The 72089-nt window shown below is 43.0% G+C and overlaps 1 protein-coding gene across 1 annotated transcript; it reads right to left on the bottom strand.

Moving 5' to 3' along the window:
* Window positions 1–14964: 14964 nt before the first annotated feature.
* Window positions 14965–45407, bottom strand: LOC141107227 (immunoglobulin lambda-1 light chain-like). Its single transcript, XM_073597949.1, has 5 exons — window positions 45295–45407; window positions 37325–37705; window positions 24059–24400; window positions 20520–20615; window positions 14965–15325 (listed from the first exon to the last, which is right to left on the bottom strand). The coding sequence occupies exons 1-5, from the start codon at window positions 45332–45334 to the stop codon at window positions 15150–15152; spliced, it is 1035 nt and encodes a 344-aa protein (XP_073454050.1). The 5' UTR covers window positions 45335–45407; the 3' UTR covers window positions 14965–15149.
* Between the last annotated feature and the right edge of the window lie 26682 nt (window positions 45408–72089).

Genomic DNA, 72089 nt, shown 5'->3' with positions numbered 1-72089 from the left:
TGCTGGTCAATTCATCGCCGCTGATCCACCAGTTGACTCTTGCCAGAGATTGGAGACCTATTACGCTCTCCGAATTTAAGACCTTCCTGGGCCTATCCTTCCTCATGAGCATAACTAAAAAAAAGTGAGTTGCAGTCATATTGGTCCACTGACCCAAATCACCATATGCCAGTGTTCTCTGCCTCCATGACCAGGACACGATACGAGCAGATCTTGCTATTCATGCATTTTAATGACAATGAACTCTGTCGTCCTTGGGGTGACCCTGAATATGATCAGCTCTACAAAATTTGGCCCCTCATAAACCACTTCAACCAACAGTTTGCAGCCTTGTTTACTCCCCATCAAGTTGTCTGTGTTAATGAGTCCCTGATTAAGTTTTCTGGCCACTTGTCATTCAAACAGTATCTTCCCAGCAAGCGTGCCAGATATGGGGTCAATATGTATAAGCTCTGTGACAGGGCAACAGGCTATACATATAGTTTTGTGGTTTACGAGGGAAGAAATTGTTACATAGATTGTGTGGGACTTGGTGTCACCCTTATTCGGAAAGGGGTACAATTATTACACAAGCATGCCACTTTTTATTCACTTGTTTGATCGTGGAATTGGCGCATGTGGCATCGTGCGATCTAATCGCCCCCCAGCGGCTTATAGATTCCCGTCTTAGGCTGGGGGAGAGAGCTTGCTTGAGATGTAATAATTTGCTCGCAGTGAAGTGGAGGGATAATAAGAATCTTTTCGTTCTGTTCTCCCTTCACGCAGATACGGCAGTCCAAATTCCAACAGTGACTGGTGTTGTGGAGAAACCCCTCTTTGTCCACGAATACAACCTTAATATGGGAGGGGTGGACCTCAACGACCAGTTGATAGCGCCGTACTTAATTGCCCATAAGGCCAGACGCTGGTACAAAAAAGTGTCTGTATACTTATTCCAATTGGCTATGCTGAATGCTTATGTGCTATACAAGGAGTCAGGAAGAACTTCCTTAAATACCAATATAAATGGTGAACCACAAAGAGAAATAATATTCTCAAAAGAGTGTTGCCAACATCCCAGTATTCATTATACTAGGACCCTAAATGGGGACACGAGTCCCCCCCCGGTACAGCGGGACTTTTTCCAGGCGGTGCTGTGGTCCAGTGGGCTTGGCTTGGCTCTCATGATGGGGGTCATATTTTTTATATATTTTCCAGTGGGCTTGGCTCTCATGATGGGGGTCATATTTTTTATATATTTGTGGAGAGCAGCAGTGGAGGGACACCTCAGGTGATGTCTTTGGAGATGAAACGCGTCGGCATGGTCTCCACTGCTGCTAAATAGATCTTACACCAGCGCTGTTTTATCCTCTATCATGTGAGTGTTTTTTACCTTCATAAATTTTATTTATGGAATTACGCTATGTGGTCCCCTTTGGCTTCTACCTTTTAATTTCAAGGTCTTCACGTTTTCATTCGGCTCAGAATCGGGAATCCCTACCTTAGGACACAGATCCAGAGTCCATCAACCTTAAACCAAGCCTGTTTGATACGCAGAGCGTATGCTCTGACGTGTTCAAACAATCCGGTAAGCCTCCTCTTCACATAGTGGTGGTTCTCTTCATAATCACATAACCCATCATTTGCCAGGTCTCCTCACTTAGAGGTCTTCATTGATGAATTTTACATTCTCAAGCATAGAGATTGGGACTATATACATACTTACTTCTTTGCACCATTATCCACATTGACTTTATTTAAGTTTTTTACATATATGTATTTTGGTTTCATTCACCTATTGTACATATTTTTTCTAATTCAGTGTCATCAAGACCCACTGTCTACACTGTCTTTGGTATATCACTTTTTAGAGCTACACTTTGCTGTTTTTACTAGTGAAGTATTAGCATAGGGTACAGCACTGCACAGACTAAAACACACTTTCACAGGGTCTCCAAAGATGCCATCGTATTTTGAGAGACCCGTACCAGGAACTGAACCGGTACAGTTACAGTTACAAGTTTAAGTGTAAAAAAAAAAAGTAAAACAAATACAAAAAAAATATAAAATCAAAAAGCCAAAAATAGTTGTTGATTTATTGTTCTTCTTTCTCTATTCTCTCTCTATTGTTCTGCTCTGTTTTACTGTATTTTATAACTGCAATGTTTTATTGTTACTATGTTTTATCATGTTTGCATTTCTGGTATGTAATTCTTTTATACTTTACTGTTTACTGTGTTTTATCATTAACCATTATTTTCTTTTTAGGTACGCCATTCAGCTGCAGCACTGATTTATTTATCTTGACAGCAACAGCGTTTGTTCTCACGATACGTAAATCAGCGACTCCAGCACTGTAGGAGGTGATTTCACCACCACAGTTAAAAAAAAACGGTGCATGTATGCCCATCATTAGAAGTGGGTGGATGCAGGGCGGTATTCTAATGGTGGGCATACCCACCGATCAATCTCTTGTTTTGCTTAGCCCACAGGCTGCATGAAAAAAAGAACATTACTGTACAATATATGTAGGAGGTGATTTCACTACCTCAGTTAAAAAAAAGAGCATATATGCCAAAGCATGGGGGCAGGGGTGGAGGGGCAATTTGCCCCTAACATTAGGGGCGGATTGCCCCATTGTCAAGGACTATACTCACCGAGGCCGAGATGCCGAGAGCGGTTCGCCCTTACGACCACGCGCACCCGACCCCTGGAGGTGATACAGGGAGCTGGGAGCACGCGGAGGCACGGGCTTCCAGTGGAGACTGAATTCCCGAAGGAAGTCCGTGTAGCCGTTGGGCACTAGAGGAGCTGCAAAACAAGTGGTTAACTGGAACTGGGGTATCAGGTCGGGTAAGTCCGTTATTCAGGCAGAGATCAGGACCGGGGTATCCGGCAAGAACAAGTCCGTGTAACAGGCTGAGATCAGGGGTATCAGGCAGGCAGAGGGTAATCCGTTAAACAAGCAGAGGTCAGAGGTATCAGGCAGGCAGAGGGTAATCCGTTAAACAAGCAGAGGTCAGAGGTATCAGGCAGGCAGAGAGTAATCCGTTTCACTAGCAGAGGTCAGGGGTATCAGGCAGGCAGAGAGATTAGTCCGTTACACAAGCAGAGGTCAGGGGTATCAGGCAGACAAGAGTAATCCGTTTCACAGGCAGAGTTAGCACAGGGAACACACTAGGAAGCAGGGAATATCAGGCACAGGGGACAGGGTACAGCTGACGACAAACCAGCAACCCGACTGGGTGCTGGAGCCGTCAGAAGTAGCCCACCGGCGAGCGCGTCAGCGTGACGCACCGCCGGGCACCCGCACGGCCACCCGCACGGCCACGGCGCGCACACGGGGACCGCCGTGCACCCGCGCGCGCCGCACCATTGGGCCGCGAACGGGTGTACGGCGCAGCGTGAGTCCTCCGCGCATGCGCCGTGGAGCCCGGCGGACGGAGGCGGCTTGTGCCTCCTGACAGTGCCCCCCTCCTAAGGGCGGACACTGGACGCCCAGACTGGACATCACCTCCGGGTGGTCTCGGTGGAAAGCTTGAATTAAGCGTGGTGCATGTAGGTTCTTTGCGGGTTCCCAAGAGTTGTCCTCAGGTGGATAACCCTTCCACTGGATCAGATACTGCAGTTGTCTGCCCTTCTTCCTACAGTTAAGGATGGACTCCACCTCAAACTCATTCTCTCCATCCACCCTAACTGGTGGCGGAGGAAGCTCCCCTCTTTCCGGAAAAGTGCTGTCCATCACGGGCTTCAGTAAGGACACGTGGAAGACAGGGTGGATTCTGTAAGTCTTTGGTAATGCTAGCTCCATAGCCACAGGGTTGATAATCCTTTTGATGGGGAAAGGACCAATGAACTTGGGTCCCAATTTCCGCGAAGGCACGGATAGTTTAAGGTTGGTAGTGGATAACCAGACCTCTTCTCCTAGTTTAAAAGTTGGATTCTCCCTCCTGCCCCGATCATACTGCTCCTTGTAATCCGTTTGAGCCCTCTGCAACATGTCTTGAATCCTCTGGAAATTTGCTTGTAAAGAGGCTATTCTGTCATGAACCGCAGGGACTGCTATCTCAGGGACATCGTTGGACAGAAAGGTGGGATGGAATCCACAATTTGCCCAGAAAGGCGTTTGGTTGGTAGCAGCGTGAACAGAATTGTTATACGCGAACTCTGCGTATGGGAGAAGGCTTGCCCAATCATCTTGAGATCCCGAGCAGAAACACCGCAGATATTGCTCTAGAGTCTGGTTCGTCCTCTCCGTTTGGCCGTTACTCTGAGGGTGGTAAGCTGATGAGAGGCAGACTTTGATATTTAAGGCTTTGCAGAGCTCCCTCCAAAATTTGGACGTAAATTGTACACCCCTGTCTGATACGATGTTCTTTGGTACTCCATGGAGCCTGATGATTTCCTTTAGAAAAATATTGGCGGTCTCTAAGGCCGAGGGGGTGCCCTTCATGGGCAAAAAATGGGCCATCTTGGAGAGACGGTCAACCACGACAAAAATAGTGGTAAAACCCCCCGAGGCTGGCAGATCCACTATAAAATCCATGGAGACGTCAGACCATGGTCGTTCGGGGATCGGTAGAGGTCTTAGTAAACCCCAGGACTTGGCGTTTCGACCCTTGTTCCGCTGACACGGAGGGCAGGATGCCACATATTCTTTGCAATCCCGTCTCCACCCAGGCCACCAAAAGGAACGAGAGACCAGCTCGGACGTCTTCCTTACTCCAAAATGCCCTGCGAGTTTATGGTCATGGCACATCTGAAGGGTTAGTGACCGTGTCTCCCGAGGTACAAAAATTTTTCCACGGATCCAAAAGAAATTACCATTTCTTTCCAAGGATTGCACCTCTGGTTCCATGCAAGAGTTGGATGATGATTTGATGGATGACATGAAATCCACTTGTGTCACCCCAAGGAAGTTTTGGGAAGAGAGGATTGTACCAGGCTCTGAAGTTTGGGACTCTGCTGAGAACATCCGTGAGAGTGCGTCTGCCTTTCCATTCTTTGAGCCAGGTCTATAGGATATGTGGAAGTTGAAGCGAGAGAAAAAGAGAGCCCAGCGGGCTTGTCTAGGTTTTAGTCGTTTTGCTGTCCGTAAGTATTCTAGGTTTTTATGATCTGTAAAGATCATTACCGGATGCAATGCGCCTTCGAGCAGATACCTCCACTCTTCTAGAGCAAATTTAATAGCCAGCAGCTCCCTGTCACCCACATCATAGTTTAACTCGGGCGGGCTGAGTTTCCGAGAAGCGAATGCAACGGGATGAAGGATGGCCTTGGGCCCTTGTCTTTGAGAGAGAATTGCTCCCGTGGCAATTTCCGAAGCGTCCACCTCCAAGACATATGGCTGAGAAGGATCAGGATGGTGAAGAATTGGAGCCGAACTAAACAGATCCTTTAACTTCAGAAAGGCCTCTTGTGCGGCCTCACTCCACCGGAAAGAATTGTGCTGACGGGTTAGCTGGGTGATAGGTGCTACAATGGTCGAGAATCCGCTAATGAACTTCCGATAAAAGTTAGCGAATCCGATGAATCGTTGAACCCCTTTCTTATCGGATGGAGCTGGCCAATCTTGGATGGCTTGTATCTTTTGAGGATCCATTGCGATCCCGTCGGCCGATATGATGAACCCCAGGAATTGTACCACTGACCTCTCGAATTCACACTTCTCCACTTTCAGATAAAGCTTGTGCTGTTTTAATATGGTGAGGACTTTTTTGACATGCCCCTTGTGTAGCTCAATCGTGGAAGAGAAAATGAGTATGTCATCTAGATAGACAACAAGGAAGTCATCCAGGTATTCTCGGAATATGTCGTTAACCAGGTGCTGGAAGGTGGCTGGAGCATTGCATAGCCCGAATGGCATCACCAGGTACTCGAAGTGTCCAAACCTGGACCTGAACGCTGTCTTCCACTCATCCCCGGCTCTGATTCTAACAAGGTTATAGGCACCCCGCAGGTCTAATTTGGAAAAGACCTTGGCAGATCGGAATCGTTGGAATAGCTCCGGGATGAGTGGTAGTGGGTACCTGTTCTTAATGGTGATATTATTAAGCTGCCGGTAGTCCACACAAGGTCTAAGGGACCCATCTTTTTTCCCGACAAAGAATATCCCTGCTCCAGCAGGTGAGGATGAAGGACGGATAAAACCCTTTTCCAGGTTCTCGTCGATGTACTGTCTGAGCGCCTCCAGTTCAGTCTCGGAGAGAGGGAATATACGACCGAACGGAATTACTGATCCTGGCAACAGGTCGATCGGACAGTCATAAGGCCGATGAGGTGGTAGGCGATCAGCCATTTGTTTATTAAAGACCTCCTGGAACTCCAGATATTCAGCGGGAATCTGCTGAAGTTTGTCTGATGAGGTAGTAACCGTAGCACACACCTTCGGGGTTAACGGGAGGCAATGCTCAGAGCAGTATGGAGAGGAGAAGGACACCAACTTGGTGCTCCATTGGATCTGCGGATCATGAGCTTGTAACCAGGGCAGACCGAGGATGACTGGGAAGATGGGAGAATGGATGAGGTCGAGCCGTAGGAGTTCCTGATGCCCGGAGTCGGTGGTTACTAGGATAGGCTGGGTCTCTTGGGTGATTGGACCTGAACTAGGAAGAGACCCATCAGCTAGATGCACTTGTAAACCTTGGGCCTTTGTTTGTAAGGGAATACGGAGGCTGCGGGCCAAGGCTGCATCCATGAAGCAGCTACAAGCCCCCGAATCAATGATGGCGGGTAGGCGAGACTCCCCTTCCGGTAGCTGCAAGGAAGCAGACAACATCACATAAGACTTTGGAGCATCATTATCCAGGTAATTCATCAATCTAGGCTGAAGGAACTTACTGGGCCTTATTGGACAACTGCGCAGGAAGTGTCCCGCTCCCCCGCAGTACAGACACAAATTGGACTGCCGTCTGCGTTGCCTCTCTTCCGAAGTTAGCGGGGCCCGGACCAGGCCTAACTGCATGGGCTCGGCTTCAGGAGGTGTGGTGGAAGATGGTGACGGCATGGATGGGGCTCTGAATGGCGTCCACGTAGGGCGTGGACCCTGAAACCGCTCTGAGCGGCGTTCTCGCAAGCGCCTGTCCAGTTTCGTGGCTGCCTGAATGAGCTCTTCCAAGGTCTCCGGAGTTTCCATCCTGGCTAGCTCATCCTTGAGAAGTTCAGATAAACCTTGACGGTACTGGTAATGAAGAGCCGGCTCGTTCCAATTCGTGTCGGCCGCCCATTTACGGAACTCTACCGTATAATCTTCAATGGGTCTCCTTCCTTGGGACAAGTGGTGGAGAATGGCTTCAGCGGTAGCCTTACGTTGCGGGTCATCATAGAGTTTGGCCATACCCTCGAAGAAGGTATCTATGGAATTTAGCACAGGGCTTCCCTGTTCCATTAAGCCGTGGGCCCAGGCCTGAGGTTCCTCTGACAGCAGCGAGATAGCGAAACCCACCTTGACGATCTCTGATGCAAATGTCCGAGGCTGGAGGGCAAAGTAAAGAGAACATGCGTTCTTAAAAGCTCTGAATCTTTTACGGTCCCCGGAGAACCGTTCGGGCGTAGGGACCCTAGGCTCGGGAAGCGCCATGACAACGGTAGGGCTGGCGGTGGCCTGGGGAAGCGGACCTTCATTGCTGGGTGCCGGAACTGCAGCGGCAGGGGGAAGTACTCCAGTAATCTGTTGGAGGCGGTTGTCAATTTGAGTATACCCCTCCTGTAACTTCTGGACTGAGTCGGCCAAAGTGGAGACCTGTTGACACAGGATCTCCAAAGGAGAGCGCGCTCTGTCGGCCTCGGACATGGCTGGTTTGTACTGTCAAGGACTATACTCACCGAGGCCGAGATGCCGAGAGCGGCTCGCCCTTACGACCACGCGCACCCGACCCCTGGAGGTGATACAGGGAGCTGGGAGCACGCGGAGGCACGGGCTTCCAGTGGAGACTGAATTCCCGAAGGAAGTCCGTGTAGCCGTTGGGCACTAGAGGAGCTGCAAAACAAGTGGTTAACTGGAACTGGGGTATCAGGTCGGGTAAGTCCGTTATTCAGGCAGAGATCAGGACCGGGGTATCCGGCAAGAACAAGTCCGTGTAACAGGCTGAGATCAGGGGTATCAGGCAGGCAGAGGGTAATCCGTTAAACAAGCAGAGGTCAGAGGTATCAGGCAGGCAGAGGGTAATCCGTTAAACAAGCAGAGGTCAGAGGTATCAGGCAGGCAGAGAGTAATCCGTTTCACTAGCAGAGGTCAGGGGTATCAGGCAGGCAGAGAGATTAGTCCGTTACACAAGCAGAGGTCAGGGGTATCAGGCAGACAAGAGTAATCCGTTTCACAGGCAGAGTTAGCACAGGGAACACACTAGGAAGCAGGGAATATCAGGCACAGGGGACAGGGTACAGCTGACGACAAACCAGCAACCCGACTGGGTGCTGGAGCCGTCAGAAGTAGCCCACCGGCGAGCGCGTCAGCGTGACGCACCGCCGGGCACCCGCACGGCCACGGCGCGCACACGGGGACCGCCGTGCACCCGCGCGCGCCGCACCATTGGGCCGCGAACGGGTGTACGGCGCAGCGTGAGTCCTCCGCGCATGCGCCGTGGAGCCCGGCGGACGGAGGCGGCTTGTGCCTCCTGACACCCATGCTTCGGCATATATTTTTTACTCTTTTTTTGGCACAGATTGTTGTTGTTTTATTGAGTTAACCCCCCCCCCCCCCTGCCATCTTCCATGATTTTCTCAGGCTCTCCTGTCCCACCGGGGAACCTGAGAATGCAGCCATTGGTTTTGCCAGCTGACCATAGAGCTGATCGAAGACCAGATCCAATCATCTCTATGGCCTAAGAAACCGGAAGCTATGAGCATTTCATGACTTCGGTTTCGCCAGATATAAACAGCACCATTGGGAGGTTGTGAAAGCATCTTATCACACTGATCTTGGTGTGGTGAGATGCTTTGAGGGCAGAGGAGAGATCTAGAGCAGGGGTCTTCAAACTGCGGCCCTCCAGGTGTTCAGGAACTACAATTCCCATCATGCCTAGTCATGTCTGTGAATTCAGAGTTTTACAATGCCTCATGGGATGTGTAGTTCTGCAACAGCTGGAAGGCCGTAGTTTGAGGATCCCTGATCTAGAGTCTAATAGACCCAAATTTAAAAAAAAAAAAGATTACCTGTCACTACCTTTTACTATCATAGGGGATGTATACAGGTGGGGACGGAAAGTATTCAGACCCCCTTAAATTTTTCACTCTTTGTTATATTGCAGCCATTTGCTAAAATCATTTAAGTTCTTTTTTTTCTCATTTATGTACACACAGCACCCCATATTGACAGAAAAACACAGAATTGTTGACATTTTTGCAGATTTATTAAAAAAGAAAAACTGAAATCACATGGTCCTAAGTATTCAGACCCTTTGCTTGATATTTAGTAGAAGCACCCTTTTGATCTAATACAGCCATGAGTCTTTTTGGGAAAGATGTAACAAGTTTTCACACCTGGATTTGGGGACCCTCTGCCATTCCTCCTTGCAGATCCTCTCCAGTTCTGCTTAGGGTCATTGTCTTGTTGGAAGGTAAACCTTTGGCGCAGTCTGAGGACCTGAGCACTCTAGAGAAGGTTTTGGTCCAGGATATCCCTGTACTTGGCCGCATTTATCTTTCCCTCGATTGCAAGCAGTCGTTCTGTCCCTGCAGCTGAAAAACACCCCCACAGCATGATGCTGCCACCACCATGCTTCACTGATGGGACTGTATTGGACAGGTGATGAGCAGTGCCTGGTTTTCTCCACACATACCGCTTAGAATTAAAGCCAAAAAGTTCTGTCTTGGTCTCATCAGAAGAGAGAATCTTATTTCTCACCATCTTGGAGTCCTTCAGGTGTTTTTTGCAAACTCCATGCGCTTATATGTGTCTTCCACAGAGGAGAGGCTTCCGTCGGGCCACTCTGCCATAAAGCCCTGACTGGTGGAGGGCTGCAGTGATGGTTGACTTTCTACAACTTTCTTCCAACTCCCGACTGCATCTCTGGAGCTCAGCCACAGTGATCTTTGGGTTCTTCTTTATCTCTCTCACCAAGGCTATTCTCCCCTGATAGCTCAGTTTGGCCGGACGGCCAGCTCTAGGAAGGGTTCTGGTCATCCCAAACGTCTTCCATTTAAGGATTATGGAGGCCACTGTGCTCTTAGGAACCTTAAGTGCAGCAGAAATTTTTTTGTAACCTTGGCCAGATCTGTGCCTTGCCACAATTCTGTCTCTGAGCTCTTCAGGCAGTTCCTTTGACCTCATGATTCTCATTTGCTCTGACATGCACTGTGAGCTATAAGGTCTTATATAGACAGGTGTGTGGCTTTCCTAATCAAGTCCAGTCAGTATAGTCAAACACAGCTGGACTCAAATGAAGGTGTAGAACCATCTCAAGGATGATCAGAAGAAATGGACAGCACCTGAGTTAAATATATGAGTGTCACAGCAAAGAGTCTGAATACTTAGGACCATGGGATATTTCAGTTTTTCTTTTTTAATAAATCTGCAAAAATGTCAACAATTCTGTGTTTTTCTGTCAATATGGGGTGCTGTGTGTACATTAATGAGGAAAAACTTAGGAAGAACTTAAATGATTTTAGCAAATGGCTGCAATATAACAAAGAGTGAAAAATTTAAGGGGGTCTGAATACTTTCCGTCCCCTCTGTACATTCTCTGTGATAACAATAAAAAATGATTTTAAAAAAATTAAAGGAACAGTGTAAAATTAAAATAAAAAGGCAAAATAAATAATAATTTAAAAAAAGCACCCCTGTCTCCCCGTGCTCGTGCCCAAAGGTGAACGCAAGCGTCGGCCTCATGTCATGTAAACAGCAATTGCACCTTGCATGTGAGGTATCACCACGAACGTCAGATCATCTTTTATATTTTACCAAACATTTAGGCAATATAGTGTGTTTTAGTGCATTAAAATTTGAAAAATCACTGCCCAAATACTATGTGAAAATAAAATTGAAACACCCACCATTTTAATCTGCCGGGCCTTTGCTTTAAAAAAATATATAATGTTTAGGGTTCAAAGTGATTTTTTAGCAAAAAATAAATGTATATTTTTTCATGTAAACAAAAGGTGTCAGGAAGGGCTTTGTCTTCAAGTGATTAGAAGATGGTGGGTGATGTGTGGCATAAGCTTCTAATGTTGTGCATAAAATACCAGGGCAGCTCTAACCCCCCCAAATTACCCCTTTTAGGAAAAAAAAATGTATTGTCATATTCCCGAAACTTGTTGTAAAATATAAAATATTCCATGGACTCAACATGCCTCTCAGCAAATAGCTTGGGGTGTCTACTTTACAAAATGGGGTCATTTGGGGGTTTTCTGCTATATGGGCATTTCATGGCCCCTGAAACTGTGATAGGTAGTGAGGAGTGAAATCAAAAATGTACTCCCTTAGAAAGCCTGTAGGCAGTGATTGGTTTTCAGGGTCCTGTACGCGGCTAGACTGCTAAAAAGTCTCACATATGTGGTATCCCCATACTCAGGAGAAGCAGCAGAATGTATTTTGGGGTGTAATTCCACATATAACCACGCCATGTGTGAGCAATATATCATTTAGTGACAACTTTGTGAAAAAAAAAGTTTTTTTAATTTTCCCAAAACTTGTGGCAAAATATAAAATATTCCATGGACTCAACATGCCTTTTAGCAAATAGCTTGGGGTGTCTACTTTCCAAAATGGGGTCATTTGGGGGTGGTTGTGCTATCTGGGCATTTCATGGCCTCCGAAACTGTGATAGGTAGTGAGGAGTGAAATAAAAAATTTACGCCCTTAGAAAGCCTGAAGGCAGTGCTTGGTTTTCGGGGTCCTGCATGCTTCTACTCTTGGGTGTTGTCTCCCACAAACCCTTAACTCCAACAACTTGCAGTCACTTCTTTTGAGTGTTGAATGACGCCCATCATCAATCAACCACTTCCTGTGAGCCCAGGCGGTCAATGGCACACCATCTGGGCTAGCTTTATCATGTAGGCTGGACTCACAGCGCACTGCTAGATAGAATGGTGGTCACATGTCACAATGTGAACATTGTTCTATTCAGCAATGAGGAGCACCCACCAGCAAGCTCAGTGATTGCTGAGAGAAGTTTAACAAACTGCAGTCATCTTCCCTATGTGCACAGATTTCTGACTGCATAGTCTCTTGGAGGTTCTGAGCTTAACACAGTATGATTCGTCCAAATAGTCAAAAAGTCACGTAAAATGTCAAAAGGGGTGGAGCATGAAGAAAACAGCATTGTGTGCCTAGGGCAGTGCCATTTCCAAACATACCTTTGTTTACAGGTACCTATAGGCATATCCACACAAACACAAAAAAACCTCCTGCACTTGGGAGTGGACCCATACAATGTGCGTATTCTATATCTCAGTCCTGGCTTGTATAGATGCACTTCGTTTTGCTGCCCTCTTAAGCCTGGAACAACTGAAACCAAAAAAAAAAAGACAGAGAGGGCGCACAGACCTAGTGCATTATCCTAAAACCAGAGCTCTGAGGAAGAGGCTAGTCCTCGAAACACAGTAGCCTATTGGATCTTCACCTACCACATGATATAATGCAATGTGGATTCAATGATGTGATGCGCTTGTTATATTTGGCATCTTGTGAGTATAATACTTTCCATTTTTTACATTATTAAAGCAATGGTTTTAGGATAATGCACTAGGTCTGTGTACCCTCTCTGTTTTTTTGTGATTTCACCTATAGGCATATAGCATATCTTAACCAATGCAATTGATTATCACAGGTCTGCTGCCAATTTCCAGTCTTTGCCAAATGTTCTTGAAGAAAGCAGCAATGTAGCTAATTGATTGTTGTCCCAAAATAAGGCTTCTACTGATGGCATAAACTTACATTTGTTTGGAAAAGTGTGGATTTCTGTGTACCAGTTCAGTGATTAGAGACACATGCTGTATCTGATTGTAACCTAAGCTATATAGCTGGTCTACTTTTATTCAACTGATCTCAAAATAGAGGTTCAGTGAGTTGCACTCCCAGTAATTTCAAATTTGATTATTGCTTGAAAAATAGGACTATCGGTAGCAAATATCCTCATCTAAGGCTTTGAACAATTTAAAGAATTGCTCAGTAAAAATGTTCATTCTATAAAGGCAATATATGGTCTTTTAATATGTATTTAATGCTTATTTAAAGCAAAAGAAATTGGTGATAGTGTAGTATTAAAAAGAAAAAAAAGAGGGATATTTGTGTACCTAAATAAAATATGAAAGGTGAAACACCACTGTGTGCTCAGCCATTAAAACGGTGTAATGCCCAAATCAAATGGCCTTGCACAGACCTGAGTAACATACAGGCATAATGAATAAGCACTAAAACGCAGCCGTCCACGCTTAAAGGACAAAAGGACAATTCCCTAATAAGGGAATATTCATTGAATGTTCAGTTGATTAAGACCTAGTTTCTAGTTAGCCTTTAACTCTGCTTTAAATACTACACTATACTGTACCTTCATTTTGGCTATGTCTTTGGTGAGCATTTTGTCTCATACAGTCCCATTATCCATATGCTGCTGGCTGCTGCATATAGTATACCTGGTCGGTGCCACTGTGTGAGGATTTTTTCCTTAAAGAGAGAGAGGGTGACCAACTTGTTTAGGAGGAAAGCCGTGCCACGTCCAAAAATGCATAAACACAAAACAATGGGTTCCCCTAAGTGGACTTTCCCGGCACTTGCATAGATAAAGAAAAAGTATAAAGGTAGAAGACGTTATAACGTCTTCTACCTTTATACTTTTTCTTTATCTATGCAAGTGCCGGGAAAGTCCACTTAGGGGAACCCATTGTTTTGTGTTTATTTTTTCCTTAAAGGGGACCATCCCTAAAAAGTGTGGATCATTGGTGCCTACTTGCTATTCACATTTTTGTTCAGCCACCTGATCTAGTGAGCGCATTATACTAGTAGTGGTGCACATAATGGGGACCTGGTAATTTGTATGGCGCTTACTTGATGTTCACATCTTGGTACAGCCATTTGATCTGGTGAGTGCATTATATTAGTGGTGGGACTCACCTGTGGTGATTTTTTCACTGAATATTCCCTTAATAGGGAATTGTCCTTTAAGTGTGGACTGCTGTGTTTTAGTACTTATTCACTATGCCTATATGCTGCCCAGGTCTTTGCATGGCCATTTTATTTGGGCATTACACAGTTTTAATGGTTGAACACACAGTGGTGTTTCACCTTTCATATTTTATTTAAGTACACAAGTATCCCCCCTTTTTTTTAAATACTACACTATCACCAATTTCTTTTGACTTTTGTGAGCATCCATTCCACAAAGTCCTGACATCCATCTGCTGTTCTCAAAGGCTATTGACCTGACAGTTGACATCTCCAGAAGGCCATCACTCCTGTGAGTCTGCCCCCAGGGTTACATCATTAAATCTGGATGATACCTTTGAGCCCAGTTTGTTGCCTATGACTTGTGCAGCAACACTTTCTGGTGAGTGTATTGGATTAGTGGTAGGATAGTGGGAGAAGGACTTTGTTGGAGTGGTCCAGAGAGACTTATAGATCACTAAGGACTATCACTAGTCAAGAGTGACACTTATATATGAACATTTTCTTTTGTTATTTATTTACATCTCTTTATGATATCATTTTTTGTGTTTTATATATATATATATATATATATATATATATATATATATATATATATATATATAAAATTATCCAAGGGCTGAACCCTTTTGTCTTTTATTGTTTATCAAGGTTTGGGCATATTTTACCTTTAGTGCTAGCAGCTGTTTTTTTTTCTGCAAAGCACCAGCTATTGTTTATCCTTTTTTGGCTGTCCTAAAGTTGCTTGCTACAACAGAGAAAGCCTTACCTTTGCTGCTGCATTTTTTGTTATCTGAAGTAAACAAATTATCCACAATAAGAGTAAGACCCTTTCTGAGAACCTGAGTTTTATTTGACAGATATCAGATCACTACAATCCCCAAGGATAAAAGAAGCCAATAGCATTAACTATATGCGAACTGTGTTGCAAACAAAATGAATGCTTGACTTTGCAATGATAATTTCATAGAAATGCAAATATTAAGCTTTCTAAAAATCAAGAGAACTCAGTTTTTTAAACATAAGCCAAAGAAGAAAAAGTGATGTTAGTTTTCCATCAAGATGAGGTTCAGTTGTGGCAGGGATCCACTTGCTGAAGGTTGAAGGTTGTTGCTTTTCCCATATCTTTGGATTTAGCCAGCTTTCTCCAAATAAGATAGCAGGACAGCACTACTCCATAGATGACACTGCAGGCAAGGAGCACGCTATATGCTACGAAAGCCGTTGAGAGGATCTCTGGATAGTCTAAAGACAAACACCATTTTTGTCAACTTTCTATTATTTTATTAAGTAAACAGCATAGAATCTAAGAAATGGATATCTGCCTAATTTATTGGCCAAATGTACAAAACTCAGGGTCAGCTCTCAAGGTCAGTGAAAGATTTCTGATTATTTGCTCTTCATGGGTTAGTGCAATTTGCTTTTTCTTTATTAAAATAGAACATATGATGGTTTTCTGGCAAATTTCAGGAAAGGCTTTATTGCTCAAGATAACTGACGTCTATAATTAGTTATGCAACATAAAAAAATGATTAAAGCCCAAATGAGCTTTCAGTTTAACCCTTTGCAGCCGTCACCTCCCGAAACTTTAAGGCTGGGTTCAGACTTTTGCGAATTGGATGCGGATCCACCGCAAGCAGCAAATTTAAAGTTATACTTTTCATTTGAAAATAACAAGCTTGTTATACTCACCTCCTCTGTTCAGTGGTTTTACACAGAGCAGCCCTGATCTTCCTCTTCTGGGGTCCCTCTTCGGCGCTTCTGGCCCCTGCCGAGTGCCCCCACAACAAGCAATTTGCTATGGGGGCACCCAATCCGAGCCGCAGATCCGTGTGTCCATTCAGACACGGAGCTGCCGCCTGGTCCCACCTAGGGTTGCCACATCATCCCTTTAATCCAGGACACATATTAATTAAACAGGTTTTGAGGCTGATTTAATGCAGATAAGGCACCAACTGAGTTTAATTACCACCTTAATCAGCCACAGAACCTGTGTAATTAATGTGTGTCCTGTATTAAAGGGATGATGTGGCAACCCTAGTCCCACCCCCTTTCTCTTCTCATTGGCTCACTGACTTTGATTGACAGCAGCAGGAGTCAATAGTGTTCCGCTGTTGTCTCAGCCAATCAGGAGGCAGAGTCCCAGCCAGCTGAGTCTTTCGTGCAACATCTCTGGATTAAGAGGGGGCTCAGGTAAGTATAAGGGTGGCTGAGGGGGGCTGCTGCTGCATTAAGATAAAAAAACCTTCTGCTTTTACAACCACTTTAATGCTCAGCAAGGGGCATGTTAGACCTTTGCAGAGAGACCACTGCTTTCTACCAGAAAGCAAGGGATTTTTCCTTGCAGCATACCAGCATGAGGCAGGCTTTTTCAGTTAGGTGTGGCTACTTTCTAAAGAAATACAAATGCAAGATTTTACACACATTTTGTTTTAATGCAAGTTGAAAGTATTCAGCTGATTTAAATTGAAAGTTCATTCAGACTTTGATGGTGGAGTCAGTTCAAGGAAAACTTGAAGCATTTTAAGCTAAATGACACTTTCAAAGATTTTCAGGCTTCTCTGCATTTTATCATGAAATTAAAATATATTTATTATTTGTAGAAAAATAATAAAACTGTTTTCTTCCTGAATTCAAGCCCATGGTGCTGTGTTTGACCGTTCACAAAGAATTTGCACATTTTACAATCTCTCTGTTTTTAAACAGCTGTTAGTTTGCAAATCATTGAGAAATTCCAACTGTGTAATTTCACCTCCCGGGGGAGTGAAAGGGACAGAGAGAAACTAAATGGAGGAAGAGAAATGAATTATACACTTCCCTCTACAGACATCTGCTGCTCTGGGACAGGGATGAGAGTTGGGAAGTTTTCTGGGGGGTTTTTTTTTAGTTAGTTTTAGATATTTAACCACTCAGGAATATTCATTGTGCTTGTCCCTGGACAACACAGATGTCTCGCTTTGTCCAAAATGACTATTGTTCACTGGAGGAGACTTAACCAGAAATAACAGTGCAGCTGCAAAAGGGCCCACAGGCTACAAGGGTCCCAATAATAACAACGTTTAAAGTCAAACTCTAGGCAAGTATAAAACACACAAATGAATGCAGCATTGTAATTATTAATACGCCATTTAATATATTTTTAATGCCAGCAGTACCTGAATGTGCCTTGGTACCGGAATCTTGCAGCGTTGTACAGCAGAGTGGTATAGAACCTGAATAGCACCACAATCATTTAGGCTGGGTTCACACTATTGCCGCATGCGGCTCACAGCAGGGGTCCGGTGTGTCCCTGTTTACTGTTTCAGGTCCAATTTCAGCCCAAATTTTTAAGCTGAATTCAGACCTGAAATGGACCGAAAGACGCACAGGATGCCTGTGCAAATTCGCCTTGGAGCCGCAGCGGAGATATATGAACATCATTCAACCCAGGTCATCATTTAACCCGGAAGACTGAAGACATTTAGTGGTGGAATAGAAATACTGCTGGCTATAGGTCTTGAAAGTGGGTATTACAGATCTGTATATGGCACCACTGTATGGGTATTGGTGGGACCAGGGGATGCTCCACTGGTTTGATAACTGTCAATGCTAGCCCCTACGTGGGCGCAACTATTGCACATTGGCTACTTGTTAAACATGAATAAAAATTTATTGAAACAGAAAGTGAGTATTGCAGCAAAAGTTATTTTTATTCTAATGAATGCAACGCGTTCTCTGATTGGATAAGGTGGAGAGCATGAAGTCACCTCTACATCTCATCCAATCAGAGAACTCTTTGCATTCATCCAAAAAACGCAAAGCATTCTCTATGGCGCCCATGCTGAGCAGCCAAACTCCTATATTCACAATACATTAGGGCCAGTGGAACCTGAAAGCAAGTGGAGACCACTGGAGTAGCAGTGTCTTCTTTAGTGATTTCCAGCTTCCAGGGGGATTGGCCAGATATGGTATGTTGTATATACCAAGATGGACCAATGTAATAATGTATAAAATACCCATGCCTAGAATTATTCTTTAACCGCTTCTTGTCCGGCGGGATGACGGTCTAGTGGGAGCTTTCTCATCCTGGGTGGGTGTCATATGACGCTGTGCTATGCTGTCCCCTCCAAATAACTCAACACACAGCCATTAATGTCTAATCCGCTGGCAACATAAGTGAGTACACCCCTAAGTGAAAATATCCAAATTGGGCCCAATTAGCCATTTTCCCTCCCGGTGTAATGTGACTCATTAGTGTTACAAGGTCTCAGGTGTGAATGGGGAGCAGGTGTGTAAATTAGGTGTTATCGCTCTCACTCTCTCATACTGGTCACTGGAAGTTCAACATGGCACCTCATGACAAAGAACTCTCTGAGGAGCTGAAAAAAAGAATTGTTGCTCTACATAAAGATGGCCTAGGCTATAAGAAGATTGGCAAGACCCTGAAACTGAGCTGCAACACGGTGGCCAAGACCATACAGTGGTTTAACAGGACAGGTTCCACTCAAAACAGACCTCGCCATGATCGACCAAAGAAGTTGAGTGCACATGCTCAGCGTCATATTTAGAGGTTGTCTTTGGGAAATAGACGTATGAGTGCTGCCAGCATTGCTGCAGAGGTTGAAGGGGTGGGGGGTCAGCCTGTCAGTGCTCAGATCATACGCCCCACGCTACATCAAATTGGTCTGCATGGCTGTCGTCCCAGAAGGAAGCCGCTTCTAAAGATGATGCACAAGAATACCCGTAAACAGTTTGCTGAAGACAAGCAGACTAAGGACATGGATTATTGGAACCATGTCCTGTGGTCTGATGAGACCAAGATAAACTTATTTGGTTCAGAAGGTGACAAACGTGTGTGGCGGCAACCAGGTGGGGGACTGTAGGCAAGTGTGTCTTGCCTACAGTCAAGCATGGTGGTGGGAGTGTCATGGTCTGGAGCTGCGTGAGTGCTGCCGGCACTGGGGAGCTATAATTCATTGAGGGAAGATATAATAAAATATTTTTAAAAATGTGAGATACTGTAAATATACACCATAGTTTGTGGACTACAAATTTCCCACTGGCTAAATACAGGCATACCTCACTTTTAAGTACACAATTATTTACTAAAGCTGGAAAGTGCAAAATCAGGCTCACTTCTGCATAGAAACCAATGACATTCCAGGTTTTATTACCAAAGCTTGATTGAACAATCTGGGGTTAGAAGCTCATTGATTTCTATGCAGAAGTGAGCCTGATTTTGCACTTTCCAGCTTTAGTAAATAAACTCCATTGTGTACTTAAAAGTGGGGTATGCCTGTAATATACACTGATTTGGGTTAGTTTCACCAAAGAAATTAAGCAGAATAAATTTTTTATTTGCAAAATTTTATAACAGAAATTAAGAAAATTGCTTTTTTTTTTCTTCAAAATTTTTGGTCTTTTCTTCGTTTATTTAGCAAAAAGTAAAAAACCCAGTTGTGATTAAATACCATCAAAAGAAAGCTCTATTTGTGTGAAAAAAATTATAACAATTTTATTTGAGTACAGTGTTGTATGACTGTGCGATTGTCATTCAAATTGTGACAGCGCTGAAAGCTATAAATTGGCCTGGACAGGAAGGGGGTGAAAGAGTCCGGTATTGAAGTTGTAAAATAAGTAAGTTCTTCATTGAATTTGAAGATGACCTGACATGACAGAAATATGGAAACTGATATTTCTGACTTTGAAGGTACTAGCTGATGGGCTTAACATCCTGATATGTACATATTTGTTTTGGATCTGTAAATCACTAACTAATAATGGAAGGATACAGATGACAGCAAATAAGCCTCCATTTTTATAAGCATGTCAGCAAGAAGTGTCCATACTTCTCACAAGTCCTTTATAAGTGATAACTAAAGAGGAAAAAATATTTTTGAAGCAAATATATTGATCTCTGTCTACCTGTGAAACAATGTATTGCTCTGCACGTTGAATTGATGATTCTGTGCTCCATGCTTTTTCAATAATCAGTCCACACATTGCAGTAATCCAAAAGAAAAGAAAAAATGTGAACTTTGCAACTTAGAATATGTTCTGGAATCTGTAACACAGGAGTTGATTAACCAGACCGTCTAGTGAATCTGGTGAAATTTCACTCACAATAGAATACCCACCCACGTGCAAAGAAAATAAAAGAGCCTTTTTTGCTTACGGGTCATTACATGATGAACATCAGCAGGGCTTTACCTCATTCACTAAGCTCTAGAGAAAATTCACTTGCAAAATGCAACTTCCCTTCCAAAGTAAACAGTCTGTTTGCCCTTACTAAGTCACCCCCTTAGTATCTGTTAGGACCTCCTTATTGGTACCAAGTTCCAAATGTCTAAGAAAAATATTTCAGAAAATGTTGTTTTGATCAGTACTCGGCATATTCACTAACAAAGCACCTGGTAAGATAAAATAAAAATGCTTGAATAGCATCTGAACAATAATATACCTGCAGCTTGCTTAGATGCCAGTTCCTGTGTCACATTTATCATCAGCTCCGGGGTATGTGTTACTACTTCCAGGATCACATTTGCTGGTTTACACTCTGAAACAAAGCAAGTGTAAATTTAAAATCCTAATTGTGCAACAGTTGTATATGTACAGAATATGGTAGTTATATTTTAGTGTCTATCTGTTTTAACCACTTCCCGCCCGGGCCATAGCAGATGACGGCCGGACGGTGGTTCAGTTATCCTGACTGGGCATCATATGACGTCCAGCAGGATAACATGCCACCGCGCGCCCGCGGGGGCGCGCATCGCGGCGATCGGTGGAGCGGTGTGTCAGTCTGACACACCGCTCCACCGATCTTGGTAAAGAGCCTCCGGCGGAGGCTCTTTACTACGTGATCAGCCGTGTCCAATCACGGCTGATCACGATGTCAATAGGAAGAGCCGTTGATCGGCTTTTCCTCACTTGCGTCTGACAGACGCGAGTAGAGGAGAGCCGATCAGCGGCTCTCCTGGCAGGGGGGGTCTGCGCTCATTGTTTATCAGCGCAGCCCCCCTCTGATGCCCACACTAGATCACCAGGGAAGCCGCCAGGACCACCAGGGAGCCGGGCAACATGTGGATGGCCAGGTATGTACCCCATGGCCATCCACATGTGCCCAATGTGCCCAATCTGTGCCACTCAGTGCCCACAAATGGGCACTGACTGGCACCATTTTAAATCAGGGATGCCCAGCAATGCCACCCATCAATGTGATCAGTGCCACCAATCAGTGTCAACAGTGCCACCCATCTGTGCCACCTATCAGTGCCCATCCATGCCTACCAGTGCCCACCTATCAGTGCCCATCCGTGCCACCTATCAGTGCCACCCATAAGTACCCATCAATGCCACCTTCGAGTGCCCATCAGTGCCGCCTATGAGTGCCCATCGGTGCCACCTATGAGTGCCCATCAGTGCTGCATACCAGTGCCACCTATCAGTGCCCATCAGTGCCGCCTATCAGTGCCCATCATCAGTGCCCGTAAGTGCCACCTCATCAGTGCCACCTCATTTGTGCCACCTCGTCGGTGCCCATCAGTGCCGTCGTATCAGTGCCTGTCAATGCAGCCATATCAGTGCCCGTCATTGAAGAAGAAAACATACTTATTTACAAAAAATGTTAACTGAAACAAAGAAAAACTTTTTTTTTTCAAATTTTTGGTTTTTTTTATTTGTTGCGCAAAAAATAAAAACCGCAGAGGTGATCAAATACCACCAAAATATAGCTCTATTTGTGGGAACAAAATGATAAAAAAATTGTTTGGGTACAGTGTTGCATGACCGCGCAATTGTCATTCAAATTGCGACAGCGCTGAAAGCTAAAAATTGGCCTGGGCGGGAAGGTGTCTAAGTGCCTGGTATTGAAGTGGTTAAAGGAAAAAAGAGTAAAAAAACAATCTCCTCCTGACAATCAATGTACATTTTGGGTACATCAACAAACATTATAGCAGATTCCTACCTTTTATTGCTGAGAAGAAATAGCTCTAGGTTTCACCAGACTGATGGCAGACTAAGGCCTCGTTCATATATTTAAGTACAAAATATAAGTGCAGCACAATCACAATTATAACATAAGACATAAACATAATCCCATAGCTGAAATAACTAATGTAGTATCAAAAGTGTAACAGTACCGAAAATCAGGATTCCACTATAGTGTGATAATCAAAGTGACAGTCCTTAAAAAACCTGCTGAAGAAGCCCGTGAGGAGGGTGTAACACGTATGGGTGGGCGGAGCTGTCACTTTTGTATCAGCGCGGTGAGCTGAATACATGCTTGTTTTACACATATTTATGTGAGTGTTTTTAATCCCTTGATCCAATTTTTTATAAATTTCTAGCAGAGAGCACTACGGTTTCTCCATTTCTATTTTTTGTATACGTATTGATTGAGACACATGAAGTAGATTCAGGGATGCCAATTGAGGAGTGTTCCAGTAACATCCTAGGTGGAGTTCACTGAGGCCTTTGTGACTCTGTGGTGGGGTCATACCTTGGAGGTGAGCAGGCATTTTATCCGGAGGTGGTGGGCACCAAACACATTGGATGTTTTTTAAGGACTGTCACTTTGATTATCACACTACGGTGAAATTCTGATATTGGGGACTGTTACACTATTGATACTACATTAGTTATTTCAGCTATGGGATTATGTTTATATCTTATGTTTTAATTGTGATTGCGCTGCACTTATATTTTGTACTTAAGTTTTGGAAGTTGAGTGGACACACTTTTAGGGTGTTAGCTGCAGTCTTTGCCTTGGTTTTTTGGCAAATGATAATATTGTTCATTATTTGCACATAGATTAGAGTGGTTGTTTGTGCTGATTATACTTCATATATATTCATTCTCGTTCGTATGATGCAATTTAATCTTGTGCCCTCTGCAGATGTCAAATTGGGCCTTATTTACTAAAGCTGGAGCATGCAAAATTGGTGTAGCTCTGCATAGAAACCAATGAGCTTCCAGGTTTTATTGCCAAAGCTTAACTGAGCAAGCTGAATTTCAAAGCTGATTGGCTACCATAAATATGAATGGGACTACCTGCATGCGGATGCACGGAACACCTTTGCATCCAGTGTGGGCAAAGACAGTCCTTCACACATGTGCACATATAGGTACATCCCGTGAATGAGGCCTTAGCTTGGCAGTGATATATACCAAGATGTGCCCAGCAACATGCAGTAGGCAAGGTCAGCTGCCCTCTCTAAAACATAAACATATTTTTTTTACAGTTACTTCATGAAAATGATTGATTAATGCTGGGTTCACACTGTTGCGAAATGGATGCACGTTTCTCCGCATTCAATTCGCATAGCAGGAGATTGTGACTGGAGGCGGTTCACACATCTCCACAGCCGCTCCGGTGCGATATGCACAGGAGCCCTGTGCGTCTTTTTGGTCCATTTCAGGTCCGAATTCAGCCAAAAATTTGGTCTAAAATCACACCTGAACCGGTGAATGGGAATGCACTGGACTCCTGCTGTGAGCCGGAGCGTGCTGCAGTGTGAACCCAGCCTAAAATAGAACTAAAGGCAAGACTTTTTTCATTTTGGATAGAGTAAGGGAGGGTGATAACCCCTGTCAGTTTTTTTGCCAATTATGCCCATTGGGAAGATTCCCCCTTTGCTTCCTGTCCTAAAGCCTGAACAGGAAGTGAGAGGAAATCCCTCCAAAGTAGGGGAATCCCTGGTTGTCCCAAGAGTCACCAAAACCAGTGGGGAAAACCCAAAGTTTGGGATCTTCTTTTCCTTTCACTTTTGGTAAAACAGTAAACAGGACAAGAAGAGGGTTAAATTTCCCTAATAGGGACACAGACAGTAATGAAAACCTGACATATGTTCTAATCTTTCTTTACCCTGCCAAAAAGAAAAAGAAAAAAAAGAAAAACACATTTGCCCTAAATTATACTTTAAATAAATTGTCTGAATACAGACAATAAAAATCAAAATGCCATATTTTCATTTTCAAGGTTTACTTTAATTTGATATGTACCTTTTAAGGAAAATGTGGTTTCCTGTTCAGAGGATGAATGACTCGTGATCTGTACTCCTGATTCATGCTCCACCACACAGGTCATCTGTGAACCCTTCCTCCATAGCTTCACTGGGATTGTGGCTGAAGAAGTCTGATCATAGGAGCGATCTATGTTTTGTACAGCTGGGAAGAGGACAGACTCCAGAGAGTGGGTTTTGTTGTTCAGGAGCCACTTTATTCTTAGAGGTTTGGGAAAATAATCTTTAGCATGGCAGAGAAAAGTTGCTGTATGCTTGTACTGGATTTCCAAAGAAGAAGGCTGAAAAAGTACAATGGAAGGTCTACGAATATCCTGTGTTTCTAGAAAAGAAGTAGACATTCTTAAATTCTTACTTATTCATCTGTGTATATACTTTGTGCTGCTATTTATAACTTAGATCAGTGATACTGAACAATTGGCTTGTAAGAGCCATAATATACAGGACAGCGTTTCAGCAGGTGTTCAGTAACTGTCTGCCAAAACACATTTCCCATAATCATAATGGCATGCAAAGGTTTCATAGCTCCCAACTGTCCCTGATTTGGAGGGACTGTCCCTGATTTGGAGCAATGTCCCTCTGTCCCTCATTTCACCTCATTTGTCCCTCATTTTGGTCTGATCTATATAGTCAGGGCTGTGTTTTGGCCTAGGCCGACTAGGCCTATTCCTAGGGCGGCACTTTGCGGGGGGCGGCAAAAAGGGCTGCCCCCCCGCATGAGAGAAAGCCCCCCCACTCGTCTTGCTGATTCCCGGCTCCCGCTGCCACCTCCCGCACACATGCAGCGCACGGCGGCCGGCTTTCTGTAGCGGCGCCGTGGTGTATGGGCGTGCTTGTCAGAGTAGGGGGGCGTGAGATACACGCCTCCGCCCTCTGACAAGCACGCCCATACACCACGGCGCCGCTACAGAAAGCCGGCCGCCGTGCGCTGCATGTATGCGGGAGGCGGCAGCGGGAGCCGGGAATCAGCAAGACGGGTGGGGGGGGCTTCCTCTCATGCGGGGGGGCGCCGTGTGTCAATCGCGCCCCCATAACCAACAGGTGACAGGTGGAGCCTTAAGCTCCGCCTACCCTCCCCTGCACTGCTTTGCTGCAGTGAATCTTCTCCTCGGCCCTGGGGCTGTGAGGTCAGGAGAAAGAGGAGCATGAGGGAAACCCCCAGGACAGCAGGTACAATGATTTTAAAAAGTATATCAGTGTTATGGGCACTGGCAGCATTTGATGGGCACAGTGGCAGAATTTGATGGGCACAGTGGCAGAATTTGATGGGCACAGTGGCAGAATTTGATGGCGCGGTGGCTGCGTTTGATGGCGCGGTGGCTGCGTTTGATGGCGCGGTGGCTGCGTTTGATGGGCACAGTGGCTGCGTTTGAGGGCACAGTGGCTGCGTTTGATGGGCACAGTGGCTGCGTTTGATGGGCACAGTGGCTGCGTTTGATGGGCACAGTGGCTGCGTTTGAGGGCACAGTGGCTGCGTTTGAGGGCACAGTGGCTGCGTTTGAGGGCACAGTGGCTGCAATTGATGGGGCACAGTGGCTGCAATTGATGGGGCACAGTGGCTGCAATTGATGGGGCACAGTGGCTGCAATTGATGGGGCACAGTGGCTGCAATTGATGGGGCACAGTGGCTGCAATTGATGGGGCACAGTGGCTGCAATTGATGGGCACAGTGGCTGCAATTGATGGGCACAGTGGCTACGTTTGATGGGCACAGTGGCTACGTTTGATGGGGCACAGTGGCTGCGTTTGATGGGCACAGTGGCTACGTTTGATGGGGCACAGTGGCTGCGTTTGATGGGCACAGTGGCTGCAATTGATGGGCACAGTGGCTGCGATTGATGGGCACAGTGGCTACGTTTGATGGGCACAGTGGCTACGTTTGATGGGGCACAGTGGCTGCGTTTGATGGGCACAGTGGCTGCAATTGATGGGCACAGTGGCTGCGATTGATGGGCACAGTGGCTGCGATTGATGGGCACAGTGGCAGCATTTGATGGCGCGGTGGCTGCATTTGATGGGCGCGGTGGCTGCATTTGATGGGCACGGTGGCTGCATTTGATGGGCACAGTGGCTACGTTTGATGGGGCACAGTGGCTGCGTTTGATGGGGCACAGTGGCTGCGTTTGATGGGGCACAGTGGCTGCGTTTGATGGGGCACAGTGGCTGCGTTTGATGGGGCACAGTGGCTGCGTTTGATGGGGCACAGTGGCTGCTTTTGATGGGGCACAGTGGCTGCGTTTGATGGGGCACAGTGGCTGCATTTGATGGGGCACAGTGGCTGCGTTTGATGGGGCACAGTGGCTGCAATTGATGGGCACAGTGGCTGCGTTTGATGGCACAGTGGCTACGTTTGATAGCACAGTGGCAGCATTTGATGGGCACAGTGGCTGCGTTTGATGGGTACAGTGGCTGCGTTTGATGGGCACAGTGAGACCCCCCCCGTGATAGCATTAAAACTCAGCAGCTAAAAATACTGTAGCTACTGACTTTTAATATTAGGACACTTACCTGTCCAGGGATTCAGCGATGTCGACACCTCAGCCGATTTTCGGATTGGCTCTCGTTTTTTGCCACTATCATTCATGGTAAGGGAAACCGACCGGTTCCCTACTGCACATGTGCGAAGCGCGTTGCACTTTCTGAATGGCCCAGTGGAGGAAGGAGGAGGGGGGGCAAACTTCAGAGGGGACAGCGCAGTTTTCCAGAAGTGGGGAAGGGTACCTGTCAGAAACAGGTACCCGTTCCCCCCTGAAAGGTGCCAAATGAGCCTAAAGAGGAAGGGGTGTTGTTTACAGATGATAAGGTGGGTCTTAAACAGGAAGGGGTGTGGCCTCGGCAGGATGGGGTGGGTCGTATTTAAATTAGGGGGGTGCATGCGTTTAGTCAGGCCTAGGGCAGCACAAAACCTAAATACACCACTGTATATAGTTGTATATAAAATGCACTTTTTATCTTTCAAAAAGTGTTTCCCAGTGCTAAACCTTTCATCCAATTTCTAAATTGCTGCATTTGTACATTTTAAAAGCCAATATAAAGGAATAATAGTGGTAAAAAAGTCCTTGTGTTTTTAATTAACCTTTTTTTTTGGGTTAATTCTTCTTTAAAGGGGTGTGGCAGGGGGCGTATCCTATGCCTATATACATTTGTTAGTAGGTGTCCCTCATTCCCATCTCAAAATGTTGGGAGGTATGGTTGAATCATTTAAAGTGGTTGTAAACCTTTACATATACCCAGTGAGGTGACTAGCCTCAGGTGATTCACAGAGCTGAAACAAATCCTTCTGCATAAGTTGTACCTCTTTATCTGCTAAGCTCCCTTCTCCATGGCTGTTCAAAGTCCAGAATTTACACAGCATTTGTGAGTTTGAGAAGGTTTTGGTAGATCTGCTGTAAAAAGGCCTGCATTCTTTCCTAAATGTACACCTGCTATGTGTTGGAGGAGGGCGGGGCCATCTCCCAGGATTTTCTGGTGTCTGCATAGATGTTAGAAATTACTTATGCATAGCAGAGGAATGAGAGAGGAGACAGAAATCGCACTTGTGTGCTTTAGATGGAGTTAAGTATATGCTTTGTTCATTTTTTATTTAAGAGGTTTAAAACCACTCTAATGCCGCGTACAGACGATCGGAATTTCCGATAACAAATGTTCGATGTGAGCTTGTTGTCGGAAATTCCGACCGTGTGTAGGTTCCATCGGACATTTTTGGTGGAATTTCCAACAAACAAAATTTGAGATCTGGTTCTCAAATTTTCCGACAACAAAATCCATTACCATAAATTTCGAGCGTGTGTAGACAATTCCGATGCACAAAATTCTACGCATGCTCTGAATCAAGTACGAGACGGAAGCGCTCGGTCTGGTAAAACTAGCGTTCGTAATGGAGATAGCACATTCGTCACGCTGTAAAGTTTTTAATCTTTTAATGCAGCGCATTCTCTTCTTCTTTATAATGCTAGAATAATGAAGTTGTTTTGCTGCTGATATTCACACAGAGTTCTGACAAACTGATTTCTTTATTATTTCTCGTGATCTCGTGAATAATCCTTTTTTTTTTTTTTGCCAGACCTCCAGAATAATGTTTTTTTATAATGATTTACTTTTTTATTTTTTTTTTTATCAAGATCTCCTGATTTTTTTTTATAGTGATCTCCATAATATTTTTGTTAGTTTTGTGTGTCAAGTTACCACAACACCATTATTATCTTATATTTTTTAACCTCAAAGAGATTGGTTGGTGTTGGTGTCCCTTGTTAATTTGACATTGTCTTTTTGAAATGTACCTGCCTACTCACAAACAAACTGTCCTTTTTGAACTAAAACACATAGCCAAGTATTTGTGAAAATAAAATAGGCATTTATTAGGGGTCATAACAAAATAAAGAGGAAGGCAACGCTGGATAAACTGGTGAAATTGGTGAAGCCTTTGTACCCCAGGACAGACTTCAATTATTTGACAGGCAAAATTGGTAGCCTGAGGAGTCCATTTAATAGGGAGCACAATATGGTCCAGGACTCTGATAGATCGGGAGCAGCAGCAGATGACATGTATGTCCTGAGGCTGTGGTCTTACAACAGCCTGTGTCTTTTGTCAGAACAGACTGAACCCAGGCCATCACTCTCTTGTCTTCCTTCAACGCTTGCTTCCATGTTTGCTTCCACGCTTGCTTCCGGGCTGTGGCTCTGGTGTTGGAGTTGTGGCAGGGGGTGGAGGAGGAGGAGGATGGTCCAACCCACACAGGTGGAGTTTGCTTGTGAGTTTGCCCCTCAACCCCTTATTTAGGGCCAAATAGATCACTTCCTCACAAAAGAGGCATTGGCCCACCTCCATTTCCTGCATTTTGCTGGCTACCATGCAGGCATAGGCCTCTTGAAGATTGGGGGTGGTTCTGAGAGCCGCAGTAGCCTCCTGAATAAAAGAAAGCGCTGACTCCTACATGTTCCTCCCCTTCCTGGTACTTTTTGTTGGAAGGCGGAGGGGAGGAACCTGGGATTCAGTCAGGCTAGGGGAACTGAAGAAGCCACCTCCTGGCTGCCACTTTCCCCCGCCACCTCCTGGCTGCCACTTTCCACAGCCTCCTCCTGGCTGAGGCTTTCCTGTGTATGAAAATGGGACATAGTTTTAGTTTATTGTTCATCAATCAAACACAATTTTGAGAAATATGTTAAACAATGCTATAACTGACTCAAGTTGGGCTCCTCCACATCTTCTTCCTGGGTGGAAGGCCCAGTTTGGACTTCTGAAGCCTCATCTGAGGTGGAAGAAAGAGGGAAGGAAGTGTGGAAGGAAGGTTTGAGAGTGATGGCCTGATTTCAGTCTGGTCTGACAGAAATCGCAGTCTATCGTAGTACCAGAGCCTGGGGACATAAACGTTATCTGCTGCTGCTCCTGATCTCATGGAATCCTGCACCTTCTTGCGCTCCCTATTATTTTTGCTCCTCAGGCCACCAATTTTGGCCTTCAAATAGTTAATGTTGCTGACTGCCTCTTTCTTTTATTAGTATAAAAGGGGTGTTTTACCTGCCACAGAAAGGGCAGCTCTCTGTACATATCAATGAATTGGGGGAGGAAGTCATGATCATTGAATCGATCCATTTTATCTGCAAGACACAACACAAGACAAACCCTAATGTCAGGCTAAACTCTCTTAATTTTGTCCCAATATAGCCCTCAATCTATAAGAAGTATAGACCACTGATGCCCCAAGTTCAAATTGTACCTTCATTATGACGATCAGCGCTTACGCTACTTCGTCCTCCGCTCACAGATCGTACCTATGAAGCACGCGTGTTACGCTTTATATACACTGTGCATGCATGAAACTCCGCCCGCCCCTGACCTTCTTTCTAGTATATTTCCCGCCCCTTCTCTTTCGGCGCAGTGGGAGAGCACATGGCGAGGAAAGAGCAGGTGCATGCAGAGGAGAGCAGCAACGAGGAGGATGACGAAAGCCCGGAGCCACAAACATCCCAATCCAGGAGATTTAAGGCCTGAAATATGTCCTTTGCAGAGATGGTGGAGATGGTGGACCTTTTGAAGAGGGCCGATTATTATGGGAAATATGGACCGTACAAAAACCCAAATGTGAGAAAGGCCAAGATCATGGCTAAAGTTGTGAAAAGTCTGCAAAAGAATTTTGGGGTACGGCGATTCAAGCATCAACTGAGGAAACAATGATCAGACCTCAAATTGAGGAAGCAGGATCAGTAAAGAAGAATCAAGAGAGTGCTGCAAAAAAGTAAGTATTTTGTCGTGTGTTCCTATTATTATGTTCGTGCTGCACCATGTGCTTTACATGTTTTGTGTTGTACAGTTTAAAATGGCAACGTTCAGGTTCGTGGGCGCAGTAATCGTTCGTAGTAAACATCGTTCATTCGCTCACTAATATGATGTTTTTGGCAGATACAGGTTAACTACATTTGTTCATGCCTATTTGTATTAAAAGAAGTCTATTACATTGTTGTCTAGATAGGTTTGTAACTAGAATGAAATGCAAACTTGATTCAGTGTAAGGAGAGGACACTCAGCTGTTTACACATCTGGACGCAGGAGCACTAGTGTGGGACACCAGAGCAAACTTTTTAGGGTGTCCCACACAGGTGCTCCAGTGGATACTAGGGGTCTCTACATGTGTGAAAGTTGCACAAAACAGGTAATTATTCCAGCTTTAGAAAGGGAAAAAAAAATTATGTTTTCAGCTTGGAACTCTGCCAAAACAGACAATTGTACGTCACTTCCAAGCAATGTTTCATATTCCTATTTCTGGCCTCAAATATCTGTGTGCTAAGTATACCTATTTTCTATTTTCACATAGGGGAGAAAAGAATCAGGACATCTGAGGTCACTAGGGACCCCCAACCTCCTAAAGAAGAGGAACTCACAACACCACAACCTCAGGATGTGGAGAGGTTCATGAAGTGGGCGAAATAGTGACCACAACAGGTGAGTGTCTGAGACCACAGCTTCAGGTAATAGATGTATGCCTGCATATTTATAATACATGGTGTGTTTTTTTTATTTCAGGTGATGTGGATGTTGTGGAAGAAGAATCTCATTTCACAAGTGCAAGTGCACACGCCCTCATCGGGGAGATCATGGTGTGCAATCGTGATTTACAGAAGATCAAGGAAGACATCAATGATGGGGAAAAAAGACTCAAAAACATCATTGATGTTTTAGGCAGAATCTAAAACACCCCAAAATTATTCAAGTTTGTATTTTTCTGATTTTCTCAAATTTTTAAAATTTTTTAGAAAGCCAATTTTGAAGATGCACACAGTGTGTCAACATGTGCTATCTGCCATCTCGGGATATCAAGGTATGCGTTTTGTGGGTGCAACCCCTTCCTCGCAACTAAAGTAGATGAGAGGAAGGGGTTGCACCCCAAAACACGTCTATTGATCCCGCATGATGGGAGCTAGCACATGTTGACATTAGGCATGGGATCAGGAGGGAAATCCCCATTTTGACTTCATTGCCTTCATTCTGATGAAGGCAATATCAACACAGTTTGGACATACTAATGTCTGATATTGCCTTCACTTTGTCATAGTTGAACTTTGTAAGTTCCCGAGTTGTGTATGTTTATGGTTTTAAACATGCCTGTTTAACACAAAAAAAGGCTATTTGTACTGTCAAACCTAAAAATGTTATACAACAAATATGTTGGTTTGTTCAAAAACCCTTTTCTAACGCACATGTGAATCTGCTTTGAGTAAATTGTTTTCTACTCAACAAAGTGTAGCTTCTTCTTTCAATGCTCAATACCAGTTTTTGTAGTAATTTGGAGTTTACAGTGACAATGGGGATTATTTACTAAAGGCAAACCCACTTTGCACTACAAGTGCACTTTCAGTGCTGTTTCTGTGGACTTTCAAGTGCACTTGCAGTGCACTTGTAGTGCAAAGTGGATTTGCCTTTAGTAAATAACCCCCACAGTGCTCTAAAATTTGACCCAATCAGGCCATTTTGGGGACTCAAAACAATTAATTCATGGTGCTGAAAAGGATGTGTTTTTAATGCATTACATACATTAACAACAAAAGCATTGTGTGTGTGTAGCAGACCCACAACATAATAGTTAGCTGAAGAAGAGATTGTCACCTCATGTATCAACTAAATTACGTTTGCACTATTTAAGAAAATGGGCAAAAAGAAAACCCCTTTGGAGAACCTAGGAGACAGCTAAAAGAAACACAAGCAGTAAATCAAATGAAATATTATATAAATATATATTTAATTTTAACAAACAAATTTATTTTAAAAATGTTTATCAAACATTTGCTGGCATATCAATGGCCCCCCTATCCGCAAAGTATTCCATATATTTTTGATGGACCTCGCGGGTGCTTTGGGGGGCAAGCTTCAAGCGCCATCAGGGTTGTTGTTTGTTCTAGAAATCCGGCCTCAGGCCCAACTGAGGCCACATAGTTTATTTGAATTTAAGGACAAAAAAAAACATTTGTACACATTTGGAACACAAACACATGTTTAGAGGGTGTTTAGGGTAAAGCACTACAATGTAGCTGACAAAATACAATGTTAAGTGACTAGGCTAGGTGTGTATGGGCCCAGGATAGCATGCTGGGGAGGTTAGTGAAGGTAAATATGCATGAAGGACAAAAAAGGAGGATAAAGAGGACATTCACAGCATATTACAATCATGGTAATTATGGAATGATGAAAGAAATATAATACATTAGCAAACATTAAATACATAGAATGTGATGTTAAAGGAGAAAACTTACCCTAATCTAGTCCTTCTGCAGGACCTGTATGATGGCAGAACGGGTCTCTGGAGTAATGATCCCCAGAGCTTGGCGGAGATGCCTGTCGAGAACTCGATGTCCTGCAGACTTCTCCCCATCGCCAAGTACCGCAAGGTGGCAACAAACCTCTGCTCGGAAGTGATGGCTTGCCGCATGCAGGTGTCCTGCTTTGTAATATAAGGGGACAGCAAAACCAACAAACGGTGAAAAACGGGATCCGTCATCCAGAGATAATTCCTGAAATCATCAGGATTATTCTCCTGGATCTCCCGCAACAAAGGCATGTGAGAGAATTGGTCACGCTGGAACAACCAATTCTTTGTCCGTGAACTCCGCCCCGCCCTGTTCATGGACTGGACTTGGGTCAAAGTAAGAACCCCAACACCAAGCCCCCGCATAGCACGAACTCTATGACGAGTACGTAACCGCAGCATGGCTTCAAAATGGTCGGCTGGTCATAACGAACTAACAGAATGCACTGAAAATCAGAAAGAACCTGAGAAAAATGAGCTGAAAATCAGGAAAGAGCAGACAAGAATGCACTGAAAATAAAATACGTACTAGAAATAGCATGCCCCAAAAACCAGATGCGAACTGACTACACGCACTGAAAACCAGATACGAACCCACAAGCACAAACTCAAGAGCAGTAACGATCGGAAAAGCACAAGGCTGAAAAGCGCAAATTGTCTCTCACCAAACTTCTACTAACACGAGATTAGCAGAAGGAGCCCAAAGGGTGGCGCACTGGCTATTGAACTTCCTTTTTCTAGTTCCGTCGTCCGTGTTGTACGTCAGCACGCTCTAGCCGATCAGAATTTCTGAAAACATTTGTGCGACCGTGTGTATGCAAGACAAGTTTCAGCCAACATCTGTCGGAAATAAATTCATGGTTTGGTTGTCGGAAATTCCAATCGTCTGTATGCGGCATTAGGGATTTATTTGGCTTGATGTTGTTTGTCTCTATTACCATAATTGTTGACGCTGCTGCCCTTAACACAGACTTAAAAGTACTATATTTTCATATTCACTGGGACTTGTTAACTACTTGCCGACCACCCGCCACAGTACAATTGTACAATTGTACTGCAGCAGGTTGATACGGCTGTGCGAACCGCCGTCATTGTAAGTTGGCCACTTTAAGAGTTTTTGGAGGCGTGCACACGCCCCCGATGCGACGCTAGAGCCGATGCACATGGCCGTGGCCACGATGTCCACCAGCCACCCACAATCGCTCCACAGAGAGTCAGAACGTGGATCTGTCAATGTAAACAGACAGATCCCCGTTCTGACAGCAGAGTAGAGAGAGATCTGCTGTTCCTAATGATTAGGAACAGTGATCTCTCTTCTCCTCCAGTCAGTCCCATCCCCCCACAGTTAGAAACACCTCCCAGGGAACACATTTGACCCCTTGATCACCCCTAGTGTTAACCCCTTCCCTGCCAGTGAGATTTCAGTGATCAGTGCACTTTTATAGCACTGATCAATGTATAAATGTGAATGGTCCCAAAAAAGTGTCAAAAGCGTCTGATTTGTCCACCGCAATGTCGCAGTCTCGCTAAAAATCGCTGTTCACTGCTATTACTAGTAAAAAATAATAAAAATGCCATAAATTTATCCCCTATTTTGTAGACGCTATAACTTTTGTGCAAACCAATCAATATACGCTTAATGTGATCTTTTTTACCAAAAATAGGTAATAGAATATATATTGCCCTAAACTGATGAAGAAATGTGTTTTTTTACATTTTTTTTAGATATTTATTATAGCAAAAAGTAGAAAATATTGTTTTTTTTCCAAAATTGTTGGCCTTTTTTGTTTATAGCACAAAAAATAAAAACTGCAGAGGTGATCAAATACCACTAAAGGAAAGCTCTATTTGTGGGGAAAAAGGACACAAATTTTGTTTGGGTACAGCGTTGCACGACTGCGCAATTGTCAGTTAAAGCGATGCAGTGCCATAGCGCAAAAAATGGCCTGGTCATTAAGGGGGAAAATCTTCTGGTCCTTCAGTGGTTAAACACATGTCTAATATAGGTGCCAGCACACTGTTACTGTAGAACCAATATATAATGGAGAGCAGATGTTGCTATCCACTTTCCATTATACTTCCCTCAGATATGCCCACCATAGCTCACATTTTATGGCCCAATCTGTGATACCCCACAGAGCTCTCTCTGCTTAAAGCGTATTCCTACTTTTGTAGTCAAATTTGAGAATACCCGACTATATATTTGTTATGCGTTCCTATTCACACAGTATACCAAAAAAGTATTTTTAAAAAATTCCTTTCCTTTCAGAAGTTTCTAAGGAGATAGTCTCAGAAAGGCTGAGCCTTGAGACTGAGCTATCCCTCATTAATATACAACGCAGGAGAGCAGTTTTTACATTTTTAAGCCTTTGTTAGGACACGACAGACCGTGTTCAAATATAGTATACAGCCGATAATTAAAACAACGTAAAAACAATACAGCCAGGGTTAATTATTTTAAACATTATTCCACAGCCCCTCCTAAGCATTACAATGGAGGGAGAGCATGTAAGGATTTTTAAGCAAGTAAAAGACACTTAAAAAGGTACCCAGTAATTTTCAAATATTTTGTAAATTATGGTAAATTAATGGGAACATGTAGCGAATATAAAGTAGGTGTTATCCCAATTTGGCTGCAAATGTGGAAATACATTTTAGGGCAATAGAGATAGCTCCATGGTTAGAGCAGATCTGGCCATGTAACTTCCCTCCCACTGATTTCTATTTCCCTCCATAAGCTTGAAACTTCCAAAGCCAGCACATTTCGTGCAACACTTTACTGCATTTTATAAATGTACAGTAGTTTTTTTTTTCTTTATAACAGCCATGCCACTGCTTTTTAAATGGACACCCTTGTGGTAATAAATGTATCTCCTTTGATCAGTGGTACTAGCCAGCCAGCCACACCAGGAAAACAGTCATGACATGACAGAAGGACATGTTTACAATGTATAACTCACGGCCTGATTTTTAAGTAGAGCTGTAAGGGTGGGAGGTGTTAAAGGTAAACTTTTGTGAAAATTCACATTTTTCAGTTTTTATTGTAACATTTTCAATTTTGATGTGACTTTCCCACTTGTACTTACTTGCTTTTTAATATTTTGATTATTGTATTTAACATATGGACTTATATAAGCTACTTCTGGTGGTGATCTCTATGTCAAATTATGTGATTAGCATTATCTGCATAATTGCTATTAAAGGGAATGTGTAGTACCTTTGCACATTAATTATTTTATTTATTGGGTTAATATGAAATAGTAGGTGGGTGCTTATCATGTTTAAAGGCTCTCAGTTTGTTTCTTTGATTAAAGAGTTCTAATTACACAGCTCTGTCCAATGTTTATATCAGACAAGTTGAGAGCCAAAGCAAGCAACTCTGCTGTTCTAGCTCTTTAGGCAACCAATAGTGCTTTGAGAGACCGTTGCAATTTATTGGAAGTAAAGGCTAATATAAGCCTGGGTAAAAACATTAGGAGTGGCATGCCGACAATGGAGGGGCAACCTGGCTGGTGACATCATGGCTCTGTGAATTCAGATTTATTGTCGAACACTTACTGACACAGGAAAGCAACAGTTTTTTAATCATGTGACTGCACTAAAGCTGATAAATGTATTTTATTTACACTGATCTCCTTTTCAAACAGCATGTAGCATAGACATGAGGAGGGGAAGGCAATGTTTTTAAATATAATTTTTTAGCCTTTAATTACATATTACATTACATTTTAGATAGGAAAAATGCAAAATTGAATAGTAGTAAAAAAAAAAAAAAAAGATATAAAACAACACTTTAATACCTACATTTAAAAAAAAAAAAAAACAATAAAAAAAAAAATGACCCAAAACCATTTTAGTTTTCTTTTAAAGTATTCTAGTTCTGATGCAGCTGACAAGTGATCTTTGTTAGGCAAAGCACAGCACAGCAACCCTTCCTTCAACTCCGATACGTAATGCTCACCACAGGTGCCACTAAAACGTCATTCACTTCAATGGAAAACCTGTATGCAGTTTGTCTGTCTGTTGATGACCTTTGCTGTTGAAGCGAATTAAGTTTAGGCTGTGCATACACTGGTGGCAAGTTACAGAGGTGAGAACATTTTGAAACCTTTACAAGCTGCACAGAAAAGATAACCTGAAATCTGCATTTTAGGGAAGTATGTATCTTCTCGCAAAACGGCAAACTCTATTATGCTCATAGAACTGGCATACTTATCTCCCCATCTTGTTTTTGCTGCATACAGTTGGTTTTGCTACAGCAATATATTCTAGTTATTTGAACTGCTCTTATATATTTTTATTATCCATATTGTTCACCCTTGTTGGCTTCATGTACTTTCTTTGGAGTTATTGGAGATGAAGAAGCAATATAAATAACTAAAAGGAATATTAATAACATTAATAAATGTACTTCAAAGTCAAAATCATAAGAAGAAATGTTTTCCTACCCTGCACCTTGACCTCTGTGCCCTGTCCAAAGATGTACTGGTTGGAGTACCACACTGCGCAGTAGTACAAGCCCTCATCACTCTTTTCTGCATTCCCAATAGTAAGAGTGAAGGTATTTGTAGACTCCTCAAGCTCAGGGATGAATCTTTCTGCAATTCCTTCTCCATAAGCTGGGCGATTCTTATCCCTGTGACTCACAAGAAATTGTATCCCATTTCCTTCAGTTTGACGATACCAGGACAGCACATGGTGAGACACTTTGCTACCTTTCATGATGCATTTCAAAGTAGGACTTTTTCCAGTGCTGCTAATGGAAGGAAGAGGTTGCTCCAGTGAAGGGGTAGACATTAACCCACCAATTTGCTTTGGTACAGCAAGATCTGCAAAAAAAAGTAGGGAAAATGGAAAAGGTTAATTTATCGAAACCGTACAAACAAGTATGAGTTTCACCAATAAGATCATTATTCACAGTTACAAGACTCAAAATACGAAAATGTAATTTGAGTTAACACAAAATTTTTTCGACTGATTATAGTTGCTGTTCATGGTACTTATCAGCGCCAAAGGCCTCATCTATTCTTTACCCTCCAAAGGTATTTGAAACCCATTTGCTTTATGCCTGGAAATTTTCTACTAGCCCTCATATCACTTCCCACAGAACATATTCCTTGTTACCAACGCTGGAGATAAAATGCACATGCTTCATATTGTGCTGCAGAGTGTTCACTTAAATCCTTTTAAATGCAGAACATAACATCTTGATCATCATAGGCGTGCGCACAGGGTGTGCCAGGTGTGCCTGGGCACACCCTAATCACCCTGTGCTGGGCAGATTCCCCCTGCTGCTTGGCTGCAGAGAAATGGACTAGGGAATCTCTGTCCCTAGTCCCTTTCTTTGTATCAAAAGTGAAATATCAGGGGCCTGTTTAGACCCCTGATACTTCACCAGAGCCCCTAAAAAGATTGTAAAAAACAATAATAAAAATAATTGTATAAAAATATTATAAAAAATAATGCAATTGTAAAAATGTAATAAAAAAAGAAACTACTGAACCAACCTCTGCCCTACTGACATCGTCCACTGCTCTACCGATGACATCCATTGTCCTACTGCCATATATATATATATATATATATATATATATATATATATATATATATATATATATATATATATATATATATATATATATATATATATATATATATATACACACACACGCACGCAAGTGTGTTAGGGTTTTGGGGTGCACACCCTAATGCAATAGGCTGTGCGCACACCTATGTTGATCATCAAATTCAATTCAACAGTAATCATATTCCTTAGCTGAAGCATCTTAAGCAAGTCTAATAGTCAGTCCCCACAAGAGTCTCTTTAAGTAGCCCAAGATAACCAGAGAACCAATCCCTAGAGCAACACAGTCCCTGCCCCATGTTCCCCCTAGGAAAGGAGAAACTCCATTGAGAGATCACATGGCTTGCCTCTGTATCTCTCACCATACAGTATAGAAGTTATTGGTACTTCAGCCTTTGCAGAACTTACTTTTATTAACAAGCAACCAATGCCCTTCCTCTTGATAAAATGAAGGATTCCTCCAATCACAGAAAGTAACCTCTGTTGCTAAACTATGGGGGGAGGAAGGGGGGCAAACTTTTACAGTGCTGTTTACAAGTGTTTCCTTAAAATGATGTTAAACCCAAAAGCAAACATTTATTATAGTGCAGCCTACAAGTTCTTAGATGTGGTGGCAGCATTTGTTTTCTTATTTAGGCTTCCTTTCTTTTATTTTCATCTGGTGATCTGGCCATTAAAGCAAAGTTCCAGCCTGAGGGAAAAAGTCAGCAGCTACAAATACTGTAGCTGCTGACTTTTAATATAAGGACATTAAGGACTTACAAGGTAGTAAGGGAAACCGGCTGTGAAGCCTTCAGGCTTCACAGCCAGTTTCCTACTGAGCATGCACAAGTCGTGCGGCACTTTCTGAATGGTCCTGTCGTCTTCTGGGAAACGTATACAGTGTAGATCCCAGAAGGCAGCGGGGGGGTTGTACGTTCCAATCGAAAAAATTAAGTACCTCGCCACAGCGGTGCTAGAAAGAGAACAGATTACCCCATGGAAGGCAAAAGAAAAATGTCCATGACCACCCCCCCATGTTATCACACTGAAACCTGATCTTCTTGTTCACAAAAGCGGAACCCCACATCTCGACCTCCAGAACTATAGGAAATAGCTCCAATGGCACTAAGTTTCTCAGCAAGTTGGCAGACCGCCATTCCTCGGGCCATAGCTGGAGGAATATGGCAGCAATCTCAGGGCCCCACACATACATACACATACATCGATCAGCTAAAGAAAAAGAAACAATGGTGCTGCTATTTGGAATTTAAACAAAAGATAAGGCTTAATCCTGTGTATTCAATCGTAGTAAAACTAAACATGATGCATGTCCGTGTGCTGGGCTTGTGCAAATGTTATGTAGAAAGGTTGCACCGACAGGTGAATTAAACACTTAACACTGTATGGAGGGATCCGTAGCCTGAGTAGCCTCCTGCGGTGGCAGTCTGGTGTGGAGAGATTAAGTTCAGAGACTTCCAGCCAGGTGTCAGAGAGAATGGCTATGGTGGTCCATAGGTAGATGCAAAAGGCAGACTTGTCCATTTAGTTCCTATTGAGATGGCAATACGAGATTACCTCGCACATTAGCTGGAGCGCATGGTAGAGCGTGGGGTGGAGATGGTACTGCCTATGTCAACGTGTTTTGCACATGCAACCGTGCGCTTTGTCAGGACATTGGACGTAAATTATCTTCATCTTTTTAAAGGGATAAGTGTCCAATCAGCATCGATTACATCAAGATTGTATTTTGTGGCCATCTTGTGGTGACATATCATATTGCAGTTATTAAAAAGACAGGTAGATAAATTAGAGAGAATCTGACCCATCTAACTGGTTCAAGCCTAATGGCTATCATCCGACTACTTACCAGTGACCCATCTAACTGGTTCAAGCCATTAGGCTTGAACCAGTTAGATGGGTCCGGTTATTTGGGTAACAATTTTCTAGTAGCACAGTGAATGAATACTAGATTATGGCTCAAGAAGGATTTTAAGACTCAGCTCATTATTTAAGCCTTTAGGCTGTAAAGAATTGAGCTTGAATATCCAGGATTTTTCTTTCCTAAGTAGGATGGTGTCATAATCGCCTCTACGGTCTGTTAGGTTGAGGGCAAAAAAGTCCTTTACCCTCAGGCCCATTGGTTTGCCTCCATGGTACTGTATAAAATGTTGGGCCACTGGGGTGTCCTCCTTTTGCTTTATGCTCTTAGGGTATTCACCAAACCAGATACGAAGTTGGAGTTTTGTTTTGCCAATGTACAGTTTTTTGCACGTTTTTAGCACGGTTTGAGCCTAACGGCTATCATCAGGCTACTTACCAGTGACCTGGACTCTTGCTATTGTCCCATGTAGATCCAATATGACGTTAGGGTATAACTAAAACAGTCAGTATATAGAATCTACCTCTATATATTTCTCTCTAATTTATCTACCTGTCTTTTTAATAACTGCAATATGATATGTCACCACAAGATGGCCACATACTACAATCTTGATGTAATTGATGCCGATTGGACACTTGTCCCTTTAAAAAGATGAAGATAGTTTATGTCCAATGTCCTGACGAAGCGCACGGTCACGTGTGCGAAACGTGTTGACGTAGGCAGCGCCATCTCCGCCCCACGATGCACTCCAGCCAATGTGCGAGGTAATCTCGTATTGCCATCTCAATAGGTACTGAATGGAAAAGTCTGCCTTTGCATCTACCTATGGGCCACCGTAGCCAATCTCTCTGACACCTGACCGGAAGTCTCTGAACACAGTCGCTCCACACCAGACTGCCACCACAATACGCTGACAAACATTATCAGCGTCGAGCCATATGCTGATACAGCATCTATGCACAGGCCAACTTCAGAGGGGAATGGACTCTATTCACCATCGGCTGAAGCAGCCACTATACTATGGTATGGAGTGGTGAGAGCCTCTAGGCCAGTGGTGTTCAAACTATGGCCCTCCAGTTGTTAAGGAACTACAACTCCCATCATGCCTAGTCATGTCTGTGAATGTCAGAGTTTTACAATGCCTCATGGGAAGTGTAGTTGCGCAACAGCTGGAGGGCCGTAGTTTGGACATCCCTGCTCTAGGCAAACCATATTTCCTCCCCTCCTTTTTCCTTCCCTTTCTAACTACCTGTTGATACTTAGTGGATTTATTTGAACTGTGAACTGCTTGATATGCCTTACTTGGCCAAAGGGACACTGTAACCCACATACATGCAAAACAATCAACCTATGTATAGGTTTCAAGCAACATTCATTCATCCAGTGACATCCCCTTTTATGCCATATACCTATTGGTGAACAGACAGCTCTTACAAATCCCTATAAAGAGGCAGATCGACATTGCAACTCAGGCTACGGATCCCTCCTTACAGCATTAAGTGTTGATGCAATCTTTCTACATAACGTTTGCACAAGCCCAGCACACGGACATGCAGCATGTGTAGTTTTACTACAATTGAATACACAGGATTAAGTCTTATCTTTTGTTTAAATTCCAACAAGCAGCACCATCTTTTCTTTTTCTTTAGCTGGTCAATGTATGTGTATATGTGTGTGTGGGGCCCTGAGATTGGCACCATATTGTAACAACATTGTCAAAATCTTTGTATGTGTGTTTTTTACTGTTGAGTACACCGGGGGGATGGTGTCCACAATTGTGTCACTGTGACATCCTAAGTGGACTCACTTTTACATTTTGTAACTCTAAATAAAGCTACCCTTTCATACTATATACCGTGGTTGACCCTCCCTATTGCTTTTCTGGGACATCTCTTTGTTCCACCACCCAAAACTTTTTTCATATTGATTGTTCTGAGTCTGGGAGGTATCCCGTCTGATTAACAATCGGTAATTATTTATCTATATGTTGATAAAATCAACCTGAGGATAGTGGATTCTTTGCTTTTTATTTATTCGAAAACATATAATATGTTGAAGCTTATCAGTCCATAGATGTGGTGGTTGTATTCATGTTTTCTAACAAGAACCTTTTTAGCACATATAGAAAAATAACTAAATCTATTGAATAGCATCCTGGCTTCATATTACTTTTGGTGCCTACGTTAACACATGTCTATGAGATTTCTCCACTCTACTAAATTACTGCCATGAACATTACAAAGTTAAATAAAAATATTTTATGTACAGCTAATATTTCCTTCATAGTGCTAAAATAACAAAAAAATGGGGAGTGTGGCTGGAATTGAGAGTAGGAATGTTATAGCTTTGTTGTCGTGGATGTAGCACAATCTATATATGGAAATCTTAAACATTGCATTCTATGAGGTAAATGTTGTACAAAAAGTCTGTAGGATATTCAACTTTTTCACTCTTCACTTTACACTTTTGAGGGAAAATGGTTATTTATTTTCACAGCTTTCTTATACTTGCACAGGCTCTTTTGTTTGGCGTTATCAATCCATTCTTTATTTGTACTGTGGCACATTTCACTACAACAAAATCTTAGACATTGCATTTAAGCATTACATATTTTCATTGCTAGAGCTTTCTTTATTTTACCATTTATATTTTTATATATACAGTTAACCAAGACATGTTTTAAACATCATGATATCTTGTTAACAGTATGACTGAAACCTAAAATCTAGATAACACAAAATATTTATCGGCAAAATGAAAAAACACAATTTCCCTAAACTATTTCTATATATTTTTATTGAATCGAATTACTTAATTTCGCCTTTTGAGCCATCTGTTTAAATAATGAACATCATTTGTTTAAATAACTTTTAGAATTTCTGGCATTTTTTTGGTAAGAATAATCTCTAGGACTTTAATATCCAGTTTGTCATATTACTATTTGACATTTATCATGTATTATTTATGTTACTGTCATTTCAACCATTGTTGGTTTTGTTACCTTTGCCGAAAATGCCATAGATTCAAATATGTAGGTTTTTATGTGTTTATTATTTAGGAGCTTCTATGGATTTTCTGGCCGTCACGTGTCAATAATAATGATTTAATTTGACTGACCTAATTAAATTAAAAATGCCCTTTTGCTCTTACTGCTGACCTTACTAATAAACCATATAGCTTTTTCCTTTCCAGTTATAAATCAGCACTTGTTTCAAAATAAAAAAAAACAAAAACATTTTTTAGATTCATTCTTGATAGTTAAAATTATGCTGGCACAGTACTTACTTATTATTCTATCACTATATTGCATGCTCATAATATGCTACAGAAAGCATTTTAACTGTGTATATTAGTAGCTAAGTATAATGAAAAGACACACTGCATACATTGTATAGTTTTGTTTTAAAAATCACTAAAACACCTGCATTATATAAATATTAAGTAATAAAATAAATCTAAATAAAACCAGTTAAATTACATAAAAATTAAAGTATCAAAGTCTAGCATTTTATGGCAGTTAAATAAATAAATAGACTTTATGTTTACCACAAATATTTAATGATGTCATATTTTATATCAGTACTAACATTTTTAGTATGCAACCAGCACGATGAAAACTAATATAATGATTCAATATAATAAGTACATTTTAATTTATAAAATATTTTAGCAAATTCTATTTTTAATTATTTTAATAAAAATGTGAGTTATGAAAACAAAGCAAGTAAATTAGTTGTGGAACAAGACACTATTTATTAAATTATTTAACTCATGATAGTGGCAGAGACCACAAACATATTTTAATTTATGATAAAGTATGTATGAATTATAGTTGATTTGCTTTAGGCTCAATTCACAAAACGTTAGATGAGGATAAGTATATTATTTCAGCCATGTGAATATTACTTTTAAGCCACATTGGATTCCATTAAAAAATAACTCACATCTTTTGAAAATCAGGACACTTGTCCTGGTATGTTAGCTTTGTAAACGGATCCTTATGATCCTTATAATACAAGCAAACATACATATGTGCATGGTTAAAGTTTTTTTTTGCTATGTTATGAGAAATATGTATATAATATATATATATATATATATATATATTTATCCTGTATATATTGGCTTTTGCATGGTAGAAGAATTCCAAGAGCAAAGGTTCTACCTTTGCCGTTATGTTATTTACTAACATTATAAAATAAAAAATGGCCAAAGTTCCTAGATATGTCCTGTCCATAAGATTGTAACAAAAAAGGTAGATTATGTCTGTGTAAAGCTATAAAGTTCACTTTAAAATATGTAAATTTTTGTAAAAGTTTCAATATATTTTACCATATTTATTTATACAATTATCTAAGCCATTTTAATAAAGAAATTTATACTTGCGGTCTTCAGATCTGAATTCATGCTTTGTAACTTTTCAGTACATATTAAGGGTGGCTATATATGGCCAGATGTCCTGCTGAAAACACTGGTTGTTAAGACATCGGCCTCTCCTTGAACAAGCTGTGTGCCACAGGGAGTTTGTACAAACCATTTCCCAAACTGAATGACTACCGAATGCAGAGCACACACGTGAAAGATTTGAATATCTTCCCATCTCTTAAAATATCAAAAAAAGAGCATTCAAAACCCTAAAAAAACAGTGTATATTACCTACACAGATCCAATAAGCCTATATTAATTGTGCGCAATGATAAATGCATACATTTATGATGTAGATCTATTGCCTGTTTTTTCAACAGTTTACAGTAATCTAAATCTAACATAGAAACCCATAAGCTGTCACAGTCATGGCAACAAGAATAAAATGAACATTTCCCATTTTTATGCAAGATAAACATTTAAAAAAAAAATTTAAAAGTTTATTAATATGTCCTGCTCAGACAGATTAAACAATTATGATTTAGTCGTCCTTAAGTCTATGTCTAAAAGTACTTTGTGAAGCTAAAGTGATGAAATTTACTCACCTGCTATGAAGAAAATAGAAAGGACCATTAAGTATTTCATTGTGTTTAGTTGTTATTGTGGCAAAGATGTGAGACAAGAATTTTTAGTCGCCTCCTATAGCACCCTACTTTTAAATTTTGCCTTTTCTTTTATTATTTCCTGCCATCACAGCAACAAGCTGGCCATAAAAGGATCGAAATCTAGACCTTCTAAACCAATCAGCACATTCTATGATTGTAACTTCAAAACACCAACACCTGTTGAGGTAAAGCTGATTGAACACCGTTGGTTTACTTTAAGCCTTTTAAAATGTTCAAGGTGCTTCATAATTCTTGAAATAATAGCATTTTCACTTATTCCAATTTAAAGTAACTCTGTTGTGATGAAAGAAAAATAAGAGCTCCCATAACTGACCTTATGCTTAAATTCTTTATTTGTTCCAGGCCAGTGAGCAAAAGTGCAGAATTCTAAGGTTCAGCATGACAGTCAGGCAAATTGCGTATCAGAAGGAAAGGGCTTTCTTGTGCTATATTTTCCTAGGCCTCTTTTAAAAGTGCAGCAATGCTAACATCCCGCTTAAAAATGATCTGTGGTGGATCGTATTTCGTAGAAGGTTTGCAGGTGTTCAGAAGGTGCCTCCTTAATGCCTGCTTTATTTTATTTTTTCATTTTCCCTGAAAGGGGGATCATGCATTTAAAAAAATGTATAGCAAGTTCATGGCTTACGGCTGCGAAGCGGTCCCATTGACTTCAATAAGAGTTTGACAGGTGGCATTTGTCAACATGCCGCATGGGAGTTAAAACTGTCACGCCACAAAGCTAAGCATCACGTCCATGGCAGCATGGCAGTGTGTACTCACTTGAACACCCGCCATGTTTACTTGGTGGTTGGCAGCTGGTGAAGGGGGGGTTATGGCCCCTCTTTTGCCTGTGTGAACCTAGCTATAAAGTAGAACTAAAGGCAAAACGTATTTTTAATTTTGGATAGAGTACGGGAGAGTTTTAACCCCTATCAGTTTATTTTTTGCCATCTGTGCCCCTTTGGGAAGATTTACCTTTCACTTCTGGTCCCATAGCCAAAGCGGGAAGTAAGGGATAATCCCCCCAAATTAAGTAAATTCCTTGGGGAACACCAGTTTACCAGAACTAGTGTCCCCATTGGAAAATTTCCCCTTTATTACTTTTCTGGGGACAACCCAAAATTTGTGTTTTTCTTTACTTTGACTTTTGATAATAATGGTAAACAGGACAAATAGAGAGAATGAATCTCCCTGATGGGGGCACAGACAGCAATAAAAACTGACAGGGGTTTTAATCCCTCTCCACTCTGTCCAAAACTTTAAAAAAGTTTTGCCTTTAGTTATACTTGAAAGCAACATTGTCATTAGGGATGAGCTTTGTGTTCGACTCGAACCCAACGATATGGGCCGTTCGCGCCATATTCGTGTCGCGCGTCACAGCCCATAATTCACTGCGGCATCACAGTGCATTGCTGGCTGATGATTGGCCAAGCATGCACTATGACCCGCATGCTTGGCCAATCACAGCGCCATCAGTAGAGAGAGCTGTAATTGGCCAAAGCCAGGGTGGCTTTGGCCAATTATGGCTCAGGGGGTTTAGAACACGCCCCACACTATATAAGGCTGCCTGCACGGCAGCCCTGTGTAGTGCGTTCCGGTGTGCTGAGAGATTGAGAGAGAAAGAGAAAGACAGTGTAATTTCATTTGAGTTAGCTAGTATGGCAGGACAGTCAGTTCCAGGTGTTGTGTATATATATATATATATATATATATATACACTGTATTCAGTTTAGCTAGATCCATTCCTGTTATCTTCCTACTGACAGGCAGGCTTGTCTTGTTACAGTATTTACAGCTACCTGAAGAAAATTGCTGGTGATCCTATTAGTACCACAGTCAGGCAGCTAGACTATTTACAGTTAGTGTAGTGCGTCCTCCTCACAGTGTTCAGCTAAAGCTATAAGTTAGTTTAGTGTGACCTCTGCACAGTGTTCAGCTAAAGCTACAAGTTAGTTTAGTGCGACCTCTGCACAGTGTTCAGCTAAAGCTACAAGTTAGTGTAGTGTATCCTCTGAACAGTGTTCATCTAAAGCTACAAGCTAGTGTAGTGCATCCTCCTCACAGTGTTCAGCTAAAACTACAAGTTAGTGTAGTGCGACCTCTGCACAGTGTTCAGCTAAAGCTACAAGTTAGTGTAGTGCGACCTCTGCACAGTGTTCAGCTAAAGCTACAAGTTAGTGTAGTGCGTCCTCTGAACAGTGTTCATCTAAAGCTACAAGTTAGTGTAGTGCGTCCTCCTCACAGTGTTCAGCTAAAACTACAAGTTAGTGTAGTGTGTTGTCTGAACAGTGTTCATCTAAAGCTACATGTTAGTGTAGTGAATCCTCCTCACAGTGTTCAGCTAAAACTACAAGTTAGTGTAACAAAAAGGGGACACTCACAAGAATACAGACAAATGGGCTGCGCACCCCACAAGATGCATAAGAAAACACCAAACCCCCTAATGGGGCTTTAATGCAGCCAATAATATCAAAGTGAGTGGGTAGTCAAAAAACAGCTTTATTGATACAAAAATTGTATAAAACAGATAGGTTCAAAGTCAGGACATGAACTGGAGTACAGCATAAGATAAAAAACAATGGACAATGCCCATAATCGGGAACAGTGTACAATACAATATATCCAAGACAACAAGATCAAAAATACTAAATACTGACGCGTTTCGACCCTAACTGGTTCTTCTTCAGAGGATGGTTATAAGCTGTAAGGATATAAACATATATCAAAACAACAACAACAATGTATTTGTGTATGTATGAAGAACAGCTTCATGGATTACATAGTTACCAGTCATAAAAAGTTCCCGATGGTTCTGAATGGTCATGGTGAAGGTAATATGGCCCCTCCTTGTCCTTGGCCTCCCCGGTGATAGCCCAGCTCCCCGGAGAGCGGGTATCAGGCCGACATGCCTTGCAAGGGATCACGTGTAAACTACCCCCCGAGGGGGGGACCGGAGGGTGAAGGGCACGCACCGCACCCACAGTGGAACAACGATAATGCTAGAATCGGATTAAGGGCAGGGAAGGGAGTCATTAGTTCCCCAAGTAATACAAGAAAATAACAATTTGCACTAACTTTGAACAGTTTAGCTGATGTGGGTTATAAATAGGTCCATAGATATGCAGGGAAGGGGATAACAGGGGAGGGAAAAAAGGAAAAAGGGGAGGGGGAAGGGGAAAATGGGGGGGAAACAAGGGTGGCAGGGGGGGGGAACAAGGGTGGCAGAGGGGGGGAAGGGGGGGAGAAGGGAAAAAGGGGAGGGGGGAGGGGAAAAAGGGGAGGGAGGGGGGAGAGGGGAAAGGAAAGAAAGGGAAGGGGGGAATGAATGACGGGGAAGGAACAAAGAAGGGAAGGGCAGGGATGGGGAGTGATAAAAAGAAAAAACGAAAGAAGGAAAACGCAGTGAAAATTGAAATGTGATGGAGAGAAAGTGGCATGGAGAGAAAAAAGGAGGAAGGAATAATACTTGTGCAAGGGCTGGGGTAGACGGATATCCTGCTTCCAAATATGGACCATACAGCAACAAAGGTATAGGAGGTAGTGGTAATCGCAGTGCACCAGTGAAAGTCAGGAAACCAAAGTGCAGGGTGGAGAAGACCAGCCTAGGGCTGGAGATAAAAAAGGAGAAAAGCTAGGAAAAGTGAAGGTGATGGAGGTGGTAGAGTGAAACGGAGGTGACTAGAGGAAGAGGGGACGTGTATATGGGTGAAAAAACAAAAACAGCAAACAAACAAAACCAAACCAAACGTGATACATAGGAAAGTAAGGGAGTGCATAGAGTAGTGATGGCTATGCAAGTTACCTATTAATGAAGGCACGAATGGCTTAAATCAAAATGCCTAAACTTCTGAAAAGGTTATAAATATTTCAGCGTCAAACATAACTAATTAGAAGAAAATAAATAAATAATAATAATAACTAACCATGATGTGAGCTACACATCAAGGGGGACAATTGAAAAAATTCCTGAGGTTCTTACCAATCAATCCGACAAATTGCTGCATACAGGCATTCCACAGAATCAGGAGGGTAGCAATAAACCTCCCCTGAAACTTGGTTCGTTTAAAAAGGGTACTAATTGTTCCAATCTTCATCAGGTGCGGGTGCCCCTCCACTCCCCCCCTTCTCCTCCTCCAATCGGGGGAGAGAGCAGCGCATGATTGCACTCGCTGCGTGACCCCCCTGGCGTTCCGGCGGAGATTCTCCCAGGTCCCTCGTCACTTCCGCCGCAACTGCGCAGGCACCGTGACGTCACGCGCACGTGCACAAAGTCGCGCGCATGTGAGCACGGCGTCCGGAAGAGATCCGGGACGCCGCTGGCAGGCAAGAAAGCGCCCAATACCAGGTGCCGCCACCTGGTTGGCACGTCAAGGAGACGCAGGGCCCTTGCGTCACCTTTCTTACCCTGCCAGGAAGGCATGTGTGGCGCGATCCCACCCCCCAGGTGGAGAGCACAGTCAGTCAGGGGAGGTAACCACAGAGGCACAGGAAAAAACGAAAAGAAATGATGAAAGAAATTCACACACACCGTCATCGGGCAAATGACTGGACAATATGTGTGGAATGTACGGGATCATTTGTTGACTATGACATATATATCGCATTGCACATTACCACTGTCACATTAGAGTTGATTACATAACTAATAAATAATAACATAATACATTGTATTAACGAATAAAAATTATGAAAAATGAATAATGAATATATGGTAGAAAAAACTGTGAACTGTTTTTTTCCAAAGCTATATCCCTATAAGATTGAAAAAGTTTCTACTGAGAAACAGGTTCAGGCTTCTATACATTAGGCTATCTGTGGAACAATACATCACGTATTTGTAGATGTTATATATAATCAGATGGAATGGCTGGTCACTGGGTAGGTCAGGCAGGAGTGGGCTATAAGATGGAGAACATGGTTCCACTTGATTTTGGAAGCTGTCACCAAAGCTAGGTGGGGATACAAGGTAGTGTGGTAATTTATAATGCACCCCAGGGGCAGATTGCAGGAAATTAGAATTAGAGATTTTTTCTAATCTGATTCACTCACTGTGTCCTGCCAGAGGAAAACCCCTGCAGGAAAGGAGCGAATGAGATAGATTCATTGAGACCTGGAGGGAAGGTGGCCTGTAATTGGAATATCCATCTCTGCTCTTTTTGTAGCAGAGCCTTATTCCAATCGCCACCTCTGTTAGGAATATGCATCCTACAAAGGGCCGTAAAGGTAACTTTTGGAACTCTATAGTTATGTGTTGAAACCACATGTCTCCCAATGGGGAGATAAGGGTTCCCCATCTGCATGCTATATACATGTTGGGAAATGCGCTTCCAAAATTCCTGCCTGATTTTCCCCACGTAATAGGCACCACATTCACATTCCATAAGGTATACTACTCCATGCGTGTGGCAATTTACCAATTGTGTGGGTATGAATGTGTTTCCATTAGGGAGAACAAAGGTTTTCTCTTTTTTGATAAGCGAACAGTAGGAGCAATGTCCACAGGGGAAAGAACCCACTATGGAACAGTGTTTGGATCTCCTGTTCTCATTTTTGTATTCGCTCTGGACACGTTTGTCCCTTAGTAACATAGCTCTATTATATGTTATAGTTGTTTGTTTGGGGACAAAGTTTCGCAATTTAGGGTCATCCGTGAGAATGCTCCAATGACGTTTTATAATCTTTTTGATGGCTATATGTTGTCGCGAGTAAGGCATAATAATCCGGGTGAGACTACATTTGGAGCTTTTAGGGGGTTTGGATTTGAATAGCAGCTGAAGTCTAGATTGTCCTATTGCTTGGTTATATGCTTTTTTAAGACAGGATCTGCTATATACCCTTGCTAGAAGTCGGCTCTGAAGCCCTTCGGCTTCTTTTTTAAACAAAACGTTGTTGGAACAGTTGCGGCGGAGATGCAGATATTGTCCATAAGGGATTGAATTTTTGAGTGGTGTCGGGTGGAAACTATCCGAGTGGAGAACCGTATTGCCGGCGGTTGTCTTTCGAAACAGGGTGCTAGATAGTTTTCTTTCGGCAGTGACAAAAATGGAGACATCTAAAAACATGACACTGTGGAGGTTATGTGTCATTGTAAATTTCAGATTATGATCGTTGACGTTAGTCCGGTTGAAAAATGCAACTAATTTAGCCTCAGGTCCCTCCCAGACGTCGAAGACGTCGTCGATATACCTCAGCCATTTAGATATATGACTGGTGTATACGGCAAGGTCCTCGTCATCCAGGAGGGACTTCTCCCACTCCCCCAGGTACAGGTTGGCATATGAAGGGGCACAACATGTGCCCTTAGTCACACCCTGCACCTGGAGGTAGTGGGAGTTGTCGAAGCAAAAATTGTTGTGTAGTTATTGTAGTGCGTCCTCCTCACAGTGTTCATCTAAAGCTACAAGTTAGTGTAGTGCATCCTCCTCACAGTGTTCAGCTAAAACTACAAGTTAGTGTAGTGCATCCTCTGAACAGTGTTCATCTAAAGCTACAAGTTAGTGTAGTGCGTCCTCCTCACAGTGTTCAGCTAAAACTAAAAGTTAGTGTAGTGCGACCTCTGCACAGTGTTCAGCTAAAGCTACAAGTTAGTTTAGTGTGATCTCTGCACAGTGTTCAGCTAAAGCTACAAGTTAGTGTAGTGCATCCTCCTCACAGTGTTCAGATAAAACTACAAGTTAGTGTAGTGCGTCCTCTGAACAGTGTTCATCTAAAGCTACAAGTTAGTGTAGTGCGTCCTCCTCACAGTGTTCAGCTAAAACTACAAGTTAGTGTAGTGCGACCTCTGAACAGTGTTCATCTAAAGCTACAAGTTAGTGTAGTGCTTCCTCCTCACAGTGTTCAGATAAAACTACAAGTTAGTGTAGTGCGACCTCTGCACAGTGTTCATCTAAAGCTACAAGTTAGTGTAGTGCGTCCTCTGAACAGTGTTCAGCTAAAGCTACCTGTGGTGTTTTCCTGATCCTATCACTACCGCAGGCAGCTAAAGTATTTACACATTAGTGCAGTGCGACCTCTGCACAGTGTTCAGCTAAAGCTACCTGTAGAAGGTTGGTGGTGTTTTCTTGATCCTATCACTACCGCAGGCAGCTAAAGTATTTACACGTTAGTGTAGTGCGACCTCTGCACAGTGTTCAGCTAAAGCTACCTGTAGAAGGTTGGTGGTGTTCTCATACTGTAGGCAGGCAGTTGATTTTTCTAGCTGCAGTATCAGTATATTATATCCCAGCTTAGTGCAGCTACAGGCCATTAGTATGTCTGGAAGGCCAACAATGAGAGGCAGACAGTCACAAGCCAATAAAAGAGGGCAAGCAGGTTCTGTGTCTAGAGGCAACGGTGCTGGTCGTGGAGACGGTGCATCCTCATCAGCACGTGGGCGTGGGACACGCTTGGCCTTTTTTCGGCAGCTGGCTGTGTTGAGCCGCAACATGCGGAAGACTTGGTCTAGTGGATGACCAAGCCGTCCTCATCCTCCTCATCCTCCCTCACCCATGCTCAGGATACTTTGTCTGGCAAAGCAGCTGCCAACACGGCCTCTTCCCTCGTCTCAATGGCATCAGTGACTCCTTCCCTAGCCCCACCATGTCCTCCTGAGGAGTCCCTCGAACTGTTTGACCACAGTGTTGGGTACATGCTCCAGGAGGATGCCCAGCATTTAAAAGGCTCTGATAATGATACTGAGCTAGATGAAGGCAGTAACGTGAGCACGGACAGAGGGGGTGTCCAAGAAGGACAGCAATCTGGCAGTCATGCTCCCCCTGCTGCAGCATACTGCCAGGTTTGCTCCAGTGATGAGGAGGGAGGGGATGATGAGGTCACAGACTCAACATGGGTGTCTGATAGGAGAGAGGAGGAGGAGGCACATCACCAACAAGGCAGGATGCCCTCCAGGGGCCAGCCTAAGGGCAGCACACTGACTGCATCACACCGCAAAGCTCTGCATGTGCAGGGCGCTGCTGTCTGTGCGCGTTATTCCAAAAGTTCTTTGATGTGGGCCTTTTTTGAGACGAGTGCATCAGATCGCACCGCTGCTATTTGCAACATATGTCTCAAGCGTATCTCGCGTGGCCAAAACATCTCCTGCTTGGGCACTACATGCTTGACCAGACATATGTTGACCTGCCATGCAGTTCGTTGGCAAGCGTATCTACTAGACCCACACCAAAGAACAAAGAGGACCTCTCCTTGCTCCTCATCAGCTGAGATCTCCAACCCCACTATACCTTCAGTCCTCTCTGAGACCTGCACTGAGAGGAATGAAGGTGTAGAATTAGGTGTGTCTCAGCCAAGTACTTGTGGGCAATCTGCTTTCGGTACACCATCTTCAGATTGTACCAGGCAAATTTCCCTGCCCCAGCTGCTGCACCGCCGAAAGAAGTTCGCTCCCAGCCATCCACATGCCCAGCGGTTGAATGCTAGCTTGACAACATTGCTAGTACTTCAACTGCTACCTTTTCAGTTGGTAGACTCTGCCCCCTTCCGTGAGTTTGTGGAATGTGCGGTTCCTCAGTGGCAGGTACCCAAATGCCACTTTTTCTCAAGGAAGGCGATTCCGGCTCTCTACCAGCATGTGGAAGGCAATGTCTTGGCCTCGCTGGACAGGGCGGTCAGCGGTAAGGTGCATATTACCGCTGACTCATGGTCCAGCAGGCATGGACAGGGATGTTACCTAAGTTTCACGGCGCATTGGGTCACTCTGCTGGCAGCTGGGAAGGATGCAGGACAAGGTGCAGTAGTGTTAGAGGTTGTTCCGCCTACATGCCTCCAAAATGCCACTACTAATGATTGTGACACACCTCTCTCCTCCACCCCCTCCTCTTCTTCTTCCTCCATGGCCTCTTCCTGTGCTTTGTCCTTGGAACCAGCGGTACTCCGTAGCCATTCAAGGGGCTACGCAAGTACGCAGGCCAAAAGATGCCATGCGGTGCTTGAGCTGGTGTGCTTGGGGGACAGGAGCCACACTGAGGCAGAGGTTCTTTCAGCTTTCTTTCAGCAGGGGCAGGTTCAGAGGTGGTTGACGCCATGCCAACTTAAGGCAGGAATGATGGTTTACGACAATGGCACCAACCTCCTCTCCGTCCTCCGACAGGGACAACTGACCCATGTGCCCTGTTTGGCTCACGTCCTTAACTTGGTGGTGCAGCGGTTCTTGGGCAGGTACCCGGGCTTACAGGATGTCCTGAGGCAGGCCAGGAAAGTCTGTGTACATTTCCGCTAGTCATATAATGCCAGTGCTCGGCTGGCAGAACTCCAAAAGGAATTTAACCTGCCCAAGAACCGCCTAATCTGTGACATGCCCACCAGGTGGAACTCAACGTTGGCCATGCTGCTGCGGCCGCACACGCAGCAGAGGTCCATCAATGAGTACCTGTGTGACTATGGCACCAGGACAGGGTCAGGGGAGCTTGGTTTTTTCCCCACGCCAGTGGGCCATGATCAGGGATGTATGCACTGTCCTGTCACCATTTGAGGAGGCCACGAGGATGGTGAGCAGTGACAGTGCATGCATCAGTGACACTGTCCCCCTTGTCCACCTGTTGGAGCACACGCTGCGTGGAATAATGGACAGGGCACTTGAGGCAGAACAGAGGCAGGAAGAGGGGGACTTCCTTAGCTCTCAAGGCCCCCTTTATCCAGACAGTGTTCCTGCGTGCCCGCCGATCACACAGGAAGAGGACGAGGAGGAGGAGGAGGATTGTGTCAGTATGGAGGTTGAGCCTGGCACTCAGCATCAGCAGCAGTCTTTAAGGGATCATTTAGAGTCCCAAGAAACACATGGACTTGTACGTGGCTGGGAGGAGGTGGCTGCGGATCATGTCGTCCTTAGTGACCCAGAGGACTCCGGACCGAATGCCTCAGCAAACCTATGCTGCATGGCCTCCCTGATCCTGCAAAGCCTGCAGAAGGATCCTTGTATTCGTGGTATCAAGGAGAAGGACCAATACTGGCTGGCAACCCTCCTTGAGCCACGAGCAGAGCAGAGGATGAAACATCTTCGGGAGGCCTTGCAGAAAGGTCTGTGCAACGCGTTCCCAGAGACTGGGAGGTTACAAACTCCTGTTTCTGGACAATGTGTTGCTGAGACTTTGTCAGTCAAAGAAGGAGCGGTGGAGAAGGTGGCCATCTGACCGATGCGTTCAGACAATTTTTTAGTCCGCAGCCCCAAGGTATAACGGTTCCAGCAACCATCGCCAGCGTCTGTTTTACATGGTGCAGGAATACCTAGGGGCAAGATCTGATTTGGACACCTTTCCCACCGAAAATCCTCTGGGTTACTGGGTCTTGAGGATGGATCACTGGCCAGAGCTTGCATAGTATGCAATTGAGCTACTGGCCTGTCCTGCATCCAGCGTTCTTTCGGAATGCACATTCAGTGCTGCTGGAGGCTTTGTAACCGATCACAGGGTGCGTCTGTCCACCAACTCGGTCGATCGACTGACCTTCATAAAAATGAATCAGTCTTGGATCACCACCAGATACCAAGCACCTGATGCTGATGTAACCGAATAATTTTTTTTGGAAATGTCAGATCCCTTCAAAGACTGCCTATGCTGATGCTGAGTGACTATCCTGTTATGCTGAGTAATTATCCTCTTCCTCCTCAATGATCATGCTGATAGCTTGTAAGGACAATTTTGTTTCTGGGCGCCGCCACCAGTGCCTAAGGCCCAATTTTTAAGCCCCTGTTTAACAGGGGCGTGTAATTACAATTTTTGCTGCAATTCTTTGCAGCAGGGCTCGTTCCTGCATTCCAACTAGAGTATCTGTGAGGGGTTGCAGTGTTGTGGCAACAGCACCAGTGCCTAAGGCCCAATTTTTCAGCCCCTGTTTAACAGGGGCATGTAATTACAATTTTTGATGCAATACTTTGCAGCAGGGCTCGTTCCTGCGTTCCAACTAGAGTATCTGTGAGGGGTTGCAGTGTTGTGGCAACAGCACCAGTGCCTAAGGCCCAATTTTTCTAACCCTCTGTTCAACAGGGGCATGTAATTACAATTCTTGATCTAATATTTCACAGCAGGGCCCATTTCTGCTCCCACCAAGAGTACTGTGAGGACTTACAGTGTTGTGCCACCAGCACCACCACCACCACCAAAGGCCCAATTTTTCTGGCCCTGTTCAACAGAGGCATGTAATTATAATTATTGATCTAATATTTCACAGCAGGGCCCGTTTCTGCGCCCAACAAGTGTAACTGTGAGGATTTACAGTGTTGTGACACCAGCACCACCACCTCCATCACCAAAGGCCCAATTTTTCTGACCCTGTTCAACAGGCACATATAATTACAATTCTTGATCTAATATTTTCACAGCAGGGCCCTGTGAGGGCTTACAGTGTTGTGGCCACAACAACACCTAAGGCCCACATTTCTGCTGAGTATATAGGGCAGGCCCCTACTTTCAAACATCCAACTTTCAAACGACTCCTACTTGCAAACGGAAGGAGACAACAGGAAGTGAGATTAAATCTACCCCATAGGAAGGGAAATTCTCTCCTGTAAGAGTTAATATGGGAAAAACATTTCTCCTTTACACTGATGCTTTATCACCAATCCTTGTTTCACTCAAAACCCCAAATTTTCAAAAAACATTTGTCATTGGGACAAAAAGTGAGGTGAAATCTTCTGAAGAGGAGCACAGACAGCAAATCAAATGTCACAGGGGTGATAACTCTTCCCTATGTTTTCCAAAAAGCTTAAAAACAGATTTTTTGGCTGGAGCTACACTTTGAAAATGCACCAGTTCAAAATTACAAACAGATTCTACTTAACAACAAACCTAGAGTCCCTGTCTTGTTTGCACTGCCTGTATACTGCTGTTCAGAGTATATAGGGCCTGGGGGCCCCACACCTTTCCTTTTTTAATTTGGGTGCGGGGTTCCCCTTAATAACCATACAAGACCCAAAGGGCCTGGTAATGGACTTGGGGGTACTCATGCCGTTTGTCTCACTGATTTTCATCCATATTGCCAGGACACGACATTACATTAAAGCCGCAAGCAGTTTTAAATTACTTTTTTTCCTTTAAAAATGTCATTTTGTGCAGGGACTGTTCTAAGCACGGGAAGCACGCGCTACTTTACAGGCATACTATAGACACCCCCAGGTACGATATTTAAAGGAATATTTCACTTTTTTTTTTTTTGTTACTTTAAGCATCATTAAAATCACTGCTCCCGAAAAAACGTCCGTTTTTAAGTTTTTTTTTGCATTGATACATGTCCCCTGGGGCAGGACCCGGGTCTCCAAACTCTTTTTAGGACAATACCATGAAAATTAGCCTTTAAAATTAGCACTTTTGATTTTGTACGTTCGAGTCCCATAGACATCAATGGGGTTCTAACATTCGTGCAAATTTTCGATCCGTTTGCAGGTTCTGGTGCGAACCGAACCGGGGGGTGTTCGGCTCATCCCTAATTGTCATTAACGCAAATTGGAACCAGACTAACATGAAAATAAGCAACAGAATGCTTAGCTTTTCTACTGCAACTGCTGCCAGAATACCGTTTTGTTCTTTTGTCTCCTGTTGTTCTCATTGACTCCTCCTGCTGTAGATCTTCTACTTTGTGCAGGATACAGCAGCGTTGTAAAGGTCAACAGGAATCAGTGAGAGCTGTGGGAGACATTAGTGATGGACACTACTGGAACTATTGATTTCCATGCAGACTGCAACTATTAATGTATTTATTTGTAAGTGTCTTATAGGGTTGAGCTTGCTTTTGCACCCTCTCTGTGTAGTGATGGATTTATATTCTCTACACTTATGTATCAATGTATTTTAAGAACTGAAGTTACTTCTCCTCAGCCACCAATCAGCATCAAACCTCCCAAAAGCTTAAAAAACATTGGCAGCTGTGGAGACAAAATTACAGTTCTTAGTAAGAACAGGTTGATTCACAAGGCCCGATCGGAGCAATCGAGAGCCTTGTGTCTAAGGTTCAACACACGTCCTTTTGGATATTGAGGGAAAGGGTAAAGCCCACTTTCATGTTTTTATTGTTGTCTGTTATACCAGCTAATATCTCCTTTTACATTGGTTACAGGGTATCACAGGGACGAAAAGTGAGGAACAATCTATGTTGTAGGAATGGAGACACAAACAAAAATATATTAACTTTCCTCACCTCTGCCTAAACTAATAAACACAAGTTTTGGCTAGAGCTGAGCATTAATGTAAGATTATATCGTCCTTTCAATGTTTTTTTTTAAAATACACATGTAAATTATACTGTATGTACGTGAGGACAGCCACATTTGTTTATTATCCATGCTCAGCTCAGCTGTGCTACATAGCGGTTATGGTTTACTGTCCCTTCTCACAATGTACTATGTGGGTTTGCTCCTGCATTGCCAACCTGTCATACAGGTTTCAGAGGGAGATAACAAGTAACTTCTTCAACACACATTCAGGGGAATTCAGTAAATCCCTACCGACACTTTTCTGGCACTATGGCCTGGTAAAATGGCTTGCATCACGTTTCATTAACTTTACCGAGACATGTAGCAGATTCAGGTAGTTCCTAATAGCAGCACTTTTACAAAGTGGTGCTATTAATGCACCAAATGCAAAAATAATTACCTCCAGTTTGTGGATAACGAAATTGGATGTATTGTATTTTGACAGCAGGCATAGCTGGCTGCCATGATAACTATAAAGTGCCTGCAGTTGATTGGATGATTGGATGGAGGCACTGTTTGGCCAACAATTTTCCGACAAGCTCCTTTGAGAAAAGTTGAACAATTGACCAGTGGCGGCCGGTCCATAGGGGGTGCACGGGCGCCCCCCCCCCCCCCCCTCCAGGCAGTCACAAAAAAAATTAAAAAGAAAGGGGGGGGGTTTGATGGGACACAGGCTGCATTTAATGGGACACAGGATGCATTTAATGGGACACACCGCTGCATTTAATGGGACACAGGCTGCATTTAATGGGATACAGGCTGCATTTAATGGGACACAGGATACATTTAATGGGACACACAGCTGCATTTAATGAGACACACTGCTGCATTTAATGGGACACAGGTTGCATTTAATGGGACACACCACTGCATTTAATGGGACACACCTCTGCATTTAATGGGACACAGGCTGCATTTAATGGGACACACCGCTACATTTAATGGGACACAGCGCTGCATTTAATGGGACACAAGCTGCATTTTATGTGACACAGGCTGCATTTGATTGGACAAAGTCTGCATTTTATGTGATACAGGCTGCATTTTATGTGACACAGGCTGCATTTGATGGGACACAAGCTGCATTTTATGTGGCACAGGCTGCATTTTATGTGACATAGGCTGCATTTGATGTGACACAGGCTGCATTTGATGGGACACAGGCTGCATTTGATGGGACACAGGCTGCATTTGATGGGACACAAGCTGCATTTTATGTGACACAGGCTGCATTTTATGTGAAACTGGCTGCATTTTATGTGACATAGGCTGCATTTGAAGTGACACAGGCTGCATGTAAGGAGGGACTCCGCTGGGGGCACCTGATGTAAGGACAGACTCCGCTGGGGACACCTGATGGCATCGGGTGGCAGGCGACGTGGCTAGTGACACGCTCAGGGCTCCCACTGATTCTGCATTATGGTGAGTTGATTTCATTTTATATTACAATGTAATAATAGAAAGAATGTGCTTCAATTATCCTGACACCATAACAACCCTGGTGCCAGAATGATTGAACTGCTAACACCAGGTGTTTGGAGTATCTTTATTTGCTGATTGTTAAACTTTCTAGAATACACATATTTCTATTGTTGTGTAGGATCTGGGCCTGCTCTCCCTCCATCCCTCGTTCATCTCAGACGCTAACCACACCACCTTAGAGCCATGCCAACTATTTCACCAAGTGGGAGGGGTCAAAAAGGAAGGGCAGGGTCCCCCCATCCTAAAACTTCACCAGCCGCCACTGCAATTGACTTGATTTGTCAAACAAAGCGGTGATAGCAGGGCTATACTTTGAATTTTGTCCAAGCCAGCATGAATCAACGCAATAATTGTACAAAAAGTCTTTAAGTGTAACAAGAAACCTCTTCAATTCTACAATGAAGTAGCACCAGTTAGATGGCTCAGCTTTTTTTAGCTAACACTTGGTTGTGGTTTACCTTCTGAATTGTCTTCTTATCACATTCAAACATTCATTGTTATAATCAGATAAGGAAGTGTCTGAACACCAAATATATGTTGATTCTGTAATGCAGTTAGCTAAATGGTTATAAAGGTGTTTTCAAGAGAAAATGTTTGTGCATACTGACAAGAATTTACTTTCCTTAACTATTTATAAAAATATGTGGATTGAAGAAGGACTGTACTGGACATTTTTACAGCCAATTGTCCAGTCCTGGTCTATTTCTATTTTCTTATTTTGTAACAGCACCAATTAGACTATTTAGGTTGCCAATAGTTTTTTCCTGTAATCAAAACCAAGGAATATCCAAATATAAATAAAATAATGTTTATTATTAAATGATCATAAAAAGTGTTGTACAACATATCTCCCATATCTGTTCATATGACCTTCTAATAACATCCCATTAGTTAATAACATCAGTTCAGCAGCTTGTTGTTCAAATCCAACAATACAAATTACTATTTACAGCTTCAATGAAGTGATATTATAAAATCTACACGTTTTGTAGAGCAAGTTTACTTCCTCAGGAGCAATAGAGAGTATTATAATCAGAGATTTTATTACGCTATATCAATATCATATACATCCCTTCGTTACTGAAACAATTAGATGCCAACTTATATGTTATGTGTACTTACTGCACATCAAACATTAAAAAAACCAAAAGAACGACAAGACAGGTGAGTGTCAGTAGACGACTGCATGGGACTAAAGTAGAGAACTGGCCTACTCCTATCACATCAGAAATTGTAGGTAAGTAATCTATATATAAGGGCAAAAAAAGAATGCTATAAAATTGAGTTTGTTATATAAAAGTCAACCCCACCATCTCTGCTTATAAATTGGTACCATGGTTTGAACCTTAAATTCAGCTTTAAAAAAATGACAGATCTTAAAGCGGTTGTATAGTCTTTTTTTTAACTTTTACCTACAGGTAAGCCTATAATAAGGCTTACCTGTAGGGAAAAAAAATATCTATTAAAAAACCTGTACGGTTTAGGAGATATTGTCCTTGCTATGAGCCGCTGACTGCAGCGGCGCATGCGCACAGGGGATTCTCGGCTGAAGGCCCGGCAACTGCCGGACCTTGCCGGGAAAGAAATCTCCCGCGCGCATGTGCGGGAGTGATGACATCGCGGCTCCAGCACTCACAGCGCTGGAACCGCGATACCCGGAAGACACGCCGAGGCAACATGTCAGCTACCTCGGAGTGGACCAGGTAAGATACCGATGCCTTGTTCTAAGGTGCATACTAGCTCATTATGCCTTTTGCTTTACAGGGATAAAAAAAAAAAAATTTTCAGTGGGTATACAACCGCTTTAAATAAGAATTTCAGGTATAGCATTTTATACATAGTTACACTGATCCAGCTTGAACTGTGTACCAGTGCATATGCTATAGCTGTGGTATCCCTCTAACAGCTGAAAATCACTGTACAGGGGGTCCCCGGGTTACGCACAAGATAGGGACTGTAGGTTTATTCTTAAGTCGAATTTGTAAGTCGGGACAGTACCTTTCTTATTTTTAATATTATTTTTCTTATTCTTTACTTTTTTAATTACTTTTTTATTTTATTAATTTAATTATTACTGTATTTCTTATTTTTTTATTTTTATTTTATTTTTATCAATTTTTTTTCACTTAACTTTATTGCTATCACACAGGAGAAAACAATTCCCTGTGCGATAGCAATTGGAGGTGACAGGTTCTCTTTATTGACCCTGTCACCTCCAAAACAGGAGTCCTAGCACTGTGCTAGATTTCCTGTCACAGCTGAGAGGGGAGGAGCACAGCTCTCCCCTCTCACTGTTTACATCAGCGGCAGGGACAGGAGACACAGCAGGGAGATGAATGGATGGATGGTGAAAGCAGCAGTGTCTGCGATCTGAGTCCAGGCAGGCCGGCCGCAGTGCACCTCCACGGGGCAGCGGCGCATGAAAGACTGGGGATCTTGGACACTTCACTAGGCTGCACTAGGCCGGACAAGGCCGCGGCCACGACAGGCAGTTTTAGCGGCCTGGCAGGCCACCGGACCGTACCAGGCCTGTGGATGGGCAGGCAGGATGATGAGGGGGGCCCCTTAACTTCGCAGCCAGGCCAGGAAGGGAGGATCGGCTCACTCCAGCAAGGAGAGGAAGATTCGGCCGGCAGTGACGTCACTCGGGCCCCGTTCGTAAGTAGGAGTTGTTCGCAACTCGGATGTTCGTAAGTCGGGGACCCCCTGTAGTAGACACCACTACTCCAGTGATCTCCACCATCTTCTAGGTGCCAAGTTGAGTGGCTGCCCTGCTGCTTACTGAGTACAGGAGGTGGGCCACTTGGTACAGGTGCCATTCATACAATTCTTTACATTCTTTCAATGAATGTAAAGTGCTCTTTGATTGGACGAGGTGGAAAGGCGGGATGGCGATGTCACTCTCTCCACCTCATCCAATCAAAGAATAATTTGCAGTAATTGAAAAGCAATGTATTCTCTGAGCCAGGCTCCTGTATTCACAAAGTAGCAGAGCAGCCATTCAGCATGGGACTCTGAAGCTAGTAGAGATCACTGGAGCAGCAATGTCTACTACAGTGATTTGCAGAATCTAGAGGGATCCAACAGGTATGGTATATGCATAGTTATGTAACTCTGCAAAAAAATGCCATACCTGGAACTTTTCTTTAACCACTTGCCTACCGCCCGCCATCATTATTCAGCAGCTGTTTGAAGAGGAATGTCTTTGTTATGGCACAAGATAGCTACCATAACCCCGGTATCCTCTTCTTCAGCGGGCAGTCGGCTTTCAGATAAAAGTGGTTCCAGCGGCAGATTCACCGCAAGATCACTTTTAATCGGGGGCCGGAAAGAGCTGTCTCTCCGTCTGAGACATAGGTGTATCTACACCTATACACCTATGTCTACACCTATGTCTACCTACACCTATGTCTCAGACGGAGAGACAGCTCCTCAGGCATCTGCGGCTCTGACACTATCCAAAGACACTTCCTATATCTTCCTACTCTACAGATCACACGGTCCCCTGCCCCCAGGGACGTGTGCAGGCTACAGCTCTCCCCTGTACACCTTTGGAAACAGGCATATCCAACAGTCCCGCATCCCGAAATACATATGACTTTTCAACTATACCATTGCAAAACGTTTTGCACGTGGACTATTATGGAGCTCAGAATAAGTGACTATACATCACAGGACATACCCTCCTACCCTCCTACTAACCACTCCTCCCCATGTACACATGTCGGCCTACTGGCTCACACAGACTGTGTTCCCGTTCTCCCGGGCTCTGATGAAGAGGTCACCCTCGAAACGCGTCAACCTTTTTTAAACATCTGCCTCTACATGGGCATATCCCCATTTTAAACCCTTCAGTGTATATTTTGTTACCTGTTTATATGAAAGTATTATTTGTATTATTCAGATGATTTTATCTATTTGTTTGTATTCCATTATACATGATTAAACCAAATATTTTTTGATGTAAGCAGTTGATCACACGCCCTCCATCCACCTCTTTCCACAATGTCAAACATCACTTCCGCTCAATGCTTTTAAAAGGAAAAATTTTTTTTTTTAGGAAAAGAAAATTAAATTTTTTTTTTAATTGCCTTTTGTGTAAATATGAGATCTGAGGTCTTTTTGACCCCAGATCTCACATTTAAGAGGTCCTGTCATTTCTTGTAATAAGAATAAAAGTGACCCAAAATTTTGTTTAAAAAAAAAAAGTGTAAAAAAAATTTATAGCACCCCATCCCTCTCGCACAGAAGCGTAAGTCGCGCCCGCATATGAAAACGGTGTTCAAACTACACATGTGAGGTTATCACCGCCACCGTTACAGCAAGAGCAATAATTCTAGCACTAGGCCTCCTCTGTAACTCAAAACTGGTAACCTGTAGAAATTTTTAAACGTCGCCTATGGAGATTTTTAAGGATCAAAGTTTGTCGCCATTCTACGAGCGGGCGCAATTTTGAAGCATGGCATGTTGGGTATCAGTTTACTCGGCATAACATTATCTTTTACAATATAAAAAAATTGGGCTAACTTTATCGTTGTCTTAATTCAAAAAAAGTGTATTTTTTCCAAAAAAATTGCGCTTGTGAGACCGCTGCGCAAATACAGTGTGACATAAAGTATTGCAACAACCGCCATTTTATTCTCTAGGGTGTCTGAAAAAATATATATATAATGTTTGGGGGTTCTAAGAAATTTTCTAGCAAAAAAAATGATTTTAACTTGTAAACACCAAATCTCAAACGAGGCTCTGTCCTTAAGTGGTTAATTATATGAAATAGCTGCTAAAAATCCTAATGTGTGCTTGAAAGGCCAACTCTACCCTGATACTTCAGTTTGCTTGAATACTACTGATATAGCTTGGAGGTTTCAACGACAAATTTTTGTGACCATAGTTTTTGTCTTCAACATCTGCCAAAAAAGATTGCATTGAAATTGTCATTCTCCCCCAAATGGACCTCCTGAATTATTTCTTTTTCTACAATATGGAAAATCCATTAGCATATGGCAAATATATTTTGCTTTGTAATGACTATTATTTGGTTTCAACTTTAAATTTCATGATATCTCTTCACTAGCCTCCCAGAGAGATATTAAAAGCCAGCATGTGATTATCCAGCACCTGCACAAAGCTGAAATTAAAATTTTGGATAAAGCTAATTTTTAATACTATCTGGATTCTGGGGGGGGGGAATAGAATAATCCAGTGTGCGGGGGTTGCCCAGAGTCCATTTTAATTAATTTTCACAGCTTAAAGTATAGTTTTTGTAGCTTTGGATAGAATACAGAAAGGTTAGAACACCTGTCAATGTTTTCTGCTATTTGGGGCTCCAGTTGAGGGATTACACTCACTTTCTGTTCTAGGGACAACCTCTTACCAGACAGGAAGTGGGGAGAAAATCTGCAACAGGGAAAAAGCAACAATAAAAAGCTTGCATAGGTTCTAGCCTTCCCCTACTTAACATTTAAAAAGTATCTGTACTGTCTGTGTTACTGTTAAAGAGAGTTCCCCTCACTTCCTGTCATGGGGACAACCTTTTTATTGGACAGGATGTGAAGAAATCTCTTCAATGGAGCCTCGAATGGCAATAAAGCTGATGGGAGTACTAAGCCTATAATCCTACTGCTCTATCCAAAACTAAGACATAATTGGATGTAGGTAAAATTTAATAAAGTGTTATCCAGCTTCTCTCATGAACATAGTCCCAACACCCCACAATAAATAAATAATTTATTAATATGTTTTTGAATAGAATTTATGAAAGTGTCTGAAGCCATAAACCAGATAAAGACAGAAAGTGCAGTTAAAATCACACCTTTAATGAAACCCAAAAAAGGGGGGGAGTGTGGGACTTTAAATGAGGCACAATATGTGCCTTCATCCCGGGTTCAAGTACATAAAAAGGGAGTGTAGGACTTTAAATGAGGCAATAGACTTGTGGAGGTAGAGTATATAGTAATCATTTTTTATTTGTAACAATAGTATAATAGTATTTTCATATATATATACATGCACAATGGCATAAACATAATGGATACATATACATTAGCTTGGCAACACATAAAAACATAAAATATGGCGAATGTTAATTATAGTACAAGAGGCTTCATATTGGCAGGCATAATAATTATGCCATTATGTATGTATCCATTATGTTTATGCCATTGTACATGTATATATATATATATGAAAATACTATTATACTATTGTTACAAATAAAAAATGATTACTATATACTCTACCTCCACAAGTCTATTGCCTCATTTAAAGTCCCACACTCCCTTTTTACGTACATCTTTAATGAAATGGCAAAAATAACACAGTTCAGGAACGTAGCCAAAAATAAAGCCAGGGTTTGGATGCCAGAGCGTGTAATCAGATGAGTCGGGGTCAGGAAAACAGAAGTCAGCGTAGTCAGGAGCTAAAAAGCGGAAAAGGAATAGGAGGGGAAGTCAGCCAAGCCAAGTCATACACAGGAGCACAGAAAGGAACACACTTAGAGATCATAGACCATGCAAGGGCAAGGAAGAAATGAGCTAAGCTGCTTAAATAGCAACAAGGGGCTGGCTGTAGGCTGGACTAATGAGGCAGGTTAATGGTAACCAGGCGAGTCATTGTGGTAACAAAGAGTGACTGGTAATTAACTGACAGCTGAGCAGCTTCTGAGCACTGAAAGAAAGCAGCTACTCATTAAGTAGCAAGGGGCCCATCCCTGACAGAAAGTGCCTGAATACATTTTAATACCAACATCCTATAATCCCATACACAACATGGCTGTGAGATGGAGGGGCAGCACTGAATGCCAATTAGGCTTTGCTGACATAAATACGCATGTGCCAACAATAAACATGCTGACAGAAGTAAAGAGAGATAGAGTGATGATTAATCAAGGCGCAACGTTACTGTACACTATTAACCACACTGTGCTCAGACTGCACTGGGGGATCTAGAACCTGGGTTGGCTGTCAGTACTCAAGTAAGTATTTTAACTGTATATTTAGCGGCTTGGTTGTAGTCCAGCTTGAAAGCGTGCCAGCCAATTTAGCATACTTTTATATTTCTAGGGTGCTTTTTAATTAAGATTTTTTATTTTTAATAATCAATATATACTAAATGCTAATTACATTTTTAAATGAGCATGTCAAAGTAATTCAAGAGTCATAACATGATGGAGGTAATGGTGTACTATTGGGGCAGTATTTTTCATGAATGGATGAGATACCCAAGCTCCACATCTAGGTTTGTGCAGATCTATATAAAACATTGGCAGACATGATCATGGCCTAAACTGAATTTATTTGATGATGCAGGATGTATCTCATAGTCAATCTAATTTAGCATTAACCTTTTAACGTAGCTTGTTTGATATCACTAAGCTGTTCCTAGCACTTCAGGGACACTATCAAGACAGGACTGGTTCAGTCTGACATTTCGGAAGTTGAGAAATATTGTTCTATATGTGGAGATGCTGAAGCATTATTTTCTGACTACACAGATACATTACACATTATACAAGAGGCTAAATGAAGATTGAAGCTGATTAAATTGTCAGTTCAGGAAACCACTGCTTTATGAATCAATGCTGCTTTCTTCTCCACCATGTGATAACGCTCACTCATACATTTTTCCTATGAGATTTAATAAGATCTAGATTTCTGCAAGTCAGAACTGCTCTTTGGGTTTTTAGGTTGCCATCTAGTGTTTGGTTGGGTAATTACCTATTTTAGCTTGCATGATTTTTGCATTGACTTCCATGTGCTGTTTCACCTTTCTAAACTACGCTCAACACTTATAGAATATCTAATGTATAAAGTGCTTCTATAGCCAACACATTTGTTTTAGTTTTGGACAGAGCGGGAATAGATATTTTATCACCTGTGTTCCTGTGGGGAGATTTATTTTAAAGTGGTTGAAAACCTCTGACTATAGTTTGTACCGCATGAGTCATTTCTGACAGGCTGTGTGGACTCTAAGGGAGCTTGGGGGACAGGTGCTCCAGCACACAGCCTGTGTTTGACAGCCTCAGCTGTGCATTTTTCCCTATGAGATTGTGTAGAGGGGTGTGTGTCCATTCCCTCCACTCAGGTATCAGATTACACTCAGCTCTGCTCTCTGAGCTTTGCAGTATGTGATGTCAGATCCTGCCCTCTGCCTCTGGAAGCTCAGAAACACAATGTGTAATTCTGGACTTTGAACTGATGTAGAGGAGAAAGGGCTGTAGGCAAACAGATAACACTTATGTAGGAGGATTTATTTCATGTCTGTGTATCACCTAAGGCTAGTCACCTCACTAGGTATATGTAAGGGTTTACAACCACTTTAACTTCCTGTTCTGTAGCTAGAACAGGAAATTAGAGTAAATCCCTTCAAATAAATACCCATTTACTGGAATGTGCCCTCATTTGAAGATTCCCCATCTATTTCTGTGACAAACTAAAGAGCAACTGAACTCTAGAAGCTGTGTCAAAAAAGACTGACAGAGGGCAAAAGACTAGTCAGCACATCAATATTGCCTGTTGTCTCCCTGTAGACAATCTTTCCCATTATTGACTTACCAGGGTTGATTTACTAAAACTGGAGAGTGCAAAATCTGATGCAGCTGTGCATGGTAGCCAATCAGCTTCTAACTTCAGCTTGTTCAATTAAGCTTTGACAAAAATCCTGGAAGCTGATTGGTTTCCGTGCAGAGCTGCATCCTATTTTGCATTCTCTGGCTTTTCCTACAAATGCAGTCCTAGTGACAGTAGTCACCAAGACAACTGGAAAGAATGAGTCTCCCTAGCAGGGACACAGGCAGTCATAAAAACCTGACAGAGCATCCAACCTATCCAAAACTGAAAAAAATACTCAAAACAAAACAACATAGAGTACATTAGTACCTTCAGGAGTGGAGGCAACGTTTGATGTAGCGGTAAACTCAGAGAATCACATAATAACAGTAATACCAACAGAAGAGGCTACCTGTTGTGGAGAAGGGATCTTGGGTTCTTAGAGAGTTTCACGGAAGCGTGGCGGCTCTAGGGTGGTAAGAAGATGGAGGGATCAGACAAGTTGGACACTTTAAGTTTAACTAGAGAGTTGGTGAGATCCCGTTTGAGGTACCAATCCATTAAGCAAAATGGATGCATGAGATCCAGCAGTTCCTTTTGGGTAAACATGACCTCCATATATTTATGCCATCTGGCAAAAAGACATTGAGTAGAGTGAAAGTTCAGTACGATGGTGTCCAGCCTCTCAAGGTCGAAGAGCGATAGTAATGCCCGTTTCACAGCCGGGAGGCTGGGTGGTGTTGATTTAATCCAATGGCACATGATCGTCCTACGAGCAACTAGCAGACATATATGAGTCCATTGTGTAAGGTTAGGTGGTCCTGCTGACAATAATGAGGGAGTTTGTGGTTCACATCGGAATAAACACAATAGAGGATTTTTGGATAGCCGAGCCTTGTTGATTTTGAAGATGTAAGCTAGCACAGAATCCCAGCATGTAGTAAAGCTTCCAGGTTTAAAGTCAAAGCTTGATTAAACAAACTGAACTTTTAGGTTGACTAGCTACCATGCACAGCTGCACCATATTCTGAGTGCTCCAGTTTTAGTAAATCTCCCCCTTTAAACCACAAGTTAAAAAGGGGATTTAGCCTAGGTTCACATTGGAGCGATTTGTCATGCGATTTGAGCAATCAAATCTCATGACAATTGACAGCCTATTGGAGGCAATGGAACTGTTCCAATCAGTGCGACACCAATTTTGCGGCACCGCACCAATTTGCAAAAGTAGTTCCTGCACTACTTTTGCCAATTTCAGGTGCGACTTCAATAGACATCTGTGCATGAAGCCACACAGATGTCTATCAAGTAGCACCTGAAATCGCACTGACCTTGCTACTTTGAAATCGCGCTACTTCAAGTGAAGTAGCGCAATTTCAAAGTAGCATCAATGTGAACCAGGGCTAATTCTTGCTTAACTAGTTGCAGACTTTGGGCATGCTACACACGCCCAAAAAAAAAATCATCATTGTACACCGGGCATGTGTAGCATGTCCAGTCTTTCTGCCTTGCTTCTGGAACCTCCCTCCTAGTATACCATAATGTTTCAGCTCTCCAGGCCATCCGTCGTTTGTAACATTTCTCCAAATATTTCCTATTTCAGGGGCATGTCTCAGAGCTTGGGTGAACAAGGTGGAGAAATAAAATAGATAACAATTCATTAACTTTATAAAGGAGACTTGACCTAAAAAAAATTTAACTATATCCCAACAGCTAAATACATATACATGTAGTAGTGCTACCCATGTAAGAGCCGCTGGATGAATGGGTCCCTCTGGTCCCCCCCAGGAGTCACCCTTCCTGGCTGAACTAAATATCACTGACATATCTTTTGCTTATACATAACATTATTAAAGTGGAGTTCCACCCAAAAATGGAACTTCCACTTTTTTGATTCCTCCCCCCCTCCGGTGTCACATTTGGCACCTTTCAGGGGGGAGGAGGGAGCAGATACCTGTCTAATACAGGTATTTGCTCCCACTTCCGCTTGCGGTGACCTACGCCACTTCTGGTGCCTACACTGTCCTCCCCCGCTGTATTCTGGGAGACACAGAACACAGCAGGGACCAGAGAGGACGTGCAGTGCGACTCGCGCATGCACAGTAGGGAACCAGGAAGTGAAGCTGTACGGCTTCACTTCCTTATTCCCTTATCGAGGATGGCGGCGGTGGCAGCCGAGAGCCGATGGATCAGCTTCGGCTGCCGACATCGCGGGCTCCCTGGACAGGTAAGTGTCCATATATTAAAAGTCAGCAGCTGCAGTATTTGTAGCTGCTGGCTTTTAATATTTTTTTTTGGCGGACCTCCGCTTTAAAAGTAGAATTTATATTTGCTTAAAATGTATCTTAAAAGGAAACATGTAGTGAGAAATATTAATACTGCCACTGCCATTAATACTGCCACTGCTGAACTTTCCTTTGATAATGCTAGCTCCCTGGCTGTAATTGTCTTTTGTACTTTCTAAGTTTGGCACCCTTCTAGATGTTGGAAGTACAACAGCATAGTTGCTTATAAACTGACAATACTATATGCATTATACCTATCTATGCAGCAGGTGGGCTGTAGTATTATAGTGTTATAGTATGTATTCTATGATATAAGAGGATGTATTGTCTATCTATGTTCAATGCACTCCTTTGTGTTCTTTTCCTGTTCCATGATAAAGATATCCTCCATGAAAGTAAAGGTATTCTGCTGCATATAACAAGCTTCCAGCGCATAATTATTCAATAACCTGCTAATAGGTTATGAGTCCAGGCACCCAGGCTTTGGAGAGGATACTAAAATCCCAGCAGGCACTGGAAAGAATTCTACAGTGAATCAGCGAGTACTGTATACAGGCTACTGAAAGATGGCAAGCTGTTTAGATGTGAAGTTTGCAATAGCAAAGCTGAACAATGCCAATTACCAGCTGTGGAAGATTAAAATACAAATGCTTCTCAGCAAGGATGACTTTTGGCAAGTGCTGAATACAGACAGACCCACAAACGGAGAGACAGAGGACTGGGACAGGAAGGATAGACAGGTAAAAGCGACTTACTAATGGAAGATGACCAGCTTACCCACATAAGAACAGAGAAAATGGCCAAAGGAATGTGGGCTTCATTACAAAAACTGCATGAGCGTTCAAGCCTCAACAGTGAGCTAATTCTACTAAGAAAGCTGTATAAGATGAGACTAGAAGAAGGCCAGCATATGTGTGACCACGTGAATGCTATGCTAGAGATCATAGAGCAGCTGTGTGCCATCGGAAAGGACATCAAAGATAGCCATATTGTTGCTCTGCTCCTCTGTAGCCTTTCAGAGATATATACTGCTCTTATTAACACTTTAGAAACCAGACCCAAGCAGGAGCTGAGACTGGAATATGTCAAAGGGAAATTAATTGATGAATATGACAGAAGGAAAGAAAAAATGCTCCGACAATGGGGGAGAATACATAAGCAAAGAAGAGGCCTCATATCTGAAGAGACAAGGAATAGTAAACCAGACAACCACACCATACACCCCTGAACAAAACGGTGTAGGAGAAA

Source organism: Aquarana catesbeiana, linkage group LG09 (assembly GCF_042186555.1).
Source record: "Aquarana catesbeiana isolate 2022-GZ linkage group LG09, ASM4218655v1, whole genome shotgun sequence".
Lineage (NCBI taxonomy): Eukaryota > Metazoa > Chordata > Amphibia > Anura > Ranidae > Aquarana > Aquarana catesbeiana.
The sequence above is the reverse complement of the archived record's forward strand: the minus strand, read 5'-3'. Positions and strand labels throughout refer to the sequence as shown.

Coding starts and splice junctions, on each gene's coding strand:
- LOC141107227 (XM_073597949.1), bottom strand. CDS start 45,334: ATGAAATACTTAATGGTCCTTTCTATTTTCTTCATAGCAG. Junction 37,706..45,294: donor TTCTATTTTCTTCATAGCAG/GTGAGTAAATTT, acceptor TTTTTTTTGCAG/ATCTTGCTGTACCAAAGCAA. Junction 20,616..24,058: donor AACCACATTTTCCTTAAAAG/GTACATATCAAA, acceptor GCTTTGTTTCAG/AGTGTAAACCAGCAAATGTG.